At 33.6% G+C, this 71,718-nt stretch overlaps 6 protein-coding genes across 9 annotated transcripts; 2 read left to right on the top strand and 4 right to left on the bottom strand.

Annotated features, from left to right (window-relative positions):
• Positions 1–11,958: 11,958 nt before the first annotated feature.
• Positions 11,959–15,065, top strand: LOC104899942 (zinc finger CCCH domain-containing protein 66). Its single transcript, XM_010687234.4, has 2 exons — positions 11,959–12,113; positions 12,656–15,065. Exon 2 carries the CDS (start codon positions 12,672–12,674, stop codon positions 14,604–14,606), a length of 1,935 nt encoding a protein of 644 aa, XP_010685536.1. The 5' UTR covers positions 11,959–12,113; positions 12,656–12,671; the 3' UTR covers positions 14,607–15,065.
• Positions 15,066–20,190: 5,125 nt separating this feature from the next.
• On the bottom strand, positions 20,191–22,824 carry LOC104899941 (hypothetical protein). Its single transcript, XM_010687233.4, has 2 exons — positions 21,727–22,824; positions 20,191–20,942 (listed from the first exon to the last, which is right to left on the bottom strand). Exons 1-2 carry the CDS (start codon positions 22,625–22,627, stop codon positions 20,602–20,604), a joined length of 1,242 nt encoding a protein of 413 aa, XP_010685535.1. The 5' UTR covers positions 22,628–22,824; the 3' UTR covers positions 20,191–20,601.
• A 1,721-nt stretch (positions 22,825–24,545) lies between these two features.
• Positions 24,546–30,476, top strand: LOC104899940 (nucleolar complex-associated protein 2). The gene is made up of 12 exons (XM_010687232.4): positions 24,546–24,703; positions 25,226–25,283; positions 25,694–25,815; positions 26,149–26,220; positions 26,297–26,944; positions 27,201–27,503; positions 27,882–28,211; positions 28,295–28,501; positions 28,878–28,964; positions 29,156–29,250; positions 29,336–29,461; positions 29,780–30,476. Exons 2-12 carry the CDS (start codon positions 25,265–25,267, stop codon positions 30,060–30,062), a joined length of 2,292 nt encoding a protein of 763 aa, XP_010685534.3. The 5' UTR covers positions 24,546–24,703; positions 25,226–25,264; the 3' UTR covers positions 30,063–30,476.
• Positions 30,477–30,778: 302 nt separating this feature from the next.
• On the bottom strand, positions 30,779–37,251 carry LOC104899939 (U-box domain-containing protein 44). Its single transcript, XM_010687231.4, has 5 exons — positions 36,551–37,251; positions 34,709–35,497; positions 33,317–33,623; positions 32,608–33,072; positions 30,779–32,146 (listed from the first exon to the last, which is right to left on the bottom strand). Exons 1-5 carry the CDS (start codon positions 36,977–36,979, stop codon positions 31,032–31,034), a joined length of 3,105 nt encoding a protein of 1,034 aa, XP_010685533.3. The 5' UTR covers positions 36,980–37,251; the 3' UTR covers positions 30,779–31,031.
• Positions 37,252–38,410: 1,159 nt separating this feature from the next.
• Positions 38,411–42,015, bottom strand: LOC104899938 (putative 12-oxophytodienoate reductase 11). 2 transcript variants are annotated; one of them, XM_010687230.4, is made up of 5 exons: positions 41,493–42,015; positions 41,223–41,363; positions 40,211–40,341; positions 39,223–39,387; positions 38,411–39,139 (listed from the first exon to the last, which is right to left on the bottom strand). In XM_010687230.4, the coding sequence occupies exons 1-5, from the start codon at positions 41,576–41,578 to the stop codon at positions 38,535–38,537; spliced, it is 1,128 nt and encodes a 375-aa protein (XP_010685532.1). In that variant the 5' UTR covers positions 41,579–42,015; the 3' UTR covers positions 38,411–38,534. The 2 variants fall into 2 exon arrangements, with proteins under 2 accessions (XP_010685532.1, XP_057246672.1); XM_057390689.1 differs by having other exon boundaries at positions 39,223–39,330.
• A 138-nt stretch (positions 42,016–42,153) lies between these two features.
• On the bottom strand, positions 42,154–52,145 carry LOC104899937 (internal alternative NAD(P)H-ubiquinone oxidoreductase A2, mitochondrial). 3 transcript variants are annotated; one of them, XM_010687229.4, is made up of 9 exons: positions 51,401–52,145; positions 49,628–49,841; positions 49,374–49,534; positions 48,857–48,922; positions 47,454–47,617; positions 47,085–47,199; positions 45,466–45,645; positions 45,204–45,382; positions 42,154–42,638 (listed from the first exon to the last, which is right to left on the bottom strand). In XM_010687229.4, the coding sequence occupies exons 1-8, from the start codon at positions 51,821–51,823 to the stop codon at positions 45,230–45,232; spliced, it is 1,476 nt and encodes a 491-aa protein (XP_010685531.1). In that variant the 5' UTR covers positions 51,824–52,145; the 3' UTR covers positions 42,154–42,638; positions 45,204–45,229. The 3 variants fall into 3 exon arrangements, with proteins under 3 accessions (XP_010685531.1, XP_057246670.1, XP_057246671.1); XM_057390687.1 differs by lacking the exon at positions 51,401–52,145 and adding an exon at positions 51,183–51,387; XM_057390688.1 differs by lacking the exon at positions 51,401–52,145 and adding an exon at positions 50,975–51,021.
• Positions 52,146–71,718: the final 19,573 nt, after the last annotated feature.

The following is a 71,718-nucleotide window of genomic DNA, read 5'->3' as shown; positions in this document are numbered from 1 at the left end:
TGACATATTACATTTTATATTGTATTGATTAGCTTAGTATAATATTCAGCTAGGAAAGAACTAAGTATAATAATTAATTTTAATATTATATTATTGAGTCCTACTACATATACAAGAAGACATCAATTTACATCAACATATACTATTTTGTTCAAAGAATAGTCTTTAAATTAATTGTCTTACATTTCGTGATCCTAAAGATATAGAACGGCTGATTCATACTGTTAGTCAAATTAAACGGCCACTATTGTCTCAGATATAAAAAAATTGCATAATATAAGATTTGATCCCAAGACCTCAAGTACATATACTAAAATTTTAACCACTAGGCTAAGTTGTATTAGTGTTATTATCATAATAAAGTATTATATTAATAAATGAAAATTTTTCTTATCGGTTGTACAAGTGTGGAGAATAATTGTGTTAACCTGAGTAGGTTAACCTTGACATTCAATATATATATAAGGTTTACAATACAGACTTATAACTAGTAAACGACCATTCTATCCTTTGCATATATAATATTATCTCTTTACATATAATATTATCCAATACACCCCTCAATCTGTACGAGTGAGACAACGGATAGATTGGTACGATGTTTAGTAAACAAGTCAGTAGATAGACCCTTATTAGTAAAAATATCAGCAACCTGAGACTGAGTAGGAACATGTCGTACTATAAGACCTCCCTTGGCAACCATTCACGAACAAAATGGTAATCGACGTCAATATGCTTGCTACGATCATAATGGACTGGATTAGCAGTGATATAAGTAGCAGAGACATTGTCACAATAGACAATCACAGGACGGCGAAGAAAATGGCCAATGTCAGCAAGAAGTTGCTTGAGCCAAATAGTTTTTGCAGCTGTGTAGGCAACTGTCCGATATTCAGCTTCAGTGGAGGACTTAGAGATAGTAGGTTGCTTTTTCGAACGCCAATAAATAAGATTCTTCCCAAGAAAAACATCATAACCAGTAGTAGAACGTTGCGTGTCATGACATCATGCCCAATATGCATCAGAGTAGGCAATAACAACAGTAGGAGAGCTGCTGCTATATAAGTAGAGACCAAAATCCAGTGCCCTGCAGATATCTGAAAATTCTTTTCACATCATGAAGATGAGTAGTATGGTTGATACCATGTACAAGTATGGAGAATAATTGTGTTAACCTGAGTCCGTTAACCCTGACATTCAATATATATATAATGTTTACAATACAGACCTATGACTAGTAAACGACCATTCTACCCTTTACATATAATATTATCCAATACCCGGGACATAGCCCGGGCCTAATAACTAGTTATGTATAAATAAGCGTCACCTCTATCTTCTAATTAGTTGTTTGCCCAGGTGATGCCCAAAATCACTTTATTTACTACTTTGAGATTAAATTTTATATCATGAAACATCACATTTTATGATAGTTATTGCAGTATTGTAATAGATCATCTTGAACCAATTAACCACCTTCATTACTAAGTAAAATTGAATCCTAATTTTACGGGACAATCATTGAAGTAAAATCTCTATTTATTTATTTTGGATAAAGCCAAACAAAAGTCTTTCAACAACAAAGAAATGACGATAAGTTAATTTGACACACTTGTAGAATTGTAGTTAAAAAAACACATGTAGCTTTGACTTTATCCATCTTTTGTTACTGATCTAGCAAATACAATCAAAATTTTAATTAAACATGATGATAAAAGTTAAACATATGATTGACATTCATTTGGAAAGAACAATACTCATGCAAGATATTAAAGGAGTAATCATGCTTTGAAAGAAAAAAGATTGATCATATATACATTTATTCTATTCAAATCATTTGGTTTTGTGTTTTAAGATATGAAATAATTGTCATTTTGGAATAATGGAATGTAATTGTGAGTTTTCTATTTGTTTACCGTGTACTCAATTCAATAATTGTGGGGTGTAGGTTATATTGTCTTTAAATACTTTTTTTCCTACAAAGACCAATATAAGATCGTGGATTAGTTGGTTAGTGCATGTCTTTGTATTTCAAAGTTGAGTATTGAAATTATGAATTCAAGTTTTTCGACACATTTTTATTATTTATTTTATATTATTTATTTGGGAGGAGGTAGTACATGTGTCACAATGGCAGCAGGCAACATGACAATTCTTTGCATTGGGTTTTAGATATGTATATAGATTTCAACAAGAAAATAATTTATCGAGATACTTTATTTTGCAATATCTATTCTATTTTTCATAAGTTTCGTCACTACGTACTTTTCATATGTTGTTTAGAATCATACAATATGTTATCTTTTGTTAATAAGTACACAAATGTGGGTCTATGTATCCGCAGATCATATATAAGGGACGACTTATTGTATTCATTATACTCCAAATCCAATCTTCATATAGTACATAGTAGATTTTGAATCCCTTGCGATGCACTTTTTTTTTATGTGGTAGAATTATATTTGATCATGTCATAGTTGTGTGCGTGGTAGTAATAAATAAGCTAAATTATATATTTATTAAAATACATATTTTATAGTAATATAATTACATTCTTAATTAATAGTTATTATTTACAAGCAAATCTCAAACTCTATTCAATAATTATAATGAGATTGCGTATTTGTTTGTAGTATGCAGTTAAAGTTATAATACTCAATAATTATTAATTTTTAGATGATTTATTTAATATCAAACTCTAATTTCTCTTTATAGTTTAGTACTTCTATATTCTTAATTACCTTAATTCATGGAGTATTTTTTATTACATTAAATTCATAATCTTCTTATGACTTCTTATTATAATATGATCCAACACATATGTTAAAAATAAAGCATTCATCTATTTTCTTAATAGGTGTAAGCAAGTTCGAATGATGTAAAAGTTATAATTTTTTTCGAGCAATATAGTAAAAATTATACTTGATTTAAATTGTATAATCTTTTTAGATTGTCTAATCAAAATTAATTTTTATCTTTTTCATCATCCAAATTTATACTCCCTCTGGTTTTTTTAATTACTAATATTACATCTCTTTTATTTTTACTAACGTGAAAACACTTATCTACGTTGCAATTTATTGTGTGATATTGCGCATTTGCACTAACATATCTTCATGATTATCGACATCAATTTTTTGATGTAATATTAACATTTCAAATATATCGCTCCTTTTTTTTTTCTCGCAACACTTATTCAATCACATCATACTTGATTTTAACCATTATTGGTTACTTGAGAGAAAAAACCTAATTATATACCATTTTTATTAGATCTGTTAACATATGCTTAAAATATATTGTACTTTTGACTAGGCATATTGAAGATCCAAATTTTACTTTGACAACAATAAGAATTTTTGTATAGATTAATGGTCGTCATAGTAGTATGCCAATTGCCAACCTCACTTAAGAGCATTTTCTAAGCAGAGGCGGTGAGCATGCTTCAGACTATTTGGACTAGGGATAGTGCAAATTTTAAATCCAACAGCAAATGGACACCAACAAATAGGGATGTCATCTTTGCTTATCTTTGGTAGTTAATCACCATCCACTCTTTAATTTCTTTAATTTAATAGTGGAAAGAAAAACTTATCTTTTTTTTTGATCCATATGAGCCACGAAGGCGGTACAAAGTACAAAGAAGGGGAGGGGGGATTCGAACCTGTGACCTATCGCTCACAGCACCTCAATCTTAACCACTAGGCCAAGACATCCTTGGTTAAAGAAAAACTTATCTTTGATAGAGCAAGTGAGCAACTTACGAAGGATTTTGATACAGGTTAAGTAATAACAAAAATTATTAAAAGAGACGTTCTAATTTTAATATAAAAGTAGACCTAGTTATTAAATGGATTAAACTAGTCACCGAAAGAAATTAAACTAGTACTACTGGGCTAATTCTCTTTTTATTATTGGGCTTACCATTGCCTAATTTTAATTTAAAAATAGGCGGTCTCTTACAAGACAAACTCAATTAATAATTATCGCTTGAGATTGTGATTCTTATTAGATAAATTGGTTAATTTAACAATTCTAATAACAATTATATGCTTGTTTCTTTTTTACACGGTCTCGAATACGTAACTTTGACGTTTAATATTTTCAATTTGCTATTTATAAAAAATATATAAAAAAAATTGATATTATGAAACTACACATTGAGACGAATCTAACAAAATCTCACATGAATATGTTTTTTTATATATACAAATGAGAATATTCGGTCAAAGATTTTTAAGTTTGACCCACCAAAAATGAAGTTGGCACTATATTATGAGACGGAGAGAGTATATTTTTAAAAATTGAACAATAAGCATTAAATACATTTTTTAGAATGATAATACTTTACGAATTTATAACGAAATTAGGTGTTGATCAACGTTATTAATGCTTAGTTGTTGTTTAATCATTCTGCTTTTATTTTGTTAAGGATCTTATATATCATTTTCATATTATCAAAGATTATTAAAGACTTTAAATTAAAAGTATCAATAGTTATTTATCAAGTACGCAAAGATTATGCCCAATTAATCTATATCATAAACCTAATTGTTTTATTCTATGTCATCATTATGCACATTTAAAAAATTAAAGACATGCTTCATATATGATTCGACCACTTGACCTCAAGTTAATGTACTAAAGTTCTAACCTATAAGTTATGCAGTTTTATAGTGGTGGATCCATAACTGTTACATTGAATGAGCCAGAAATATATTCTTTCAATCTACCCATCTCCTTTATTATCATGGTGTTTAGCCATCCTCAATTTCCATATACTTCATTAGTTCATGTAAAAAAAACAACTTTGGCAATATCATTAAGAATTTAGGATAGTCGTATATAAAAGATACATTTTGATTTTATTGCACGACAAAGAAATTTGAACATATCATCATCTACACCTAAACACCCCATCCAAAAAAAAAAATACCATATACACATCGATTTCTACCTTAAATCAAGGTAAGGTCCAAATAATTTTGAGGTAATTTTGTGGCTAACATATCCCAACATTAAGGCTAATAAACTTCTATGATTACATTCTACTTTAACACTATTTACAAATAATAGTAAGTTATTTACTAATATACTTCCTCCGTTTAGATTTTGTCGCACCATTTGCATAGTGTTTACTATTTGCATCTTACACTTTGTTTATCTTTGGTGATTTATATTTTAGAAAAAATATAGTCATATGAGATCTTGTTAGATTCGTCTCAATATATATTTTCTTAATATTAACTTTTTACAATTTTTCCTTATTGATAATTGAAGATGTTAACGTTTGAAATCATGCATTTGGCAAACGTGAAAACATGAATAGTATAACTATTTCTAAACGGAGAAAGTACTCTATGTGATGAAATTTTATTGCTTTATTTATCTCAATATATAATTTCAAAATATTAATTTTCATTTATGGATAAATAAAACAAGCATAAAATATAATCGAAGTGACAAACATAAATGTTAAAATATTGGGAAAACAGGGAGTATTCCATATTCACCATCTTGCCAATGATCATATGAAATGTTTGTGGTTGTCAATTTTGACTACAAGTAAAATAATTATTCTTTTGGTGTCAACTCAACTTAGTGTTTTTTTTATTTTATTTTATACTCTTAGCTTTTTAAGAAAAAAATTCCTTTATTTCTCCCACGAGGGAGATTAGAGGAATAAAAGAGGTGTTTCTAGAAAATCCTTAGATGACATGATGACCCATCCCTTTATGCCTTTTAACGCTTCGTCCCTATCAATATCTATATTTAGTGGTTCCCTCCCAGTTCTCACCCTCCTTTTATTTTTAACACAAATCTTTAATTCATACTTTAGTTTGATGAGAATTTTGTGTTTTTATTACTCCCTCCGTTTATTTTAATTGTTACACTTTGACATTTTACACTATTTACAAATTGCATTTTGACTTCGTTTATGATTTATACATGAATAGAAACATAATCATACGAGGATCTTGTTAGATTCGTCTTAGCATGTAGTTTATTAATATGTACTTTTTATAATTTTTACAAATACAAAACTAGAGATATGAGAACGTATTGTGTCGGACTCGTCCGACCATAATATTTGGTCGGACGACTTTCAGGTGGTTCCAATTTTTTTTCAGTTAGTCTTAATTTTTTTCAGGTAGTCTTCATTTTTTTTCAGGTAGTCTTCATTTTGTTTTCAGGTAGTCTTCATTTTGTTTTCAGTTGGTTTTTGTACTTCAGTTAGACTTACTTTGGGTTTCAGTTGGTCTTTATTCTTTTTCAGGTAGTCTTCATTTTTTTTCAGGTATCTTCATTCTTTTTCAGGTAGTCCAACTGAAAAAAACAAAGTCCAACTGAAACAAAACAAAGTCCAACTGAAAGAAACCCAAAGTCCAACTGAAAGAAACAAAGTCACGAACAGAAACAAAAGTCCAACTGAAACAAAACAAAGTCCAACTGAAACAAAACAAAGTCCAACTGAAACACAATAAAGTCCAACTGAAACAAATCTAAGCTACGAAAGAAGGAGAGAGAAAATGAAATGATGAAGAAGATGAAGAAGAAGAGACAAACCTGTAGATTGTATATCTCATAATCATAGACTCGTGACCACCACAACCATTTTGTTTAATGAAGAAGATGAAGAAGAAGAGTCAGGTGTGAATGTGTGATCTCGCAACTGGCCATGTTGTCGAACTTCATGAAGAATTCTTTCCATCAAAATCTTTTGCCATTTATTGATGTAAAGGGAATAATACTTATATTATTAGGTATAGTCGAATAATTGCATCAACTTCTAGTCATATCATATACACTAATATAGGTCGTGCAACTCGAAAAGGCCATCAAAATCATTTAATCTAGACAAGAGGAGAGAGATTGATGAAAATTGAGGTGGGTAGTAAGAGATGGTAGAGTTGTTTTGTGAAAAAGGTGAGGAATTAGGCGTTGAGTCGCCATTTCTATGGAAACTGATTTTAGTTGCCTGATAAACGTTAAGGTTAGACAATACAATACGTCAACCTCTCTCATGGTTATTTTTATGGCGTTGAGATTGCATTTGCGGAGAAGATGTATTGGGCTCAGCCCGTCTGACAGTAAACAATACGTCAGACGGTCTGACCCAATACTTTCACTAGAGATATATATTGTCAAAGTTTTGCATTAACATACGTAAAAAGTATAAGTGTAACAATTAACATGAAATCGATAGAGTACATTTTTAGGCTTGCTCTTGTGAGAAATTAAAGGCTTTTTTTTGAGAGATAACTAGGGGATAGGAACAATGACCAAGTGTATATGGTAAGAACTATGATTATATAATTCATTAAGACAAGTTCGAGTTACAATTATAAATTTGTTCAAATTTGACTAGTTTAGAAATTATCAGCATGTTTCGGCACAGCTCGTGTTCGACTCGTTCATTAGTCGTGTCTAGTTCATAAACGATATTTTGTGTTTTTATACTTAGTACATATAAATTGATGACATAACTATCCATCATCTAAAAAATCCACAATATTAAGGATGGATAACTTTTTTGTATATATGGAGAAAAACAAGAGTTATTCATGGACATAAATAAACGAGTTGTTCAAGTAATACATTAATTAACATGTATTATTGTATTCATGTTCAAACTCCTAATAAAACCTAGCTACAACATTTGCTTAAACAAATGAACAAATTAAAAATGAGTGTTAATTTGATGGAGCTCATGCAAGTTGTTCATCACCAATTTCAACTTATTTATTTACTCCCTAATCCATAATAGCGCTTAATTATATTAATTTTACAATTTCATCATTTCTACTGCTTCCTATATACTCCCTCCGGTCTTTATTAGTTTACCCTTATTCTTTTTTAGGATGTCCCTTATTAGTTTACCCCTTTCTTTTGTTTCTATTTTTGGAATGGGACCACTAACTTTCCACAATATTATTTCTCCTTAAATTATGTGCAAAGAAAGGGGTAAATTAATAAGAGAAGGTATTGGGTCAGACGCGTCCGACCATGATATTTGGTCGGACGACTTTCAGTTGGTTTCAATTTTTTTCCAGTTGGTTTCACTTTTTGTTCAGTTGGTTCCAAATTTTTTTTTCAGTTGGCTTCAATTTTTGTTCAGTTGGTTTCAATTGAAAACATCAAAAAATCAAAGAAAAACAAAATTCAAAAATACCAAATGAAAGGTAGAAATGTCTAAATGAAAGAAAAACAACATCAAATGAAAGGATAAACCAACCAACTGAAAGAATAGGCCAATGAACTGAAATAATAAATCAATTAACTTAAAATGTAAAAAAACAAGTGAAAGACATCAACTGAAATAAAAAAAACATCAACTGAAACATTATAAGCATTAACTAAAAGAATAATTGGACTAACTGAAAAGAAAATTCGACTAAATGAAAGAAAAATAAAACCAACTGAAAACATTCAACTCAAACAATAAACAAAAGAAATGAAAGAAACAACACACCACCACAACCTATGTCGCCATCGTCCTCTATAGTAACTAATGAATTTTTGATAGTGTTGCCAAAACTTTTCTTTGACATTCATGACAAAACACAATATTCACAGATCCAACCACAACACTATCAAGTATGTAATTATGTATCCTAACCTTTGAATTTAATTTGTGTCATGGATAGTTGTAATTTAATACAACTAAACCTGGTTACATCTTACTTTCTCAGTTTCTACATGTTTGGATCTTGAGGGAGTATTTGGAGCTCGACATGCAGATAGTTGATCCACTGGAAAAATTTGAGTTTGATGTTTAGCGCATCATTAAGAGAGAGAAGTGGTCATCCGACCAAATGTATTGTGTCAGACGGTCTGACACAATACTTTCACAATTAATGAAAACCGGAGGAAGTATTTTGCTTAAACATCTTTTTTTTCAAAAGTATAAAGACAACCTCAAAATATGATGTACAAGGTAACTAAAGACTCTAATTCTAAAACTTGACTTTAGATACGGAAAACCTAGTTGTTATTCCCTCATCTCCTCTTTTCACATAAAATCCTCTAGAGGGGCTGCCATGGATGTTTTCATCCATGTGGACATGTGGTAAGTTCCTTTCTCTCTCATTTTTGCAGTTTCTAGTTTATTTTCTTACTTTTTTCGGTATATATGTTTTCAATAAGCCCACTATGTGTGCTGGCTCTTGTCCTTTTATGGGTTTTGTATAGTTACCCTCTTCACGGTGTGGGTATTAGTTTGGTTTCTTTATGTGTTAGTGAGGTTTAAATTCTAACTACAGTTAAAAATTTGTTGATAGGATTTTGTGCGGGATTGCAATGACGGTCAGTACTCCGTGTACTATCGGGTGAATTAACTCGTTTTACATCAAATTGTTAGACCCACTCGTAGAAGACTGCATAAAAATAATAATGTGAGAAGGAGTATTTAGAGGGGTTATTTCTAACTTTTATTGTAGATATTGTACGACTTCATGTTGATAAGTGAGTTTTCACTTTTAGAAAAAGACTCTCAATCCTGAAATGCTTCTACATTGAGAGTTTATGGGCCACTCTACGCATAACTCTTGAAAGTTTAACAACCACAGTAACCTTCATTTTACATGAGTAGTGATACGTCTATCAAAACATTCCTACGTTAATAGTATAGACAAGTTACGGTTAGTTTATATGTGGTATCACCTCCAAAGAAAAGACTTATATGCGAGATCGATTAGATAAATGAAGCCAACTATGTGACCTTCAATTTTGAAGATAGGCCAAAAGCATGAAGCAAATCGTTGGTTGGATCCTTGTCATATATATATATATGCTTGAAATTTTGGGTTTAAGGTTTTTTTAAAAAGCGAAAATTCATTCATTAATATGAAGTTATACGATATTTACAATAAAAGTAAGAAACTATCAAATTGAAAGAAATTTAATCTCGATTAGGCAAAATCATGACCTTTAAGCAGATTTAACTCGTCTAAATACCTTCTTCCACATTGTTACTTGTTTGACACAGTCTTCTATGAGGTGGTCTAACAAGGGATGTTGTTTTGATGTAGAACTATCGACTATAGTTAATTCAACCGATTGCAAGCGAAATACTGACCTTTGTCGTTGTAATAATCCCACACAAAATTCTATCAACAAATCAACATCCAACTAGATCGAGACAGGATCCAAATCCGCTAACACACAAAATAAACAAAATTAATAAACCCACAGTAAAAGGGGTGACTGCGAAACCCATAGGTGGGACTAAAGCTTTCACAAATATGGGACTTATTGAAAGCAACGAAAAAAACAAGAAAACAAACTAAAAGCTGCAAAAAAAAATTAGAAAGAGGGGCATATCCAATGGATAAAAAAATCCATAACAATCCCTTTAAAGAGTATTATTTGAAAAGAGGAGAGTGAGAGATAAAAAGAGAATGGCATACTGATTAGGTTTTTTCTATGGTTATCTATTTTGTGGGTTCAATACTTTGGATTGACCATATCTCTAACTTTTCCATTGCACGAGGGTCATTGCGAGAAATATCACTTCAACCATACTTCCTCCACTATACATTAATCGTAATGTATGAACTTTTATACTATTCACACACTTTTCTTGACCATATATTGTGATCTATACTTAATAATAAACATAGTCACACACGTGGAAATCTTATTAGATTTCTATCGATATATAATTTCATAATATCAACTTTTTATAATATTTACTGTATATAACTAAAGATGGCAATGGTCAATGACTTAAAGTTGTGCGTAGTAGACTTGAAACTTTACATATTACTATTAATATAAAACTAAGGAAGTGTATATAATTGACAAACATCACACTTTTAGCAATTTCAGTAATATCAAAACTAATTTTCCAAATATTTTATCAAAACTAGAGAAACTCGAGTAGAAATGAATCTAAGCTCGAAACTTATTATAATTTCATAATTACTATTTATCATTCGAATAAAGCTATTTGAGCTTGAATCAAGTTAGCAACTTAACCTAAAACGTTTGAGTTTAATAACTTCGAGACAAGTCAAGTCGAGCTACTCTAACTCTGAAAGCCAATTCTAATACGACTTCTTAGTCCTTACCACATATAAGTAATAATAATCAAGCCACGCTATATAACTTAAATCATGTTAGCAAACCACATCCGAGCTCAATTGTTTATGAACCGAACCGAACCTAGCCAAATCAAACCAAACTAAGCCGAATCGAGCCGAGCCGAGCTAGTTTTGGTGTGACTCACTCCTTAGTCCTTATCACCTAGAAGAAGGCTATTTAGCTAAGCCGTACTATCTCCCAATTCCAAAAAAAAGCAAACCTTGTTAAGTTTTGAAATATATAATGGGCTAGTACGAACCAAGGATATAAAACCACCGCCTGTTTACTTTAAATACATCACTGACCATTGGATTGAATGTACAGTTTGATCTGAACCGTTCGTTAAAAAAACACATACGATGAAATCAACTAAAACTAAAAGTGACGGTTCTCCTTCATCCACGTCATCAAGCAAATTCACGGAAATGCCAAAATACAAAAAGTATGATAGTGAGAGAATCCAAAAGCCGGTGACTTGCACATACAAGGTAACCTACACGTGTCAGTTTTACACTTATGGGCAGTTAAGATATTCAGTAACCATGTGGGTCCCATCTTGCGAATTTCTCTTTTTATTAAATTTCAATTTCAATTTCAATTTCATTTGCATCTGAATTCCAATTTCATCTTCATTTCACTAAAAGTTATCATTTTGTGTACTAAATTTAGGAAAAGATTTTTTAAAAAAAGATAAAACTTTTTTGACCAAAACAAAAGGAGGGAAATTTAGAAAACCCAAAAAAAAAAAAAAATTTAATGGAAGAAAAGTCTTCCTTTTCTTTTCTTTTTTTTCCTCTTTTTTTTTTTTTTTTGCAAAAAAATAAAATAAAAATCTTGGCATTTTTCTCTCTCCAACAGTCGCTTTCAATTGTGGGTTTGGTCTTCGTCGTTGGGCGGACATAAAAGGGAGAGAGGGTGCTAAGCTTTGAGTTGGTGAATTAGTTAAAAGGGATTTTTTTCTTCTTTACTATATTTTCATTGCTCAAACTCTCTCAACTAGTAAAAAAAACTTACAACAAATTCTTAAGGTACGTTTTTTTCTTGTAAAGTTTTGAACTTTTGGTTCATTTTTGAGTTTATAGTTGATGATTCTTTGATGGGTTGATGTGAGATTGAATAAAGTTTGAATCTGTATGCTTGTTTTGTGATAATTAGTTTGTGAATTTTTCTGGGTGTTGTTAATTTTTGATAATATATGAAGAATTAGAATATGGGTTTTGTTTAGTTTGAGTGTTTGTTGTGTGTTTTGGTTTTTTGAGTGATGAAAGTTGTTAATTTTTTGAACTGATTGCATAAACTTTGGTTAGTTGGTGTTGGTCATGTTGTTGTAACTTGGTTGTTGAGGATGTTGAACTTTTTATGTGAGAATGAATGATGATATGAGTCATATGACTATATGAGCAATTATTTAGTACCCTTTTTTGTTGGGGTTTTCAGTAAATGTTAACTTTGCTGACAAAATATTGTCTGAAATTCTCAAGATACCTTCTTATTCTCTTTATTTGATTGAGTGTTTATGATGTTGGAAGAGAATCTGAATAGGGTTTTGTTTTTGTCATTTTTTCTATAGGTAAGAGAGATTTTCCATGTGCAGTGGTTCAAAGAGGAAAGTTGTTCTTGCTGAAGAGGTTATGGAGGGTGAGGTTTTTAAGATTGATTCAGTTGAAGAACAACAAAACTCTTCAGTGTTGCTTGAATTATCAGCAACAAATGATTTAAGCAGTTTTAAGTTTGCAGTAGAGAAAGAGGGTTATGATGTTGATGAAGAAGGTCTTTGGTATGGGAGGAGAGTTGGGTCTAAGAAGATGGGTTTTGAAGAGAGAACACCTTTGATGGTTGCTGCCATGTTTGGTAGCAAGGATATATTGAACTATATCCTTCAAACTGGCCGTGTCGATGTCAATCGAGCTAGTGGGTCTGATGGTGCCACAGCCCTCCACTGTGCAGCGGCGGGAGGTTCGTTGTATTCACATGAGGTGATCAAGCTATTGGTTGAATCATCTGCTGATGTTAACCGAGTTGATGCAAATGGAAACCGGCCTTGTGATGTTGTTGCTCCTAGCTTCAGTTTTTCGTCGAAACTGAAGAGGAGGACGCTCGATGTTCTGTTGAATAAGGGTGATCAAGGTGAAGAAGGAGGTGATCAAATAGAAGAGGGGCAGCAGCAGCAACAGCATGAGGGTTTATCTCCTAAATCCTCAAGTGATGGGAGTGGATCGGAGAGGAAAGAATATCCTATTGATCCATCTCTCCCTGATATTAAGAATGGAATTTATGGGACTGATGAGTTTAGGATGTACACCTTTAAGGTGAAGCCTTGCTCTAGGGCTTACTCTCATGATTGGACCGAGTGCCCGTTTGTACATCCTGGGGAGAACGCAAGGAGGCGGGATCCACGGAAGTACCATTACAGCTGTGTCCCATGCCCGGAATTCCGAAAAGGCTCGTGTCCTAAGGGAGATGTGTGCGAGTACGCACATGGAATCTTCGAGTGCTGGCTGCATCCAGCCCAATACCGGACCCGTCTTTGCAAAGATGAAACCAGCTGTACGAGACGGGTGTGCTTCTTTGCACACAAGCAAGAGGAGCTTCGCCCGTTATATGCCTCTACTGGCTCAGCTGTTCCTTCTCCTAGGTCATATTCACAGAATGGCCCTTCATTTGATATGGGTTCACTGAGCCCCCTTGCTCTTGGTTCCCCCTCTATGTTGATGCCTTCAACTTCCACGCCACCAATGACTCCAACTGGTGCTTCTTCTCCCATTGGAGGAGCTTCTGCTTGGCAAAATCACCTTAATATCACACCTCCTCCTGCCCTGCAGCTCCCTGGTAGCAGGTTAAAGGCTGCACTAAGTGCAAGGGATATGGACTTTGAGGCTGGATTTCGCCGGCAGCAGTTATTGGACGAGCTTGCTGGCCTCTCTCTCTCCTCCCCATCAAGCTGGAACGGGGAGTTGGGAAGGCTTGGTGGTCTCTCCCTCTCTTCTCCCACTGGGGTCCAAATGCGCCAGAACATGAACCAGCAGCTCCTTTCGAGCTATTCTTCTGGCCTGCCTTCCTCCCCTGTGAGAGGTTCATCTTTTGGACTTGAACAAAGTGGTTCACCCGTTTCAAACCCAAGACTGGCTGCTTTTGCTAACAGGAGTCAGAGCTTCATCGACAGAAACACAGTCAACCGGCTTTCTAATGGTGGTGGGATGCCTTATCATTCTTCAGATTGGGGTTCACCAGATGGTAAAGTGGACTGGGGTGTTCAAGGAGACGAGCTCAATAAGCTGAGAAAATCCGCTTCATTTGCTTTTCGAAACAATGGTAGTAATTCCGGCCCAATGAGGAATGCTGTTAATGAGCCTGATGTTTCTTGGGTTCATTCTCTTGTAAAGGATGCTCCACCTGCAACTTCAGCTCAGCTTGGTTTTGAAGAGCAGCTGAAAGAACAGTATCATCTTAACAGTGGTATGGACAGGATCCCGCCGTGGGTTGAGCAATTGTACATGGATCAGGAACCAATGGTGGCTTAATCACCAATCTTAACATTCAATTTTAGTTTCTTAATTACTCAAGATTTTAGTGCTTATCTTACCAATTAGTAGGTTGAACAAAATCAATACAAAATTTCAAGATCGCGCGCACCCGAAGGGAAGTAAGCTGAAGATTGGGCAGAGAATAAGAAGAATTCTGCTAATACATTCAATAGGAATTCCAGGATATTATTACAAGTGAAAGTATTCTTTTTTCTAAATTAATTTTATTTATGTTATTTCATATTGTTTTCTTCTTTTGGTATTATTGGGAGTCTGGGAGATGAATTATTATCAGAAAAAAAAGGTTTTCTGCTTAAGGGTAGTTCCCAGTATCTGCATCCCTAGCTCCCTTATGAAGATGGATGGCAACAGAAGAAGGATCTACTGATCAATTTATTTATACATTTTTACTCTGTATTTTTTTTATATTATACACATGATATGTATTCCTTTGAAGTTGAATTGTCAATCCTTTTTTTTTTTTTCCTTCTAATAAATAAATTCAAGTTATTAATTGTATCTTTTATGTTGTACATGTTTCTTTTCTTAGCTAAATAGCTAACCTCCTCTATTAAATGTTGTATTTTCTTATGCATCAATATCTCATACAAAAATGGTAATCTTTTGGCTTGCCACATATGTTCTTGTGCTGAGAAGTGAGAACATACTTGATACTTCAGATGGTACAACCTGTTCTAGTTTTCTAGGAAGAAAAGACTAGATAATGAACAATTCTCCAACAAACAAGACAAAGAAAACTGGTGTAGATCTAACACCGGAGTAGATTTTTCAAAGTGTCTTCTTTTTGCCTCTTTTCGCCTCTTTTCACCAATCGCTATACTTCAAATGGTACAATCGGTTCTAGCCTTATGGGAAGAAAAGACTAGTGATGAACAATTCTCCAACAAACAAGACAAAGAAAATTGGTGTAGATTTAACATCGGAGTGGATTTTCCAAAATGTCTTCTTTTTGCCCTTTTTCACCAATTGCTATACTTCAAATTGTACAACAGGTTCTAGCCTTCCGGGAAGAAAAGACTAGTGATGAACAATTCTCCAACAAACAAGACAAAGAAAATTAGCGTAGATCTAACACCAGAGTGAATTTTTCAAAGTGCCTCCTTTTCTCCCTTTTTCACCTATTCGCTATACTTCAAATAGTACAACCGGTACTAGGGAAAAAAAGATCAAAAGACTAGTGATGAGCAATTCTCCAACAAATAAGACAAAGAAAATTGGTGTAGATCTAACACCGAGTGGATTTTCCAAAGTATCCCATTTTCACCTGTTCGCTAAAATAAGTGTTCTCCATTTAGCCAGAATCTTTCAAGAAGGTTGTTTAAGCCAGAATGCGCCATTATTGACAATCTAATTTCCATACTCGTATATTACTTGTTTCATTTGTCTTCCTTGAATAGTAGTTCTTGTTTGATCACTTTATCTATGCCATTGCCAATTTGCCATTAAACATTCCTTTTGACACACAAAAAGGTTTTAGCTTTCATTTGTTTCTTTGTTGTTAAAGGTAAATAAAGACCATTTAACACCTAAGATAAACTTATAGCCTTTAACTTTGCATGCCCAGTTTTTCTGATAGTGGGATGAGCACTAATTGCACAGTCTTTGGTTGAGAACAACCCCACATTTAGATCACTCAAAACCTTTTTTTTTTTTTTTTTTTTACTTTGATGATGTAAATATGTGGACCAGTATTTATGTGATTACTTTTTTCTCAAAATAAACTTGTTAGAGTAACTAAGTTAGAGAAAGTTGCTTAGCTAATAACATTGTTTTTGTGTTGCCTATGTTCTCGATGTACTTTAAGTTGTGAGTTGTGACCTAACTAAACATAAAGCAAGATTTATATACTTTTGGTTATTTTCCTTAACCTCTCTAAAGATTACAAAATCTTAGGGCCGTTTTTGATATCCTTGCCGCTTCAAGCCATCAAATGCCAAACAATATGGAAGGTGTTATAATATAAGGGTATTAACCAATGATGTCTTGGCCTAATGGTTAAAAATGAGGTGCTGTGAACAATAGGTCACAGGTTTGAATATCCCCTCCCTTTTTTTGTACTTTGTACCGCCTTAAATTATCTTGTACTGTTTGATAAATCACATTTTTCTGATTTCTAGATAAATTAAGAAATTTTTCAAGATCATCCGTAAAGATGCTTTAGGGTGGCCTGTTAATTGGGTTCCTCCTCAGTTTTTTTTCTTTCTGGGTAAAAAAATAAAAATAAAAATTAAGAAAACTTAACATAATTAGGTTAGTTTGAATTAACTAAGATAGTTATAAAGATAAGTTATAATAAGGTTTAATAAGTATCCGTAAACTAAGGTAAAGCAAAATCAGTTGTAAATAATATTGATTAACCCGAGTGTCTTTGTAGTTGTTAACTCATTAATGTTGTCAATCGTTCCTTTTAGCCTCCCTAACATATTGCAACTCTCATGGATGATAAATGGATATTCATGGATTAGTTCAATGAAGTTCTTTTAATTGTACTACAACCTATGTATGTGGCGAACTCGTTTAAAAATTGTGGTCGTCTCTTATTTTCTTATCTTAGATCATATATAGACTTAAGTACTCAACCGTATATGGAGTTCTAAATGTAGATATGTTAGTGTAACCTCGTGAAAGGGGATTCTAATCTATGTATTGAAAATAAAGAATCAATGTTTCGGATAGTTAAGAGTGTCATCGTACAACTAAAATATTGCGGTTCAACCTTCTCTTGACCCTTACACCTTCCTCCATACAAAACTAGAATTTTTTGCACGCGATGCGTGCTTGAATTTTTTTTCGAAACAGAAACTCGAATTTTTTCGGCATAAGAGTCAAAATTTGAACATTAGACATACAAATATAATTGTTTTTAGTTGCAAAATTTGATTGGTTTAGTTTCTGTCACTTAAGTCTCTCACCATTCTTTTTTTTTTTTTACTTTTCAAAGTTAAATTCTATGAACAAAATAGAAATTTTATTGAATTTATTTATGATTTCTAATATTATAATTTTTTAGTTGATTTTTGAATTAAGTACATACTTCATAAATATTTAAAGAAAGTAGACACTTTGATTTCAAGTCAATTTTTTCATAGGTTGTAGTTTGTAAGTGAATATTTTAATTTTTGTAAAGTTTCCTCATTTTAGTGATTTGCATAACGTAAATTATGCAATTTTATGATTTTAGTTGACTTGTGAGTGATTGTTATAATTATATTTTTGATATTTTTGTTTGAAGCCCTTTGATTTGTAAGTGAATTTGTAATTTAGAATGGGAAGGAGTAACATAGTCTCTTCATTCGGGGACACCATAGCTCCCCCTTCCCTTATATAATAGAGATATGTTGTACTTTAATTCTTGAATGATATTTTACATAAACCTTTTTACCTTGATAATTAATCGCTATTATATAATAGAAAAAATAGGTCCAAATATATGAAAAGTTTCATTATATATAGGAAACACTATAAAAAAGTAAATAATTTTTTTCCTTGTCTAACTTCTAAATTCTGATTTCACTAAAATACACCTCTATTTTTTATCATGACCCACCATTAATTGTGAATGGTTCTTGAGAATAGTGATTTGTAAATTTTTTGTAAATTTTTGTATGTATTGACGTTCTAGGTTATTAGCTATTTTAGTTTGTATGTTAATTTTAATTTTAATAAAGTTTCTGATTATTTGAGTGATTTGCGTGATTTTTATAACGTGATTTTCTCAATTGTATGGGTGATTTGTAAAGTTTCTTCTTTAAGTGATTTGTGAGTGAGTGTTGTAAATTTATTTTAGGTAGTTTTCTTTGAGTGCCGATTTTGATTTTGACATTCCTTTTGTAATTTAGAAAGGAAGGGGGGCAAAATAGGTTTCAAAAGAGGACACCATTACTCCCCCTTCCCTTATATAATAGAGATAAAATTAAGGTAATGAATATTAGATTGATCTTTTCTTTATTTTCTTCCTCCAAATATTGAAAGAGCTAGTTAATTCTACAAGAAAATATACATTCATCGCATATATCTCTTCCCCAAATTCCAACCTTTCAAAATGTATTTCTGAAACTTAATGATATGTGTATCAACTATCAACCCTACACTGTAAAGTGTAAACTATTGTCTACTATTTACCCCAATTCTTTTTATCATTTGTACAATTGTACTTGTGTAATTGTCTATGTAATCTGTGATCAGTTACTTAAAAAAAAAATTACTTTTACAATAAAAGATAGGAATTTTTATCAAGAATAATACAAAATTTTACCCTTCTCTCATAATAATACAATTTTTTATCAAAATTCCTCCAGTAGGGCAATACCGATTGTTAACTTGCTGTAGGAGGTAACAAGCTAAGGTGGTTAAGGTAGGTGGGGGGTTAGGGAGGAGGGAGAAAGAAGAAAGATCATTTTGTAATTTTTTTTGACATGTTTTATCGGTTACAAGTCAACTTGACCTACTGGAGGAATTTTGATGTAAAGTTTGTATTATTAAAAAAGAATCAAAACTTTGTGTTATTGTGAGAGACGGAAAAAAATTTGTATTATTATAGTTAAAAAATCCTAAAAGATATGTGAAATTAAGCATCATATTTTTACTTATAATTCCAATTTCAGTAATCCAATTAGAAGACCTAAATCATTTCAGAAAAAAGAGAGAATAAACATGTCTTTGAGTGTACCTACTATAGAAAAATAATTACGCATGTCAGTATGAGAATTAATCATCATCTATTGCTATAAGTTAGATAAAAGTGGCGTAACAATATTAGGACTTGGACATTGAATTAGGCTATGTTTAGTTGACCTGAATTTTTTTGATTTGAACTTATCTGATCTGATCTGAACTTACTTTTTTATGATCTGATCTGATTTGAACTGATCTGAACTGATCTGATCTGAACTGATCTGAAATGATTACAAGAACTTATCTTTTAGATTTTTCTCAATATATAAAAAAAAATATAGTCATGTGGAGTCTTGTTTGATTCGTCTCAATGAGTACTTTATTAATATTCAATTATTATAATTTTTACTAACATGTAATGAAAGATATTTAATAGTAATAATGATTTTTAAATATAAGCATGATCTGATCTGAACTTATTTTTTCTGATCTGATCTGATTAAATATGAAATAAGCAAAAATAAGGTGAACTGAACATAGCCTTAATAACATACACAATTTTCAGTGCTTGTAAATTGATGCATCACTATCATAACAAATACTTGTAATAAAAAAAATATATGGTAGTCATAAGCTGGATTTTCTACCATGATTTTGTCTGTTAATAGTTTTTTTTTCTACCTAGATACCTAATATTGAGGCATGATGTATTTCTACCTGATAACAACATAGCATAATGTTTGATAGCTATGTGGTTGCTGGATTTTCATTTGCTATGATTCTGTGAAAAGATTAAGAATTTCAAGTCACTTTCAATATTTCAACTCATCTAGTAGTTTTCTTGATTCCGACTTAAAGATTGAAAGATTCGTCTGTTGCAATTGTACTAACATCATAAACCATGAGGTTGGGAGGTGGAAGCTCCAATCATTAGACTCCCACATGATTCTCGAATTTAAAACCTTAATTAACTAATTGAATCATTAAAAAGTTGAAAAACACAAAAACAAAATTAGAATTTCGACATAAGAGTTTTTCTTTTCGATTCTAGTATAGCTAATTCTACAATACTTATAATTATGTACATGATAGTAATAAAGAAGCAAAGGGTGAGGGTACATTGGTGCTCTTCCACCCTCTAAACCCTAGTCTTACAACTAGTCGAATAGAGTTTTCTCTTGTTTCTACTCCATGCACCTTACATACTTCCTCCCTTTCATTTTAAATGTAACAATCGAATATTTTATGTTTCACAAAAATACCCTTTTGTTACAATTAAAACGAAACAGAGAAAATATATTTCATCCTATATAGAAAAGGTATACAATTACGAAATATTGCAAGGAAAAAAAAAGGGTCAAATTTCCTGACATTCAAATCCTACAAGTTGATCTATCAACTCACTAACCAACTGGTTAAAAATCCGTTGACCAAAATCTTTAGCAATATCTTGCAACTCATCATCCCTCAACATTCTCCTGTATTTCCAATTTGAATTTCTTACCTCTACCTCAGCCAATTTGCATACTCTCTTCAACATTTCTATGTTTTCATGTTTTTTGTATTCTTTTCTTTTTAACCCAACACTTATAGCTTCATTTCCACACGTTTCCCTTGCATGTTCTTTATCACTTTCATTACTTTGAGATGTATAACTTTTGCTAACAGATTCAGACCCTCCCAATCTTGCATCTTCTTCTACAAAAAGGAAAAAAAAGGTTTAGAAATATATTACATAAAAGAAAACAACCCATTCTCAATGCATCACACACTCAAATGATGATGCAGCATTATGACTAGCCCTGGAATGTATCAACAGTATTCCTATTCATCAACTAATGAAGTGGTGTATTTGCAATAAAATAAAGCTAAAGTATTGGAGCAAGCACTAGCTCAAACACGGATTGAGTGTCTATTCGGATATGGTGTCCAAATGTCGAACTCGGCTATGTTGTAGAAAAAATACAAGTTTTTAGTTTAAAATGAAGTATCCAAATGTAGTGTCGTGTCGGACACGACACCCGATTTTTGAGGTAAATGAAGGTATCGGAGTAACATAGGCTCATAGTGCAGCATGGGTACTTCTACTAAGTCAGTTTCCGTAATGTGTACTCATTCGTAAAATTTCGAAATCTTGCCGTTTTCCGCCCCTACCCGAATTTAAACCCTTGCCTGTACCCGTCTTTGTACAACTTAGCTAGCCCATCTCGAACATATGCAAACTTTGTATATCAAGTGACGTTTTCGTATATAATTGCTACTAATATTAATATTAAGTGGTAGGTTTAAATATTAAATCGTGATTTTCTTTTTAATTGTTGTTTAAAATTAGAAAAAATCACGACTTAATATTTGATCCCCCTCAGTAACATTTTATTTACGAAAATACCACTAAATATACATACTTATCTCGTACATGAATTGACATAATCTCAAAAAATAATTGTAATGCAAATGATAAAAAACCTTAAAAAACCAATACCTGATGTTGTTGTAACTTCAGGATCACTTATAAAATCAGTATTATGATCAAGAACAGAAACTGGGCTTGAATTGTCTGAATCACATTCTACTTCATCATCTTTACTTTCTCCAAAACAAATCTCTTTCCTTTTCTTTTTTCTTGCTTTAATTCCATCAAACTCCTCTTCTTTGCTACAAAACTTATCTTTCAAAGGAGAAAGATGATAACTTTGCTTTTGAACATCAAAAAAAGCATCAATTTTTGGAGAATTTTGAGGTGAAATTTTCAAAGTTAATCTTTCTTCATTTGAAAACACTCTTTCTTTACTCTGTTCATCTCTGTTTCTTCTCTGTTTTCTCCCACATTTTTCTTTTCTCCTTCTATGTTTTTTCCCTTTAATACCCACATCAAAATTACCTAAATTTGATCCATTCTTCTTCTTTTTACCTCCATTTTCAAAGCTTAAAACAAAGAAATCACCATCTTCAAGCTCAAAAAAATCTGGAGTTTCTCTAAATGAAACTGAAGTCTTTACTCTTCTGTGTTGCCCCTTAATCTCCTCTGTTTCTTCTCTGAAATCCTCTGAATCCATTGATTTACTTCTCGAAACCGAATTCGGCATCTTTTGAGAATATTTCATAGAAATTTCTGGCATTGAATCCAAACCCATTAACCTTGCTACTACATTAGGTGTGTTTGAACCATCTATTTCAATTTTTGATGACAATTTTTTTTGATTGAAATTCTCAATTGGATCAGAAGGATGAGTTGGGAGACTTTTAGAACATAAAATTCTGCTTAAAACACCTGAAAAACACCCAAATGTATTGCCTTTACTTTTGTAGAAATTTTCACTAAAAGAAGAATTTGTATTGGAAGAAACAGAGGATGAAGAAACAGAGGAAGGAGTGAACTTCATTTTCTAGAGAGAGAAAGTGGTAAGAGAGAGAAAATTGGTAAGAAAGAGAATGTGGGTGTTTTTTTAATTTTGTAAATTTTTTTGGGTGTTGAAATTCAAGTTCAAAGCAAAAGGAATGGGAACATGGAAGAAAAGAGAAGAAAAAGAGAGAAATTTGAATGAGATTTTCATCATTTTAAAGGAAGGTAAAGGGTGAAACAAAAGTAAAGATCATGTTGGATCAGTTAAAAGAAGTGATTTGATGAGAGAGAAAGAAAAAAAGAATGGTCAAAGATAGTTGGGATTGTTGTTTAATTCTTGTAAAGTTTTTACAAGGGTTGGTAAAAGAATAGTGTTATAAAGAATTATAGGCTAAAAAAGTAGATGTAATTCTCTATTAGTAGAGTATAATTAAGTTAAGAGTATAAATGTGAATATGAAAGTTGGGAAGAAAATTTGAATGTTGCAAACGAGAGATGGCGGGTTGAAGATTTGAATACTTTTTTACTTCTTCCTTTTCATAATACTCGAAAGTCGCAATATTTTTTATTTTGGGAAGTTTCACATTCTTTGTTACACTTCCTTTTTGGGAAATACACACTCTCTATCTCTCTTCTCACATGAGTCCCTTTTCTTTTTATTCTTTACCTCTCTTTTCTCCAAAAATTACCTAAAAGTCCGTGAATTGAGAAGTGTAACGAGTAATATGAAACGGAGGAGTATATAGTATGCATAGAAAGAAAAAGAAAGGTGAGGGAAAAAAAGAATTAAGGAAATACTTTTTGAAGTGTCAATTTATTTGTGGGGAATTTGTATTCACTGGTGAAATTGCAGGGTTTGTTGTGTAATATTCAACCTAAAATTGTACAGTGTACATTCAATTAGTGACTCATAGTGAGTATGTAACAGGAAGTTGTCCCCTTGCTTTTTGGTAGGACATGGACCAGTTTTGTTTTTGAGCATTTGAGCTTTTACTAATTAGTCCTAAATCCTATGAATCCTACTGGTTTTAGTTTATAGCCTCATGGGCAAGCCTTTGAATGGTTCAAGCCTTTAAGTCTAAGATGTGGGCAAAGCCTTTGAATGGTTTTAGCCTCCTAAGCTAAGATGAATGTATGATAGATTGATAGGTAGACTTGTCGGCTAGGCCGTTTAAAAGGATGTTTAAATTTTAAATTGTAAAGTAACATATATATATTGTCGTTTTTTTTTGTTGATTAGGTATGATAAGTGATTCAAGGACCGACCCCTATTAAGCGATTAGCCTGCAGATTACACCAGTTTAGTGGCTGGACATTAGACTTAACAACCTAAAAGACAATAACCCTAAACTGTAAAGATACCCTTATCACCATTTATCACAGGAAAAAATCTCCAACTTGTTGTTGGTATAAAGATTCAAATCTTGTATAAAGTCATAGAATTTGGTATGGTATTCCACTGATATATCACCTCTTCAACTCTTCTTCTACATTATATTTATCCCCACCTATACGCACATTAATTTTAGGGCCTGATTTTTGTAATGAGTAGGTGACTTTGAAAATGCTTAATTAAAAGAGTTAAAACGACCTTACTTATTAGGTTCGGGCTGTTAAATGTAATTTTTCGAGTTTATTGTATTTCCTTACCCTCTTATTCTATTTTTCAGTAATCCTTAAAACTGATCAACTCTAATCCGACCAAATGTCTTTTTCTTAAAAAGCCTTCCCCATCTCGAACCTTGGGCAAAATATCTAAACATAATTATTAGTCTCAATCCATTATATTCAGCCTAACTTAATTCTATTCCGAAAGTACCATCCCAATTTTCTCCGATTCTTGACACAAAAGTCCGACCTAAAAGTTTACCCCGACACGCCGACATAAGACGGGCCACTTTTTAGGGCATGGACCCGGCTAGGCCCGACCATGATGACCTCAGACTCAGTCACTAAACCCCAAAATCACTTCAAGAGTTCAAGGTTATGGTTCCCTTCACCCTCCTCTAAACCCTGCTCCTCCCTCTTGTATTGAAGAAAAATAAAAACCTACCACTTCTGAAAAAAAACATCCACCGCCGGCAAAAAGTAGCCGACTCTAACTCCGGCGAACACGGTAACCATCTTTTCCGGCGTTATTTTCTCTCTCTTCCTGCTTAAGATTGGTGTTTTTATCATGTTGCTATATCTAAGATTAAAACCAAGCTTTGTTTTTTTTTCTGGGATGGACTTAAAATGCAAGTAATAGTTTACTTGAAGTGGGATTATTGAGCCCATTTTTGTTACTCTTTTATTGTTGCGTATAACATTTTATAAATGGGGGAATGCATGAAAGCTCAAAATTTAGCAATATGGTCAAAAGTGGTTTTGAGCATTTGATTAATGGTGAAATACTAAAGAAAAAGTGTGCATATAGATGGAATTGGTTGCTGTATGAATTTAATTTATCAAGGATGAAACTGAAGAATGAGCAAATTTATGGGATTAGTTCTATTTATGTCTGAAAAACCCTAAATTAAGGTTAAAGCCTTCTATATGCATTATGAGCAGCTTTTAAAGTTTGAATCTTTTGTGCCCATTTCTTCCCAAATTCTATTTACATCAGCTCTTAAGTTTCAACATTTGTTATTTATATCAGGATTGAAGGTTTGTTTTTCACTTTATTGATTGGAGCATCATGGGTTCAAAGAAAAAAGGTATTTTCAAGTGCTTTGTCTTTGAGATATTTGTTTTCCAATTCCATATCTCCCCGAGCTTGTCTTGGCGTCCAACCGTTTGAGTCTCTTAGGGGACTCAAACGGGGGTAATTTGGTCATTTTATGCGTTGGAAGATTTCACGCGCGTGTGGCTGATATTTGCTTGGTACCCATGCTAGGTTATAATGGTACCATTCTCCGAAAATATTGATACCTTGGTACCAGTCCTGATAACAATTTGATACCAATGTCAGGTTATAATGGTACCAATGTGTTTTTTTTTTGGATGTTTGAGTCTTTTTTGGACTCAAACCGTTGGTTACCAAGCCTTTCTCATATCTCCCCCATGTGATAATTAGCTCATTATGAGGTTTTGTGAACTGGGTTTGTTGTTTGGATGTAAATTGCAGTAAAAAAATCACAAAATGCTATAACAGATGGAGTGGAAGATGGCATTTCAGGTGGAAAGGTTTCAGGGTCTAAGATGGAAGCCAAAGAACATAAGAAGCAGTTGGAAAGTCTTAAGGAATCGGTTAGAGCTTCTTATACTCTCTCTTTTCGTTTATCATTTTTTTGAGGGTGGGGGAGAGAGGGGGAATGCTATGTTATTCCGACTTGCAAATTTCTTAATTACCCATTTCTCACTCGTGCTATGTCTGACACAACACTTGAGTACTTCAATTTAAAGCGAAATCTTTGACATTTTTCTACGAAATGGCTAAGTCTGAGATCTAGACTTGTATCCGAGTGGACACTTGTAGCCAAGTCAACATAGAGGAATGTACTTTAATAATATCATTTTGCTTTTAGCTATACAGTATTTCTTTGGGGGTTATTGAGGTAATTGATCATTTGTTTTCCGCAGCAACCAGAATTTTATGAGTACCTGAAAGAGGTGGACAAGGAGCTCTTAGATTTTGATGATGAGGGCAATGATGTAAGTTTACTATCTGCTGGATACTTTAGCTTGTAATTTATGAATCGATGTGGTTTTAAGTGATTTTGTTGGGTAGGATGATGCTGAAACTGATATAGATGATGCTGAGACTGATCTTGGTGATGCTGAAACTGATCTTGATGACGCTGAAACTGATCTTGATGACGCTGAAGCTGATCTTGGTGACACTGGGACTGAAGATGAGGAGGATTTTGATGATAGCGACATTGAAAAGTCAGCTGTTGGGTTGGATAAGGAAGATAAATCGGCTAGAGTTGTTATCACTATGAATATGGTTGAATCCTGGTGTCAGGAGATCCAAGAAAGTGAGAAAATTGCTCCGGTACGCTCTTTACTGAGAGCCTTCAGGATAGCTTGTCATCTTGCTGAAGAGAGTGATGAAAAATCTTCCGAAAAGTTAACCTCGATGTCGAAGCCTGTTATGAACAAGGTTATGGTAGAAACTTTGAGTAAAATCGATGGTATTCTTCGCAACTTAATGAATCTTCCTTCTTATGGTGGAAAGAAAGAGACGATAATCGAGGTAAAGAGCACAAAACATTGGAAGAAGTACCAGCATTTAGTGAAGTCATATCTTGGAAATGCGCTGCATGCTTTGAACCAAATGACAGATTCAAAGGATATCTCATTCACTTTGAAGCACATGACGAAATCTTCCTTGTTCTTGGCTGCTTTTCCAACTTTTTTGAGGAAGTATATTAAGGTACACCTCTTCATCATTAACATCGTTGTTTTTGATATAAATTTTCCTTCACAGTAGAGACCCTCTTGCATTAGCTCACCTTTTGCTGGACAAGCATATGGATTATGGTCCAATTTAGACATTGTGTGCATATCATGAGGTGCCATTTTTTACTTCAGAATGGAATTTTACCTGTAATTGCTTTATTCAGAGTATATTAGCTTCTATTCAATCTAAATGCAGTTAAGTTTATCATGATGTTTGTGAATTTTGACAGGCTGCTCTGCACTTTTGGGGTACAGGAAGCCGAGAACTTTCATTTGCAGCATTTTGGTTCTTAAGAACTCTATGTGTCCAGGTTGGGTCCGACTGTTTAGATGAGTGCTTCAAAGGGTTTTACAAAGCTTATGTCATGAACTGCCAGTTTGTGAATGCAACGAAGTTGCAGCATATCCAATATCTTAGATACATGTTTGTTGAATTTATGTTGGTGGACCTTCCAACAGCATACCAACATGCCTTTGTTTTTATTCGGCAATTAGCGATGATTTTGCGGGAGGCATTGAACATGAAGACAAAGGTTAGTCTTTTTTGTGCAATTCATTCTGATTTTGAAGCATCTGCTTTTATGTTACATCGTATTTATGATATAAAAGATAAAAGATATCAATGCCCTCTCTCAGGGCCCTATAGGCTAATACAACCTAACCCCAATTCCTCAAATTGCATCCACCTCTCATAACAAGGTTTGATCCCATGACCTAAGCCACGAGAGATGAGGTAGCTTCCGAGTGAGCTACCCCTCAACCGTTATCTGCCTCTTGGTATATGCCTCATCATTTGCGAGTAGAGTTTATACTCCTACCATGGTTGTACTTGAACTTAGTAGGAAACATTGTCGTGGGATGGATATGGATCTTATGGTGTACTTATACTTCTCATGTCTTTTGTTTTATAGGAAGCTTTTAGGAAGGTTTATGAATGGAAGTATATCAATTGCCTTGAGCTTTGGACTGTAGCAATACGTAAATATGGGATGGAACCTGACTTCAGACCTCTTGCTTATCCGTTGACTCAAATAATTTCTGGAGTGGCCCGCTTAGTCCCAACTGCTCGGTATTTTCCTCTTCGAATGCGGTGTGTTAGAATGCTCAACGTTATTGCTGCTGCGACCGACACTTTCATACCAGTTTCCATGCTACTTTTGGATATGTTAGATATGAAAGAATTGCACTGTCCACCAACTGGAGGTGTTGGCAAGGCTGTTGACTTGCGAACAATACTCAAGGTACAATAATCTCTTCTTTGGTGCTCAAAGTAGTGTAATACCTTTATCTTGGTCTTCATAACTCCTGAAATTCGTTTTTGTAGGTCAGCAAACAAACACTTAAGACTCGGTTGTTCCAGGAGGCATGTGTGTCTTCTGTGATTGAAGAACTGGGTGAACATTTGGCTCAATGGAGCTATTCTGTTGCTTTCTTTGAGTTATCATTTATACCAGGTGTTAGATTGCGTAGTTTCTGCAAATGCACTAAAGTTGACAGGTTCCGCAAAGACATGAGGGAACTTATTCGACAGGTATGTAGTCTGTTGGCAAACATCAGCAGTTGTGCCTCCGCAAAATTTAATAAGAGCTTGTAGTACAGCATATGGCTCATGTAACAATTACTTCCGAAGTTTTCTTTTAGTTCTACCATATTTGTCACCAATGCAACACTTTGACCATTACCATCTTAGACTGTTATAACAAATAATAAGATACTTAATACTTTGAAAATTCACATTGAAAAATATCCAATAACATTTGCATGATAACATTAGTGAAAAGAATTAGGTGGTTGCAGAAGTCAATATGGTAGAACTAAAAGAAAATGAAGCATATGTTTCTTTAATTTCCTTTTTCTCCTGCTTAGACTGATGTGCTAACTGTAAATGGTCTCAATCTATGCTGCAGATTGAGGCCAATTCCGAATTTACAAACAAAAAGCGTGCAACAATCTCCTGCTTACCAAGTGATCCTGCTACATCGTCTTTCCTGGAGGTTTGATATTGATATGTATTCCTTATTTGTTACCTGCCAAATTCATGCATGCATTAACACAAATATGAATATGATTATAATATGTATGATGGAGGATAGACTTGGACTTTGACAGATATTTGTTCATCTTTTGTATTTCTTTGCCATTTCTCTATGTCATGTGAAAGATCTTAATTTATATTCTTTTTTAGGAGGAGAAGGAGTCTGGCGCCAGCCCTTTGTCGAAATATGTTGCTACATTACGACAAAGAGCACAAAAGAGGAATGACACTTTAACAGACTCCAGGTTTCAACTCTGCTTTTCCAATGCTCATATAGATATAAATTTTTTTTCTTTGTGAACAACACTGAGTTTTTGATTATATCATCAGTATCCTTTATGGTGCCGAGCCATTGGCATCTGATAAAGATCTAGAAGAAAGTGATGAAGAAAATGATGTAGGCGATGAAGGTGAAGCAGTCTTTAGTTCCTTCTATTCACAACAGAAAGAAACAGGGTATGGAATCTCAGATAATAAGAAAATTAAATCACTATCACTTCCTCCGTCCAAAATTTTTGCTCAAGTTTTATTTTTAGTCCTTACTAAAATCTTTTTTCTGTTCTATATTTGGTAGACTTTTATCCTTACTTTTGCTCTAAAGTTTGGGCCCAAACCCACTCACTTTTACTCTACTTTTATCTTTCCTTAATATGCATGTAAAAATGCATATGGAGCAAATATTATGGCACGGAGGGAGTTTTATGTGTCGCATTATTTCAGGTAGCATTAAGGTGTTCTATGTTTTTGACTACACGTGATTTGTTCACATTACAGGGTTAAGCTTCCCAAGGAGGAAAAAAAGAACAAAAATAAGAAGAAACTAAAGGGCAACCAACAGGAGGCAATGGAGGATGATATTGTGCAGGACTTCGTGCTAAGTTCTGATGAAGAAGATGAACCCATGGATGACGATAATGATGATTCACCTCCGCCTGAAGAAACGGTTAAACCAGAGAAGGGGACCCGGAAAAGGCGGAATAAGAAGAAACCTGCTAATGATGGTTCAATGAAGAATGCACGGATAAGCAAGGAGAAGAAGAGAAAACGAAGTCACTAGTAAATTGTGGAGGCCGAGCATATAACACCACAGGTTTTATATGTAGTGCTACAATAAGCAAGAAAACCAAACATATGGCAACGAGGCTATCATATGGTGACTGCGTAGAGTAAAATACCTAAGGATCTGGTCTGAGTTGATGCCATCATGTAATGCTTCTATGTACATGAATTTTGTACTAGTTAGAAAGGAAAATTTTAAATGCTCCTTTTTCTCTAAAAAAAAAAAGGAAATGTTTTGAGTCGATTTGATATTTTTCGGTTAATTTAACTTCAATTTGGAATGTCATGTCCCTGAACTTTGTAAAAATATTTGAAGTTGAGATTGCCTTAAGGCGCATAATGTTTGATTGTACTCATCTGTAGAGGGTCCTTGTTACACGAGGATATACAACAAAAGAACCATTTATATCTAGATTTGGCAATTTGGATATATGTCATATTTGTGTTCAATCTCATGTCAATTTTAGGCTCTTTCACAAATTATATCGAAAATTATATTAATTTAAGATCATATGGCGATTTAATCGACTCCGATTAGGTTGGGTTGATTCTGTGTTAGTAGTATTATGTCTGGCTTATGTTACCATCTGTTCAGTTGTGCTCATATCGTGTCAATTTCAGTTATGTGAAACTGTAAACTATCCATATGTGATATGTAATTAGAACAAGCAAGTGACTAAAGGAGCTGATACAATAGTGAGGAAAGCATTCTGATGCAGTAAAAATTACTACAGTAAATCAGCTGATTCTGGTAGAATAAAATAGTGAAGAAACCACTTTGTTGCAGTAAACATTACTACATTAAATTAGCAGATTGTAGTATAAATTTACAATGTTTATAGACAAAAATTTTACAAAAAAAGCTGTGGATTTCACTAAATACACCCACTAACTTGATGTGAAGAATACAACATAATATTTTATCTAAAAAAAAGAATACAACATAATACAACCGATGAAAAATAAACTACCTCCAAGTACGCATCGGACCAGAAATCTTCCCACTAGCACCAGATAACTGCTTTAAGTTGGTAAGAGCGTCTTGAGCAAGTTTTCTTGTGTTAGCATTTCCAAGCTTCAAGGCTTCCCCTAATGCCCTAACTAACGTATCGTTAAGGGCAAATCTTTGGCTTGTGCTTTCGCCTCTTAACACTTTCTCGATCATCCATATAGTCTTTTCTTGAAGCTCTCCAGGCCGAACTTCGATAAATAGGTTGACTACAGCATCTACCACGCCAAGGCGATCAAGCTCATCAGCAGCCCGCCTGAAATTATGGAAAGTATCTGGGATCAGAGTGGAAAGTGCTTCGACAGCAGCGATTTGAACCTCTGTCTGCTCATCGAGGAGGAGATCAACCAAGGGTTTAACGCAGTCGTTCTTGAGCAAGCACAGCTCATTGTCTTCTTCACAAGGTGCATTGTGTATTGGACATGTTGAGAACTCGGGAGATGCTCTTCCGCACATGAACACCATAGACGAACAGAATCCATTTGGAGGTAATGGCTCGGATTCTCCATCACCAATAAGTAAGCTACCAGATTCTGACAAGTGTTTTAATCCAAGGACTGCAAGCTGTTTACATCTTGGTTGTGAAAGGAATCTGAGCTGCTCACGGAAGATTACAATGAGGTGATGCTCCTTAACCCAAGCAAGTGTCTGTGAGTCTGTGCTCCGAGCAAAGTGGAGTAGAAGACCAAGAAGCCCTTCTAACATACTTGATGATGACCTCGAAGTTCTTGCATTGGGGATGCGCTGATGTTCTTTGAGGGTCATAACCGTCCATTTCAGGAAATCAGCTCCTAGAACTGTCCTCACTCCATCTTCTGACAGGGGAAGGTTCGAAAGTATGCAAGCAGCATCAGATCGTTCACTATTTGTTGACTCGGTGTCTAATAATTTCTCTTTCAAAAGAGCGAGTTTGTTTCCACGGCTGAGCTCATCAAAAAAATCACCACCAGAACTTCCAGATAGTATCCTTATAAGCCTAAGGGCATGGATTCTATGTTCAGTCTGGGGGTGCTCAAGATATTGCATTATGCTTTTAAAGCCATCCCCGGATATTATGTCGGTTGCTACCTGCTCTGATAAAAGAACAAAATTTGTTAGTATTTCTGTGTGTATCAATGTACAGGCATGATAACATACAACCTTTATCTAGGGAATGGCTATATATAATTATATAACCAAACATCCATTTCCTTCCCACTTTTCACCAACTCTAAACTAAGCTCATATTACTTGATTACTAACCATCTTCAATCTTAACATCTAGCATTTTAGTTTGTAAAGATGACTCATCATGAATTGCAGACATAGCATTGGCCATGTAAGTTCAAGAAGACTGCAAGATGACAATCTGAAAGTTAATTTAGAATATGATCTGAAAATTAATTCAGAAAGCCGCTAGAATGTTAAAATATAGGGACGCATTTCTGCAGTACATAGATACAATTTGAATTTCAAACAGAAGACATTATGCTAAATTAGCAGTAGCACGTGAAAAATGTATTACTTTGTGCATGAGAAGTCACGAAGAACTTACCACATGCCTTGGGGGAAGAAGCAATTCCACAGAGGATGCAAAGAACAGACACTTGGCACTGAGGGGTTACTTGAGATAATAGCCGCATCAGTTGAGAGACAATGAAAGATGAAAGCATAGAATGTCCTTCCTTGTCAACCTCTGCCAATTCCCAGTGCCCTGGATTTGACACAATGTTGGCAAGTATAGCAGCAGCCAGCTCCTTATGATGTGGAAGGGCATTCTCAGATGCAAGGAGAATGTCTAGGATGGCTGGAAGTACAGAGGCTTCAACAAGAATAGTTGCATTGTCATCCAAAGAGGAAAGATTGCACAATGCATGTAGACTTGCTGTCCTAGTTTCTGGCTCACACAGCATTTGAACTAGAACTTTTGCACTTCGATTTGCAATTTGTTCCTTATTGCTAGTTGTCAAAGGCATCTTCCCCAACAATGATGCCATCTCTATTTGGATGCTACGAGATCCTGCTTGCCACGGAAACATAAAATAATAGAACCGTGAACAAGCAAACATTGATATAAACAGGCAATAGATTTAAGGCAAATTCAAATGTTGGACAAACATGTCCAATATTATGAGGGTGGCCTGAAGGGAATATAAATTAGAACTTAGGAAATGGACTAAATGAATTGACTTAATACCAGTAGACGAGGAGAACACAATTCCCAATAGCATGTAATGAGGAATGAGTTCTACAATCATACCCACCTTCACAAAGTCGACTAAGTAAAGGTTCAAGTCGTCCTGCTGCTACCAGCTGTTCAACATTTTCATCAATCACCTCTAGACGTTTTAGCACCTCCTCTGCTAAGTTGGACAAACCAGGATGCTCCAAATTCTCTGCCAAGCTTGAAAGAAGAAGAAATGCACCTTTCTCCGATGCAATTTTAGCACAATAAGCTTCATTGTCTGTAAATTCAACCAATAACCTCAGAGCAAATTCTTTCTCTTTCTCTATACTTCCGCCAAGACTATTAATAGCCAATTTTGTAATGCCTTCCCCAATCATAATAGTCTAGAACAATAAACACATTAGTCAGAACTCAGAAGACAATATATCATAAACAGATGGCTCTGAGCTTCAACTAATTTAAACGAAGCGATTACAGAGTTAGACTGAAATTAAGTGAAGAGCATTGCAGAATTTAAGTTAAAACACAAAAGGTATTATCTCACATCCACTAGTATAAAACTATTTACTCGATCACAAACATTTGTGGAGCACCTCTATTAGAGGGAAAAATAGTCCATTACACAAGCACATCAAACAACAGGAACAAAGGTAAATAAACAATATTCAAGAATGAAGACTCCATTCATTAATCTATAACTAACAAAATACAACTTAGATATTTCTACAAGATTTTCTTTGTCTTCAGGGTTCTAATTCTATTTCCTAAGAATGAATTATGTATAGTACATCATAAATATTCATCCACTGGGCAGTTTTGCCCTGTTTCTACTTTCTACCCTTTGGATTGAGCATTATAAGCTGGGTTGAGCATGTACACCAACTGGCAATTTAAAGAGTTGGAACATTTGGAAACTGATGCGTCATGGTTCCTCTAAATTACTTGTTATATTTGAGGATATACACCCAAGCATCAAAACTTTTAAGTGCTAAATAACTCCTCACACGGGCATGGAGAACCTAATTGATGACAACGATGAAGACCAGGTAACAAGCATTTTCAAAAGATACATCCACTATTCACCAAACCATTCCTCAATCAATATGGATTTTTAACTTCTCAAATGTATCCCTTACATATTCTTTCTTAATTAGACTAATGTCACTGTAATCCTTGTCAATCACGGGATTATATGGAACAAAGTCCTTTTAAACTGGATTCAAAGAGTATAATTACGAAGTTACGCAACAACCGCAATGCTGCTCCATGAGTATGCAAGGATTGATAACAGTTCAAGAAAAAAAAATATAGGATTCACTATTGTTAGAGTTCTCGTCAACCCAGCCAGCTGAATTCCTCCAAAAAATATCTTAGTCCTCTTTATAATAGAACAGTATGATCCAACAATGGAAAGAAAAAGGTTTAGCAACATGCAGAACTTTGCAAAAATAAAGTAACATGAACTCACCTTGCTATCTTCGTCCTTTGACATAGTAAGCAAAGCCATGAGAGCTTTGGTTTTCAAAAGGGAGCCAATGCTCTTGGAGTAATTCTTGAGCAGATTAATGATTAGAACAGCAACGCCAGAATTTCTAATTTTATACCGGCTTGATGGATGCTCTTCTGATATCTTATAAATGGTATCCAATACACGTTCAACACAATCTAAAGAAGGTGGATCCTTGCTAAGATGGCTCACAGCTGACTTGATTTGAATATCAATATTTCTGTTAACCCACTCTTCAATTGCCCCAGCTAATCCAATGTTTGGCTTCTGCTCTAACGAGTTCAGCACCTGACCTGTGACAGGGCAAGTGGGATCTCGACCATCTTTCAAGCAATGCTCAAACCAATATTCAATTGCAGTCCTCTCATAAGTTTGCGCCGACTCCAACACCACAGGGTCTTTCATAACTTCCTTGGTTAACGGACATAAAAAATTCTTGAAAGGCAAAATCTGGGACTCGTCATCTAGGTCAAAATCTAGGCTCAAAGCTGATATGTTTGGCTCTGCTGACCAGCTGTCTATGATTCTCTGCAAAGACATGAGAATCCGTCTCTCAGACACTGAATTCGAACGTGCAAGGTCATTCTTCAATAGCTCAACATGTTGCAATAACTCGGCATGGTTAGTAGGTTCAATCCCTAGAGCTCGAGCTAAATCTAATATAATGGCACTCTGCACTGGTTTGGTTATTGGCCTTCCTTCCCCTTCTTTCTGTAGCGTGCAGTATACACTCTCTTCATTCTCTGTTACCTACCAAATATTCATATCTCAAAGTTAAGCTTCAAAACCCTCACATGCAAATAATAGCTAGTAGAGCACAATATCCCAACTGTAAAAAAAGATGATAGCTTCTTAACCCCCCCAGTTCAGAACAGTTATAAACAATATGTCTTCATAACATTTTTTGCATAGGATATCTATAAAAATATATTAGAAGGCTTTTCCTAAACAAGGAAAAGCGCCACATGGCGCTCTCTCTAAGGGAGTTTTAGTTAATGTAATCCATGTACAATAAAAAAATTAGAAATTGCATACCGAAGGTTTCGATCTCATGACCTCATGGTTCATATACAAAATTTAGTGTTATCAATTTAAAGTACAATATTGATAAATGAAAATTTTCCTTACCAGGAACATAGCTTGGGCCTAAAAAGTAAAAACTAGTTTCATTTAAATGTTGTACTATATTAAATCACAAATGTCGCGCATTAAATAAAATTTTCACCTTAAATAAGCTAAAACCTTCATTTTCAGAAACAACATTTGTGTTCCATACGCAACATTTATGACTCAACATACAACTTTTATTACCGAATATACAATCACAAAATATTATAATTATATAAAAAAGTTCAAAATCATTGTAAATTAGGTACCCCCAACACACACACCAACCAACAAAATGTGCCACAAATGGTCAAACCAAATATCTCCTCAAGAATTAAAGCAGAAAAATCATGCAAAGTCGTGAATTACTAAAGAAAACATTCTGCAAGAAACTCGGACTGTCAACAGACTAAATCTGGAAACCTAGTTTCATAATTTTAACTTATAATATGATATCCAAATAATATCTCCAAAAACAGTAAACAAACTCTCATCAAATACTTAAAAAAATAAAAAATAAAAAATAACGAACAAGTACAAATCAAAAAAACACATTCCGAAATCCAGTAGAGTGCAAAACCTAATTAAGATCATCTAATGAAGAAATTCCAGCATAATCAACATGAAAATCAAATTCAATTATACGTCAACCACTAAAAAATTGGTCAAAAGAGAGAGAAAGAGAAAAATCAATACAGTGAACTGAGCTTGCTTCATGTCTCTAGAAAGATCGGAAACTTTCTTCCTCACATCCGGAAAACCAGAAAGACCAGTTTCAAGCAACGCAAGCCATCCACCAATTCCAACAGTTCGATCTTGAAGAGAACAACACAAAGAACGACAATTCATGAGCACATAAATCTTACTTCTCCCTCTATAAACCGACACCGTTTCAGCAGCTTTAACAATGTCGCCGGAGATTCCTTTAAGCGCAGTATGAACCGTCGGAGAATATAGAATCTCCGGCGGAAGACGAGAGAGGTTGACAATAATACGGTGAAGACGACCGGCGTAGACGGTGAACCGACGAGGTGTTTCCCAAGGGATGACGTCATCGGAAGTACAGAGTTGTTCAAGTATCCGGTTGATTGTTTCCGCCGGAGACGGCGTTGGCTTTGTGGCCATTTTACATTGACGGAAGTTTTCCGGCGACTGTGTGAATGTGTGTGTGAATGTGTTGGATTTTCTCTCTCCTAGGGTTTTAAATTTAGGAATTTGACATGATTTGATTGAATTTGACGACTTAGTTTACACGTTCTATCTGTTGTTGGTGTGTGAGTGTGAAAATGCCGCGTTTTTTTGTGTTCGACTGGGAAAAATGGAGGAGAGAGGAACGACGGGTGTTTGGATGAGTGATGAGAAGAGTGAGTCAAATGTTGACTGAGCAAGTCATTAATTGTAATTTGGGTGCAGTTGGTGATTTTTTTTAAGGGGGAATAGCTAACATAGTCACATCCATTAAACAAAATCTAAGTTACGTCAAAGTTATTACTTATTACTCTCTCCGTCTCATCATAATATTGTGTTTGTTTCTTTTTTTTATACGGTCTTCAAGACATATATTCGACCTCCAATATTTTCAATATCTTATTAATAGAAAATATAAAAATATATAATGAAACTATACATTGAGACAAATCTAACAGTATCCCACTTGAATATGTTTATTTATATATACAAAGAGTTCACTCATGGTACACCCGAGTGTATCATGAGCATGGTACACTCAGGGGTATTTTAGTAAATAATTAGAGTTTCATGTGCTCATTTGACACCAAATTTGCTCATATGAGCATTTGCTCATTTTGTAGTAAAAGTATTTGCTCATTTTCTTAAATGAGTAAAAATGTTTGCTCATTCGTTCATTTTGCTCATTCGCTCATTTTGCTTATTTGGAGAAAATAATCTTGGGTGTACCATGAGCACGGTGCACCCAAGTGTACTATAAATATTCTCATATACAAATGTAAATATTTGGTCAAAAATTTAAAGTTTGACCTTAAAAGAGAAACAAGCACTATATTATGATATGAAGGGAGTAGTTATTACTTATTACACTTTGGTAATAACTGAAAAGGGTCGATTCTTTTTGAAGTAGAAAACTTAGTTCGTTTTATAATAGTTGCAACTCGAATGTGGAGATAATATGTCGTAATTCTTATATTTGTAAGATTTTTTTGTTTTATAAAATAAAATCAAAATAAATATTAAATAATGATTTTGGCTTGTTGTTATTATACCTGATCAAAGCATGCACGGCTTAGAAAATGCTCGAGCTTAGGCAGATTCTTTTGGGCCTGAATTTTGTTTTCGTTTGGGATGGGTTTTGGGCTTAAATGGTTGTTTGGTTGATATGAGAAAATACGATAAATACAAATTTCGAATTGAAGATTTGGTGAGTGGTTTGGTTGACAATGAAGTAGCAAAATGAAAGAATTAGAAATTATTCCTAGGAATTTTGAGTTCCCACAAAATGGTGGTTTTGGTATATTTAGGGGCTAATAAGTATATTGAAGATAGGATTACATTTAGCAACCATGTTGTGCGAGGAGCATATGCATGAAAAGATACACAAAGTTGTATTTTCTAAACAATGTTTTTACCATAGATACACTCATACAAGCTAAGTACAAGAGCAAAAAACATATACTAGTACAAATAACTGATGCTATAATCTATATCATATCTTCATTTGGTGGCTTTCTTCAAGGAATGGATAATCAGTGTAACCAAGAATAGGATCAGAAATGTAACATGTATCTCTGTTAAATTTATTAAGAGCAGCCTTAAGTTGAAATCTTTTGGGTAAATCTGGATTAGCTAAAAACAAACGACCATATGCTACAAGATCAGTATCATCCTTCATTACAACCTTATTTCCATCTTCTCTATCATAACCTCCTGCAACAATGAAAGTACCATTAAAAGCCTTCCTCATAGGTAGTAGACTATGAGGAGACTCGAATTTCTCTGTCGCGGTTATCATCCTTGGTTCGATTGCGTGACAATAGAGAATTCCATGCTTGCTGAGGGATTCAGCCATATAGAGACTTAGAGCTTCTGGATTTGAGTCTGCTGATTCCATGTAATTGGCGAAAGGAGATATTCGAAACCCAACTCGCCCTGCACCAATCTCCTTTGCAACTGCTTCAACTACTTCTAGAGCGAATCTACAACGATTCTCTAGAGATCCACCATATTCGTCTGTTCGATCATTAACTTGGTCTTTCATAAACTGATCAATGATGTAGCCATGAGCCCCATGGATTTCAACACCATCAAAGCCTAATATTGCATTCAAAGAGTCACATTTCAAAATGAAAAGGTTTTTTGATATAATCACTTGGCAATATTCGACATTTACTTACCAGCTTCGATTGCATTCCTAGCAGCAAGTCTGAATTCATTCACAACAAAAGGTATTTCATCCGTTCTTAACGGCCTTGGGATCGAATATGATTCTCCACTGCTCCAAACTTCAGGTACAGGTTTATCAGTGCAAGAAATTGGAGCTTGCCCATTTGGCTGGAATGCTAACAAAAATACCTTGGCTTAGCAAAATGCAGGGGAGAAAAGCACTTTAGAAGGCACCTAGCTAGCTAAGTGACTTACATTAAGGATCATTTGCCAATCACTAACTTTTCAAAAGATCCCAGTAACTCACAAACTTTCAAGACAACTTACATTTGACATTGCTACCTCTTGCTAGATTTTCGTTTGATATTTGAGCGATTTCTCTAATTATTTACGACTGAATTATCGAATATAATCTGATATATGGGGAACCAGAGTATCGATTGATTGGCATCGCCTTTCTCGTCTCATTATGACACGTTATTTCTTATTATGTAGGCTCAATTGATCCCGATGTATAGGTCTTAGTAGCTTGTAGTATTCAAGATCTCATATCATAGAACCACCCCCTCGAATTCCAAGCTACTAGAAAGGGAGAGGGGATTCAAACATGTGACATATCGTTCACAGTATCTCAATCTTAACCACTAGGCCAAAACATCCTTGATATACATATTGCTTTTGTGAAGTAATCGTAAGTGATTTTAGCCTAGATTGTTGTTATGGCCCCAAAAGCTGATCTATTGAATATTGATAATAAGTAAAAATAATTAATTTTTGTCTAAAAGGTACAATTTTCAACTTTCTTAACTAAGTTTTTAATTAACACTTTTCAGTAAAAAGGAAATACGACATCATCAGTTGATATATCCGTCAGACTGTGTTATCATCCCTCGTCCTATGTTAATGCCTGGTTTTGATTTTCTTTCCTTGTAAAAAAAAAAAAGTTGATATGTCGATTTGGAGATAATAAAAAGCATTTTAGGATAAAAGTTAGTTTACCGTTGTTTGAAACACGTCCAACATGCCATAACTGACAGAAAAATATACCCCCTTTTGCATGCACAGCATCAACAATAGGTTTCCATGCTTCAACTTGTTGTTTTGTCCATATACCAGGTGTGTCTTTGTACCTGCACAATTCAATTGAAAAATGCTATTTGGAGAAGAATAGAAGATGTTGCAAGTGATTTAGTAAATTATCCTACTCACATGTTCTATTTGGCACTAGCGTTTGAGGTAGTGCTTAGCTGTTGGACATATTGAAATGCTATTTAAGAAAATTATTAGTGTTTGGTAAGGTAGTGGTTATAATAGCGGGTAGCAGTTTGAAATAGATTATGAGTAGCAGCTGTGGATATACATTTCTTTGAGCAGCTAAAAAGTCGTATGCTATTTTTTGTGTAACTTCTTTGAAAAAATAAATACTTCTTCCGTTCCATAATAAGTGAAAAATTTCTCTCTATATGTGAGAGTTTTTTTTTAGAGAAGTGTTTCACTTGTTATGGAACGGAGGAAATATTGAATTTAACTATTGAACGAACATATGAAATTGTTTTACTTCATTTCATATTAGAATAAATGTCATTTATAGTCTTTTACAATTCCAACCGTTAAACTTTTAATTAAACAACTAATTTAATCGCTGACTGCTAACAACTACTAGTAGACAGGCAAGACAGCTAGCAGCTACCCTCAACAGTTACAGCTACTACAAGTTTACAACCACTATTAGAACTGCTATGCCCTTAGCGTCACTCAATTTATTAAAGTGTTTTTCTTTTTTCGACAATCATGAAATCCATGGTATCAATACGAATATACAAAAGTGATTTTATTGTCACCAAAAAAGGTTCATCTTAAACTTATAAGAGACTCTACGCAAATTATATGTGAAGTTTTTTTATAGTCAATTTTTTTTGCGATGAACAACCTTAGTTTCTAAAATATCTTTTTGCGAAATAGAACACATAAAGTATATGGGAGCCTGTTATAGATCAGGCGTGAAACGTACCCTCGACCAGTTTCAGAAACTACAGCTGCCTCAGATATGAGAAAACCACCATTTGAAGCTCTCTGAGAGTAATACAGAATTGCGTGTGGTTGAGGAATATATCCATAAGACCTGAATCTTGTTAGTGGTGCTAAAACAACCCTAATCATATAAGAAAATATTATTATATTAATTACGGTTTACTGAATTATTATGACATTTAGTTAAACATATAAGGGTAATCAAATAAATAAATAAAAATGAAGAAATAAGGTTTTAATAAATGATTACCTATGAGAAAGATGGAAATTACCCATTTGGTATGGGGTTAACAGTGGGGTGATCTCTGAATCATTTGAAGACAATTTCTCACCCATTTTTCTTGATTTGATGTTTCCTGTTCTTTGCTCTTTGAATGAAGGAATTTACCCACCACTACGTATGTACTCAGAAAACAGCAATGTTTTTATAAGGATCATGGTGATTGGTGCCAAACTGTATACCACACGTAGGCATATTCTCTTTGACATAAAATAACTGAACTAAACGGACTGCAACTGAACTGAAATGAATTAAATTATAACTAACAGAAATGATAATTGAAACTGAAATGACTGAATTGAACTGATTTGATTACAACTGAACTGAATTGAACGAAAGTGAACTGAAAATAAATTGGGGAGAACAAATCCTTATAGAGTTTGATTTGCTCTTCTTTTTCCTTTTCGCTTTTGTAATACTAAGAGGGCTTGTCTTCTAGATTCCATGAAGAATGAGTGGCTATAAGTTTTGGGTTAGGTACAAGTTTGGTGAGCTAGTCTATTGTCACACTGTCACTATAATTATCTACTGGAGTTTTTATAGATGTGCATTTTGTTTTATTCCTCCTCATCATGGGATAGTTTTGTTGAGTTGTAACTTTCTTCAAAACTATTAATAAGAAATTCAATCATTAAGAAGAAGAAACACAAGACGAGAATGTTGCAATCATAATGGAACGAAGGAAGAATATTGTAACATACACGTTCAGAGCGAACTTCATAACTCTCGAAAACATTATCCTAAAAACTAAAACAAAGGTAATCAGCTCCTTTCAGCCATTAAATTTTCCAATATTTAGATTTGAGGTCATACTCTTGCTACATTGAAAAAAAGCAAGCTGCTAGCTTCAAGCTTCAAACTCAGCAGCGACAAAGTTTCGTGTTCCTCTCTAGTTTTCGACAGCAGTTTCCACAGATCAAAAATGGGAAAATAAATTGACATTACACTAGAAATCACTTAATTACTACATCAGCAATCGATCTTTCGTTATTGTTATTCGAATAGTGGGATGATGAACATTACTATACTTTACAAAAAAAAAAAAGAACAAAATATTGGAGGTATCTTCAGTATTCCTTGATTTGCATTTCTTCAATGGCTGCTCGCTGCTGAAACCTGTAATAACAGGAGAAAGACATTAGAACCATGCATTACAAGAGTTATGTAGCGTCAGTTTTCCGAGCTCCTGCAGTGATGGAGTTTCGGTCGCGGTCGAGCTGGGTGATGCCTGAAGCGGGATGTTTTCGGCTCAATACTGATGCAGCCATGTTGGAGGAAGGTATGGTGGGGGTGGGGGTGCGGGACTCGGTAGGGACGGTCCTGCTGGTGGTTGTTCGAAGGTATAGGGCGAGATGGTCTGTTAATCTTGCTGAAGCTATGGGGGCACGCTTTGGATTGGAAGTGGCGAAAAGATTTGGCTACAACTGCATTGAGCTGGAATGTGATGCAAGCAATATTTCAAAAGCAATTACTAGGAAGAAGTTTGGGCGATCTCCTACTGATCTTGTGCTGGAAGACATTAATTTGATTGGGGATAGTTTATCTAGTTTTTCTATTTCTCATGTTAAGAGGGGAGGGAATACAGTAGCTCATTTCATTGCGAGAATCCACCCTTCTAATGGGGTGCAACATGTTTTTGTAAACAATTTCCCGCAAGGTGTCTTAGCCTTGGCGGAGTTGGATATTGGTTAATAACATTGGTTACTGTTTTCCCCTCAAAAAAAAATAATGGAAGCTGGTATATCCGAGGATAGGTCTTCCCTTCCTTCTTTGGTCTAGAATTAGTTGTCACATTGTCTCAACCTCTCATAATTGAGGAGAGAGCGTGATTTTAAGTTTTTAACAGAAAAGAAAGCACATTTTAAAAATCGAATTATTTCTATTCTCTCCCTTTAATTAATTTAAGTCAGAGTAGATCAGAAAATCTAGATAAACAATTACAATTATATATAGTCATGCTAAAACAGTATATTTGAGTATTTGACTATTAGTTTCGGTGTTTCGGACAGAGGAAATATCTGATGTACATGACATGTAAATTATGCAGGCCAAGTTTTATGAGAAGAAAACATTCAGGCATCTGTCGCAAAGCTGTTGGCGTTCCGTATGCAGTGAAAACATGCCCTTGGTATATAATGTGTACTGTAGTTTGTTTATGGATATGAGTGGAAAAAGAATCAGGGAAAACGCTAAAATCTTAGACTATGCTGTGGGGCTAAGGTGGTGTTTGGAAAGGCATGAGGGATTGAGGGTAGCAGAGCCATAGAGGTGATAGAGGTTTTTTTGGAACTTAGGTACAAGCCAAAGGCGAATGTATTCTAGTTGGGTTGTCTAACCAGCCAACGAAAGGGGTTGCTTAATCCCAAATTTCCACACCACGCCCATAGGAGATAAAACTACAGCAAAATGACTGATTATCATGGATAGTGAAGATTCAAAGAAAATTTCCAAAGAACTTAAGGGCCAGTAGGGCCTTCAAGGCACAAGCACCAGAAATATGCCGTCCTCGTACAAAATGATGACTCCTTCAAACCAAAACTAAGTGCTTGTTCGGATCACATGAATAAAAAGAAGGGCAGTGTAAGTTCATACAAGTGCAAAATTGTACTAGTATTCTTTGGTTGATATAGATATAGGAAGTGACACTTTTATGTGAAGTTCCACTTCCCACAAAATGGAGGAATTAACTTGCCTAGCCTCCAACCAGGTAAGTAGAACTTCCCATAAAGATTTATTTACTTCCCATGCAACCAAACAACTTTATATACTTCCCACAAATAGAACTTCCTTGCCTCAAAACTTACTAGAAAGGTACAGTTCCTACATTCAACGAAACAACCACTATATTATCCAAGTTCTTTCTCCACTTTCAAGAATCAAGGCTCACCAAGAATAGAGTAATTTTGGATATTAAATGAAAGAATAAGCTATAAGTATCATCACAATTTTTTATAGAGAAGCATCATATTAGCATATCCTATCAAACACAGAATTGGGTCCTCCTTTCTTTAGCTCCTATTTGTGTAGAGATAATTGTACACTGTCTCGGCGTCTCAAAATCAAGGATATAATATGGCTTTTAAGGAACATTATAGTTCTGAATATCGCAAAATCATTGGATCAGGCATCACTCTCTTTAACTGGAGATATTTTAGAATATACAATTACACTGTACAATGAAACAATACTTTCTCAAATGACAATTTGTTGACAATTGACATTGTGTACTACGCGACTTTTTTTTGCAGATGGAGTATAGAATATAGAATGAGTCTAACTAGAGGGACCCTTTTATGCTGAAGTGCCTCAAGAAGACTAAGAGGTGATTGTTCTGACTCGCTGAGCTTTGCACCTCAGCACCTTGAGGCATGTTCTATTACATTCCAGCCTAATTATTAAACCCTTGCAACCATATAATTAAGTCTTATGGAACTGCTAAAGTCCATCAGGATAATCACCTAAACCAAAAGTGATGTTTGAAAAGAGTTAAGGGCAGCAGTACGATAAATGTATGAGGATGGCGCTCCCCATGAACTAGAAAGGTATGGCAGTGCCAATCTTTGTCATAACCTTTTCTTTAGGTTAATATTAACATCCCTAAAAAAGTATCTGGTGCCAATATAATAAAGGGTCAAAATGCAACGAAATTTTTGATACAAATAAAAGAAGATAGGGTCTTACAGTGGTAGGTTCTGCTTTGATAGTGTCTATATTCGGCTTATATCACGACCAAAAAGAAAAGTAGTCAGCCAGTTAATGGCCACATAGAGTCGATTTCTCCAACTTAGAACTCGAGTAAGATATGCAGACCTCCAGATAAACCAGCTAGGGAAACCTTTCAGTGACAAGCCCTTAGCCTCCTGTAAAAAATCAGCTATTGTGTGAATTATGTATTAGAAGTTCATAAAAGGATGCTTAGTTTTTTATATTAATAGCATACTACCTTGCTCTGCCTAAGGTCCACAAGTGCCTTATAGCTACCTATAGTTGCCATTGATCCTAGATGTTTGTACACAAAAGGTTCCCCCATATCAACATCTTCTGCGCTGTTTGCACGGCCTCCACCAGCTTTACCAATTTTGTTCAAAAAGTTGGCTAAGTATTTTCCTTGCCGTTCTGCTACCTGTTGCAACAGCATACCATCATGAATTTCATTAGGTGCTAGAACCTTATTGGAGCAGTCCAATGTGATGCTAGACGAAGGAAAAGGCTAGGAAATTATCCAAAACTATTTGAGCTACTGAAGAAAATCAAGAAGATGATACTTTTATGTTTCATACAGAAAAATTATCTCAGTTATATGGACTGTTTTATCTTCCAATTGTGAGGTTTTTAACTCTATTCTAAACAAAAGAATCAGGATTGTATTTTTCGAATGGACTTTATTAAATATGGTCTTATATGTCACATGATCAATTTCTATGACAAGAAAGCTATATGAGATGAATGGTTATCTACCAAAAAAGAAATATGCAAGATTTATGAATCTACTTCGTGAAAGCTGCACCAAGAAACAACAAACTAGCAGGAGCTAAGTGTTAGATAAGTAAGCAGTTGAGTTTTCAAAGCAAAGATTCCATATGATATAGGATTAAATTTTAGATAGTATGAACTTGATGAAATTGGATATCAATATACTTATAGATGACACATGGCATCCCAGATAAAATTATATCCATCTCAAAAATTTATTCTTGGTCCTAATATACAAGTTTCAAGCTCGAATGAAGTTTAACTTGGATTTGAAGTTTTAAACTTGTGCTCTAATATACATCAAACACCAAGATTCATGAGATAAAACAATCTTCAATTGGAATCAAGCTTATAATGGAAGTCACTCATATTTCTAGATCACCTATGGTTGCTACTTGAGGGGTTCTGGTGGCTCACAGAGTAAAGTGATATGTAAACTTCGCTTCACATTGCATACCCACGTTATATGAGACACTGAAGACCTTAAGATTCAGGGCATGCTCGGAATGGGGGTAATATATTAGGGTGGTAATGGGAGATAAATTGAAAAAAATGAAAGGTACATGTAAGTGGTGGTAGAAGAGATGCTGTAGATAAAGGAGAGAGATGGGAATACATTACCCTCATTTATAGGGGAATACATTACCCTAGGAAGGGTGGTGGCTAACTATCAACCCCAAACGAGGGTAATATTTCTCATCTCCATACACAATGAACACCTATTCTCATCTACCACAACTTTCATTCACCTGCATTCTCTTTATTTTTCTTCTATTACCCCCTTAATACATTACCCCCAATCTAAAATGCCCTAAGGCTAATAAAGCTTAAAAGATTCCCAAGTTTGACACCTTGACACACACCCCTTTTGGAAACTTGTAACTTGTATGTTAGAGCTAAAGCTAAGTCCATGTAATAAGAATCTTGATGCAGCTAAGATATGACCTACATATTTAGCCTTTTGTCATCTTGCAGTTATACAATGCATACTGCTCTAAAATCTTGAGGTTCTCGAATCTTCGATATTCCCAAAAGGATAAGATATATTTGCTTTTCTTAGCAAACGAATTCAACTTTGTGTATTTTTACCTGTGCCAAAGCAGGGAGAACTGGTTTGCCTGTACTTTCAAGAAACCCTGCACAATCACCAATTGCATACATATCTTGAACAGAAGGAATACGTAGCCAATCATCAATGCCTATCCTGAAAAAACAGGCAGATATTATTATGTAAAAGCATTTAGTTAAATTGTAATTTAAGCACCAAGCAGAAACTTCGAACATCATTTAACATCAGAGATGAATTAGAGTAAAATGAGCAATAGACCGTTGCATCTTTGGGGATCTAATGATGATACCTTAATGTTTCTAATTCAACATACATTCAGCTAAAACTCTGAAATACAAAAAGCCTTGAAACAGTTTATGTCGGTTAAAACATGGGAAAATATAGCTCACCTTCCACCAGGTGACGTTGGGAGTCCAAGATTCTTTACAAAGGTCGAGGGACCAACACCTGTAGACCATACTAAAAGCCCATAGGGAACTTCCGAACCGTCGCTAAGAACTATCTTATCAGGTTGTACATCTTTGACAATTCCACGGACAAGACGAACTCCTGACTGAGAGAAACTATGTAATTAAAATAAGAGAGTGATGATCGCGTCAGTAACATCTATACCCTAGCAGTTATGCATAACATTTACCCTTTTCCAAAACAAATATTCCACTAAATGTACCACTGTCATACAATCTCAATGCACCGTTTAAAGAGATTGGACAATAGAAACAATAAAGCTTCAGTTTGCATAAATTCATTACACCTTGTTGCTGCCGATTCTAGCATTTATAGGCTTGACAACTAACAATCACTTGATAATCATATTTATGAGCCAGCCAAGAAAAGGCAAGCTGCAAGAACAATCAGACTGAAGCCCAAATTTTAGAATTTTCTAATTGCAGAAAAAAAAAAAAAAAACTTCATATGAAGTGAACAATAGTAAGTATTAAGCAGTGCTTCTCAATAGCTTTCTTCATTTAGCTGGAGTTCTTTTTTTTTTTTTTTGACGAGCATTTAGCTGGAGTTCAGAAATATAATAGGTGCATAAAAAGAAATGGTAACTTTATATAAAGGATAATCTTACATGTGGTTAGTCTTCGAGTGAAGCCTAAGAGTCAAGAGAAAAAACTTCTTGTAAAGTCATAAAGGAATGACGATTAGAGGGACTCATTATTGGGAACTTAATTTGTAAGGAACTCAAGAATTGGCCCGAGCCATAGGTCGTAACAGTGTTGTTGGCCTATTATAGTCAAGGGTTTGACTCAAAATCCCTTATGGTTTAGGTTTGTACTTCCTATTGGGCCTATGAAGGTTTTCTTTGTATAATCCTCGCTTACATTAATTGTCATCATTGTAAATATTTTCGTTTCCATGCACTAGTAGTCACTGAGATCTATTTACAATTCAACCTCCTCTTGTAGTCTTTCATCCAAACAACAAAAGACCTCTACCCAAATCCACCATTAAATGCTTAGAGGTCTTACCAAAAACATATTTGCTCAAGGAAAAAAACCAGTAAACATAAAAACTCTAAAACACCATAAAAAGCTCCAATTTCCAGTGTCCCCTTCATTACTTGGAAGTAATCATCAGCTAAAGAAGCCAAAATATATGTAAAACAAAACAAGTGGACATGCCTTATAAGGATTGCAACATATTTGAGACATAAAAAATCTCATCACAGGTACTCTGGACATGATTAACACCTTCCCGAGACATATTTATGCAATGAAGCATGCATTTGCACAGATTTTAGCATTGGAGCAAAAAGGAAACATAGTTACAGCAAATGAAATCTCACCTTAGTCAGCTGTTTCACAGCATAGTGCCTGAGGCGATCATCGAAGGAAGATAGGATTTCATTTGCCTGCAATTAGGGTGATGTCACTACTCGATATGTCATCATATGTGGAATAAAATCTATTCACACTGAGAGAATCCTGAAGGAAAATACTAATAGACAACATAACTAGCAGCCGAGACATGAACAACGTAAATAAAACAGTCAACAAATAATAACATAAACAACAATTGTTAAACTATCTGAAAAACTCAGTGCTCAATTAAATTGGAACTGCACCACCACCAAAGTTTGGTTTCATTTTTCCCACATCAGAGAAATAAGGGGTGGGAGTTGGACACTGATTGGGCATCCAAGTTGAAATATATTGGAGGACCCTTTGAAGTTAGGGACATACTACAGATATAGATCCCTGACCTTACACCATATCTTTTTGTCCAACACAAAAAAAAAACCAAGGACCCGCTTCTTAGCAACCTAGAAAAATAATTGAGAACAATATAACTAGAAGTCATACCTCAATCAAGGTAACATGGATGTAATCTTTGACATGTGCATATCTTTGACTAACATCCTTCATAATGAAATCACTAAGCTCGCCACTAAACTCAACACCAGTTGGACCACCTCCCACAACAACACAATGCAGGAGTCGTTTCTTCTCCTCTTCAGAGATACCTAGATACAAGAGAAAAGGCAGACTGATGCAGTGAACTCCAGATCAACTTACTTAAGTCTATAACAAATGAAACATGTAGTATTGTTCCATACCAGGTATATCAGACAACATCAAATTCAAGAGAAGTTTTCTACGAATCTCCTGAGCATGATGAACTTCACGAAGAAAAATTGCATGTTTATGCACCCCTTGAATTCCAAAAGTAGAGGCTTCTGCACCTGATGCAACAACTAATTTGTCATACGATATTTTGAACTTCCATGGATCCAATGACTGAGCTCCTTCTGTGACAGTCTCACAATGTACCTAACATGCATAGAAGCAATCCTGATTAACCAATTGCAAGCTCCTCTGATCAAATGAAATAACAAGAAAAAGAAAGGCCTAGACTGAGCTCATAACCCAAATATGCAATTCACTATATGACTTGTACTCATAACATGTCCATTTCATAAATTCATATGCATGTAATTAACAATCTAACATTATATCGCCACCGAACTAGCAATTTCACACGGTTATAAATACTTAGAATAAAATCTAGGTTTCCATTCGCCAATGATCAATATAAGGTTGCAGTACCGATACTATTGTACACTAACCCATAAAACTTTACAACGTTTAACACTTACGAGCATGTCTCTTACAACGCTTTAGGCTCCAATAAACAGTATCAATTAGCTACTTCCTTTTTTCATGTTTGGTTCAACCCCTCCTCAATCCATTACCATTACTTGGTGGCAATGAATTCCCCTAGTCTATTACCTTCCCTTCCCCCTCAAGTAAAAAAAGTTTAAAAAACATTTCTTGGTGGTAATGATTGGCATTCCTTTTACATTACACGGCTTGAACCACACAACCAATAAAGGTAACAATTATTGTTACCATTCCTCTCCTCTATTTAGCTCCACTCTCTTTCTATTCCATGGCTTGAACCAAACAAGCACTTAGCCATGATATTACAGTTCAACAAACAAACAAACATTGAAGAACCCCCCCCCCCCCCCCACCACACACACACACACTCCTCTATGATTAGGCTTCATACTTCCTCCGCCCTGCCTTAATTTATCACTATAATTCCTTCTCATGGAAGTTCACTATTAATCACCACATACTCATTTTTGTAACTTTTCCCTCTCGCACACATTTGCCTTTTCACTAGAATAAACAGCTATACTCCTGATCTAAAATCAACAAATTCCAAAATAACACATGCTCTGAAAATCAAAACATTGAAATGTAATTGGATATTTATCCTAAGTAGTACATTCTAATTCCTGCATATTACTAATACTTTCATAATCTCATAATAAACACACATACCCATGATCTAAAAATCACAAAAGTTCCAAACTTTATGAACTAAAAAATCAAAAACCTAACAAAAATGCAAAAAAAAAAAAAAAAAAAAAAAAAAAAAAAAAAAACACACATACCACATGATCTTCAGTATCAACAGAAGTACAATTAGCAAGAAAACAATGTGAAGCCAGTTCATAATCCTAAGCACTACATTCTAATTCCTGCATATTACTAATTCTTTCATAATCCCATAATAAACACACATACACATGATCTAAAAATCAAAAAAGGTCCCAAACTTCAAAATAAAAAATTAAACAAAAATGCAGAAAAATCACATACCACATGATCTTTGGTATCAACAAAAATACAATTTAGCAAGAAAACAATAAGAACCTGGTTCCTGCACATAATCCTAAGTACTACATTCTGCATATTACTAATACTTTCATAATTTCATAATAAATACACATACCCATAATCTAAAAATAAAAAAAGTTCCAAACTTTATAAACTTCAAAATCAAAAATTAAACAAAAATGCCAAAAAAAAACACATACCACATGATCTTTAGTATCAACAGAAGTACAATTAGCAAGAAAATAATAAGAACCCGGTTCCCTAGAAATTGCAGGTTGAATCCTCCCAATAGGCTCAGCAACAGACCTAAACTCAAGAGTTCCAACACAAGTTGATGCTAACAATGGAGTAAAAACCATGTGATTTCTAGGTGACACACAAACGATGTCGTATAACTTTGTATCAATCTCCTTGATTAGCCTACACCCGGCCCATCCAGAGCCCAACACCACCAATCTGGGCTTTTCATTGGGCTTTGTGGGCTCAAGCCCAGCATGCCTTGTTACAGCAGCAGAGGTGGAATAAGTAGGAGAGAGAGAAGTGTAAAGGGTTGAAGATGAAAATTGAAACTGGGTTTTAGATTTCAGGATTGAGGGTTTTAGGAGATTTCTAAAAAATGACATTTTTTTCTTCTTTTTTTAGAAAATTACTGTATTTTGTTGTTGATGATAACATGCAAAAGATTCAATCTTTATACAATGAACATTTGAAGGGCTCTTTTTTTATTTTTTTATTTTTTTATATTTTTTTTACAGTTTTTTTTAATATTTTTGTTCTAGAATTTGGAGCTTGTAGCGAAAGAAATGGAGGAAAGGTGTCTTCCCTTGAATGTAGGAAGATACATGGTGGAATTATTTTGAATATTCAGAGAGCTGGTAGAAATTATATTGTTATAAAAATTAAAATAATGGAATTTTTCTTTGGGCTTTTTCTCATTTATTTCCTTTTTCTTTTGTAAGAATAATATAATTTTGGATGAATCATCTTGTTCGTGTAACAGATGGCGGCTATCTAGATATTTTAGCTGGCTTCAGCCATTCATTCTTATTACTACCTCGTTTTTTTTATTTGTTACATTATCGTGCATAATTTTTAAAAGTTACGACAATAATATTTCTTATTTCACTTAAGTAAAAATTATAAAAATTTGATATTATAAATTAAGTTGAGACTAATTTAACAAGACCACAAACAATTATATTTATATTTATAAAATAATTGAATAAAATTAGTGACTTCATTCCTAAAATAATAATGTAGTAAATAAAAAAAATAAGACCAATTTTTTTTTTTTTTGTATTCTTAGGTTTATACATTATTTCTTCTTCAATTTTGGGTTTATTGGGTCTGTCCAAAGCTCCAAGTTACATGGATTCTATTGGTTCATTCATATATTATCCTTCATTTGTTTTCTTTCCGATAATTAAATAAACCAATTATCAAATTCGTGTAATGTACAAGTTAAAAACTTAAAACTTTCTTTTGGTTGGTAATTAAGGAAAGTCTAATGATGCGGTATTATCATCTTTTGAGATCTTTATTCATCCATAAATTATATTTTAGAGGTTGCATTATTTAATATATGAAGTTAGAATTCTTAGAAATTGATATCTTTTTTGTGTTGTTTGGTTGATAAATTCATGAGAAGTAGAAATTCCTAGCAAGTTTAACTTCCCATAAAATGGAGGAAGTCACTTACCTAGGAGGACCTAGTTAAGTGGAAATTTTCATTTTCTTTGAATCACCAAATAACATCTAGCAATTCCTAAAAAATATAATTACATGGAAAGATAATATTCCAAGAAATTTACACTCTTTACATTTAACCAAACAAGCACTTAAAAATAGTAATATATATATGATGAACTAATAAGAAAGAAGATGGTCAAATGTGACATATGTAAAAGAAAAAAAGTTTAAGAAAGAAATAACTAATTATATCAACAATATGGAATTGCCAATAATCATTATCCTTATTTTTCTATTTTTCTCCATAGATCCCCTAGCGAAAAAAGAAGAGGGTATAGAATGGGGAAGAGATGAGAACCCCTTGATTTTGTCGCGCATACATAACACAATATGACATAGAACGTCTATTCGGCAAAAATTGATAGGAACAGTTTCAATTATATATGCGTGTTTCGCCATTTTGGGTCCCAACTAAAGATTATTTTTGAGCGGTCCCAACTATGCATCATTTTTTGCGAAATTGATCCCACCAAGTCAATGACTTGCTACAACAGGTAAAATGTTTTTTTTCTTTTTTTTTCTTTTTTTTTTTCACCACCACCTATTCAACATCACTCCACCACCCAACACCACCAACACTCTCTCTCTCCACTGCTAAAACCACCACTCCTCCCCCTCTCCCCTCCACTCCACCATCGCAGCCCTCACCCTCCCCCAGCCAGCCCATCCCACCCTGTCCCCTTCGATGTCCCCAACCTTTCCCCAGCCCCTCTCCCAGCCCCCAACCCTCCCCTTCGAATTTGCCTACCCCCACCCCTCTCCCTCTCCCCCTCCCCCGCAGCCCCCACAACCGGCATCCTGCAGTCCCCTTCCACGAATTTGCACAGCCCCCCTTCCTATTGCCCCCTCCTCGAATTTTCGCAGCTCATGCAAGAGATCATAAACCATGGTTTTCGAAATTCTGCATGTGTGTAGAGAAGAAGATAGAGAGGCGTATAGGACGAGAAAAAGAGAGACCCGGAGCATGGGAGGGGGTAATTTGAAGGGGGATGGGTGAGGGTTACTTCAGCTTGTCGGAGCTCCTCTTTTCCATACGTGATATTGGTAGGGGGATGCGGCGGAGGGGAGGGGCATGGGCTGGCAGGGGGAGGGCGTTGGGAGCTACAACGGGGGAGTGGAGAGAGAAGGGGTTGGGGTGGAGGGCATGGGGTGGGGTGGGGGCTAGGGTGGGGTGGGGTGGAAGTAGATAGGAGAGAGAAAAAAGAAAAAGGAAACCGAGTTAAGAAATTCAAAAGAAATAATTTTAACCTGTTTAAAAGGTAATCAGTCACCTGGGACCAATTTCGGCAAAAATGATGCATAGTTGGGACCGCTAAAAGATAATCTTTAGTGGGGACCGAAAATGGTGGAATGCCCATAGTTGAGACTCTTCTTATCAATTTTTCCATACGATTATTAATTGTAATAATTGTTAAATCTTCTCCATAGATAAGTTTGGGTGTACGCTTAGTGACAAGTCTATTAAACCCAACAACACAATGATATTTAAACAACATCCTCAACACTACTTGCATTAAAAAAAATTAGGTTGAAAGAGAGGCAATCCCCAAAACGAAACTAAAGAAATTAAAATGCAACTATATGTAGCATCGCCATTTCCCTAAAATCCTCATCAAAGATATGACCTAAAGCTATGGGAGTATCAAGATGAATGATACCAGACACTACTTGCATAAATGTTTATGCTTTTTTCGGTAATAATAAATCTTGACAAGTTGGTGGAAGTAAAAGGGGATATATCTCAATTTGCCAAACGTGATAATCAATTCCTGAGATCTCTTAGAATTGGAAGAGATGCTCTAACTACTGAGTTATTCCTTACTCTCACATAAATGCTTATAGTTGACCACGTTTTCCCACTATTATACATGGTCCCGTTTGGTAGAGAGAGATTTTGGGGAAAATTAGAGGTTCAAACTTATATAAAAAGATTTGGCTAGTCAATTCTCTAATTTGGTATTTGATAAACAGAGAATTGAAATAGTCGATTGGGCTCAAAAAGCTCTTTTTGAAATAGTTACGGGAGCAACTTTTGACATTAGAGGTATTATAATGAATGGTATAAACTAAATTAATGCCTGAAGTTTTTGAAAATTATATTTATGTCTTATGAACAATATTAGGACAATAATTGATTACGCATTTATGCCCATCTTATTATTAGTCATTTTATATGAGTTGGTAGCAAATTAGCTAATATAATCAGCTAACAACTATCAATTATTCATTAATTATCAAATAAGACCCACAAATAAAGCTACAAAATGCTAATGATTACATAATGTGCTATTTTGTTACGAGTAAATTTAGGTGATTCGGCCTTGAGCAGCTTTATGTACTATAACTCCTAAAAAAAAAACTTATGTACTATTAATGGGCTAGCTATTTTAATCAACGAAATAAGAAGAGGAACTTTTTCAGCCCCAAAAAATTAGGAAAAATAAAAATAAGACCTCCATTATTTGTTTCACATTGAATATATATATAGAGAGGTGATCATTTTGGCCTGGCCCGTTTTTGGGCAGATTTTTTCGGCTCGCGGCCGGGCCTAATTTTTTTTGGCTTTGGGCAAGTCAAAAACGACTTTTTAGTCTATTTTTTGGCCTAACCCGTTTTTGGGCCGAAAAGCCCGCTAATTTTGGCTCGAAATAGCGGGCTTTGGGCACAAAAATTCTGCCTGAATTTAGGTCCGACCCGTTTAATGGGCAAATTTTTTGACCGCGACCGGGCCCGATCGATTATCACCTCTATACGTATATAACACTTCATCGCTTTAGTGTAGTCAACTAGTCAAGTCTAAACCCCTCCCCTTTTTTTGCATCGCATGCACCCCCCTCTTATGCGTTATCGCTTTGTTTGGAAGAGGATGATTGTGTTGTGTGAGGTCCAATTTTTTCGTTTTATTGATTTGTTGAATAAGCTAGTATTTTGTTATGATAGTTTTCTAGGAGTTCTAATCCCCTCTCTTAAGGGTTGTAAGTTTAGTTTGTTGTGGTTTATTACCTTTAGTCCACGAAGCTCGTAGGTTTGAAGTTCTGGGAAAAGGTACAACTAGACTTGGCAAAGTAGGTCCTCATCCAAAAATTCCGATCCTCAGTTAGAACCTTGATCCGATTCTGACCCGAAATAATCTTGATACGAGACTCATCCGAAATCTGAACGATCTTGTCCGATCTGAAATCAATCCGACCAAAAGGTAACCCGATCTGAAAGCAATCCGATATTATTGGCTTTCAATTAGGATTTGATCCGAAGTACCCGAAATTGCCCTTATTTTTTTTTAAAAAAATAAAGATTATCAATTCGAAATTTTATTTTTCCTTCATATTTTCTAAATCTTATAATTTACTTACAATGTTTCTAAGAATAAATAAACAGAACTATGGAAGAATTTCATGTAAGTATATGTAACTAATACTCAAATAGTTAGACGGAATATTTTAAAAAAAATGTAGGGAGTACTAACTATTAAAACATTAATATTCAATAAAAAGGCTAATAATAGAATAATTAATAACTAAAAAGATTAGTATACTAATTGCAAATAGAAAAACACACTAAAAAAGCTCAAAAATATTTCAAATCCAATATGAATTCCGATCCGATGATGGCCCGGAATCATAATCCAAAACCGACCCAATCCGGTCCGAAATACAATAGTCCGAACAATGACTAAATTTGAAACGTTTTGTGCTGGTTCGAATTTAACTTGATCCGAAATCGTCTGATCAGAATTGGTTCGGTCTGAATCCGATCTGTTTGTCTGATTGCCAAGTCTAGTTCTTACGAGTTGGAGATCAAGAATATTAGGATGAAGATTCAAGTTCAATTTACTATAGCTCGAATTTTAACTCATCGAATTTCCAGTATGGTTGGAAAAGTACCATATCACATAAGCGGTTACGAAGCGTTTATATTAGTGAAATGGATGAAGATCTTCATATTGATTTTTAGATTATCTCTTGTGTAAGGATTATGTTGTAAATGTCGTATGACGTTTTATTAATAATAATTCTCCTATTTCCAATATAAAAAAAACGCTTCATAATACTTCAAAAATGAAGGTTTGATTAGTATATTCAAATTGTGATAGTTCTCTACAGCATAAATTGGACAATTTGTCCCGTCAAAAATAAAATAAAATTGAACAATTGGTACACCACGTAATGAATGATGCGAGATTATAACTCCATCTTTACAATGGGTTAGTCAACGAGGCACATACAGTACATATACTGTATTACATAGTTGATATAACAAAACAAATATTAAATTAATACAAATTCTTAGGTATAACTTTTATAATTTATTGTGTAATAACAACCCACAATTCACTTCTTCTTTTGTAAAAAAGAAATCAAATGACACGAGATAAAAAAAAACATATGACATAAGATTCATGTCAGTCACTTTTGTTGGAGTCTATATTATCATACATGTTACATAACAAGTTAAACAACTTTTCTTTTTAAAACATCAAAGGAAATCTGATTATTGATAAGAACACTAATGACGATTTTTTCGTTTCCCACGACGACTACGGCCTAGATGATTGCCTGGATCATGCCCACGATTAGCTGATGGCTTATCATAATCATCAAAGGAAAACCCCCTTAACATCCTTTGCTTTCCGACCATTTCTTCTTCTGTACATTACACAAAAACATAAAACTAAATTATATAAATGATAAACATAATCATAATGTAACATAATGAAACATTATATAGTTATAAACATGGAATTTAAACTAATATTATTCTTTCTACTATTGCATTATCTTTTTAAATTGTTTTTTTGTATATTAAGAAAATTGTGTTATTGATCACATATATTCTCTTATATTAACACATCCTAGTCTCTTAATTTTTTGAAATTTTCGTGCAAGTAACTAGAAATCTATACTAATGTATATATTAAAAGACGTTCCTAGATAAGGAACGATACTATATGACGCTCTCTCTGGGGACGTTTTACTTCATGTAATCCACATATAATGAACTAAAAATAGAAATTGCATAGTATAGGGTTCGATTCCGTGACTTCAATACTTCATCCATTCTGTTTCAAATGAAACGTATGACCTCGACATGGGGATTTATGAGAGGAGAGAGAGAGAAAGAAACAGAGGGACTCATTTAATGAGGATAGAGATGTATAGAGAGAAGTGAATACCAAATAAAAGTAATGTTTTATTTTTTTTGAAACGGTCGAAATTTTTTTACTTGTACGCAATTTCAATATTGACGTTCAAAGAAACGTATCTGTATACGTAAAAAATAAACGGTACAATTTTAAATTAAATAACACAGAGAAAATATAATATGAGTTTTTTAAATTAACTATACTACAAGACATAGTTTAAATGCACAAAATTCCTATATACAATATCACTATACAAAAATATTCCATTTAGAAATCTTATTTAATTCTCTCTATTTTCAATATCTATCCTAATTTATTATTATTTAACCTATATACTCCATATAGATCTTAACCTAACATGTCGGATTATTATTATTATTATTATTATTATTATTATTATTATTATTATTATTATTATTATTATTATTATTATTATTATTATTATTATTATTATTATTATTATTATTATTATTATTATTATTATTATTATTATTATTATTATTATTATTATTATTATTATTATTATTATTATTTGCTCCCTACTCATATAGTGAGGACCCAAGATTTAAATCCAAGGTAACAATATCATGTAATTTCAATACAATGATATATTTAGGTTGCAATTATTATATATTTTTCGGTTATTTCACCAAATTAAATACATACCCCTAACAAATCGACAAATTCACAATATACCCTCAATGTTTCAACAATTCACCATATACCCCTGACTTTTCATTTTTGTGCACCATACGTTAGGTTGCCGTTAAATATATTTACCATTTTGCCACAATTAACTCCTAATCCTAAAATCTAAACCCTAATCCCTAACCCTAATCTAAATACTAACCCTAAAATCTAGACCCTAAGCCCAGCCCAACCCCCTCCCCTTCCCCTTCCCCTCCCCCTCCACCCCCCACCCCCCACCCCCCCTCCCTTCGCCGCAGCCCTCAACCCATCCCCTCCCTCTGCCGCAACCCCCCCTCGTAGCCCAGAAATTCGAGTAAACCCCCCCTTGAATTCAACACAACAGCAACACTGACGCAGCAGCGGAGCGAGCCGAGGAGAGAAGTTCCGACAAAGCCAGCGTGGTGCGACACGACGCACGAAGAGCAGCAACGCAGGGCGACACCCACGAACAACATTAGCGTCGATGAAACAAATGAAGAGAGAGTGGTGCAGTATCTCCGGCAAGCTCGACAAATCGCCGACGAATTGAAGGGGAGGGTGCAGCGAGGTCGCAGCGAAGAGAGATGAACAGGGGATGGTTCAGTTTTGGCAGACAAAAACAAAGGAGGGGATGGGTTGGCAGAGGAGGGGGGCTGCGGCGGAGGGGGTGGGGGAGGGGAGGTGGATGGGTAGGGGGTGTTGCACCGGTGAACGAAGAGAGGGATGGGGAGCGGTGCTGCGGCGGTGGGGGAAGGGGAGCGGTGTTGGCAGTGGGGGAAGGGTGGGGGCTGGGGTGAGGTGGGGGCTGGTGTAGGGGAGGGGGTGGATGTAGGGGAGGGGGAGGGGTGGAGGCTGGGGTGAGGTGGGGGTTGGTGTAGGGGAGGGGGTGGGTGTAGGGGAGGTGGTGGGTTAGGGTTTAGATTTTAGGGGTAGGTTTAGATTTTAGGGATTAGGGTTTAAATTAAGGTTAGTGAATAATGATGTGGCAAAATCGTAAATAAAGCAAATGGCAACCTAACGTCCGTTAGAAAAAGGGTATATGGTGCACAAAAATGAAAAGTCAGGGATATATGATGAATTGTTGAAACATTGAGGGTATATTGTGAATTTGTTGATTTGTCGGAGGTATTTGGTGAAAAAACGTATATTTTTTACCGGTAATGTGAAATCTCTTACACAAGTAGGGGAGAATTTAGGGATTCCACTTTATAAGAAGCAAAAATCAAACCCTTGTGAACATCCAACCAACTAGGTCGACCTTAATAATTCTTAATTTGCAATTAATACATGTATGCTAATACATTGTTCGATCACTATTCATATAATATACTTCTTCCATTTTCTTCTATTTCATTGCAACAAAGACGTCTCATTTGTGAGACATAAAACGGATGAAGTAATCCTTAACACCTTATTATCCTTAGCTTATACGACTCCCTCCGTCCCATAATATAAGTCCTGATTCTGTTTTTACACAGGAATTAAGGTAAACTAGAATCTTATTTTATTTAAATAAAAAAGATTCATTTTTATTGGGAAACACTTACATTGTTTTTTTTCTTTTTAACAAAAAATAAAAACTTAACATTAATATTGCATAGTTTAATGTGTAGAGGAGTTTAATGGGTTATGAGATTCTATTTTATCATAAATAATGGTGCATTGGAAGCTGAAATTATGAGGACTTTTTGGGAGTTAAATTATTTTCATGAGGGTATTTTGGGTATAATTATTGATTGAAAATGGAAAAAAGACTTATATTTTGGAACACTTTAAGAAGAAAGGGGACTTATATTATGAGACGGAAGGAGTATGTCTTAAACATCAAATATTATTTTTTACAATCATGCGGATAAATTAAGAAATTGCGAGTTGAGAGGACTGGAAAGCAACTGCTCTGGCCTAGTTTACATGATAAGCTAGCTAAAATGTTTACTAAGCTTTTCTAAGATAATGTGTTTAACAAAAAACAGCAACAAACATTTTAACCTTAATTATATCGTTTTCATACATCTTAACTTTTCCTTGCATAAAGTCATAAACCTAGTATATCAAATAAAATTATTATTATTATACACTAATATAAATATACAACTATTCCCGTTAAAAAAGAATAACTACAACTATTATATTTTTAATTCTAAACTACTTTCAACAACTAGTTTTAGTAAATATTTCTAATAGAATAAACTAGTTTATCATCATCATTTTGCTAGCATCCTTTCACCTTCTCTCAAATTTCAGAAAGCTTATAAACTTTAAGCTAGCCAAATTACATCTTATAAAGTAAATACTTTTATCCTTTAGGTTATTCATATGAGCCATGAATGCAGTACAAAGAAGAGGAGGGGGATTCGAACATGTAATCTATTGTCCACAATACCTCAATTTTAACGACTAAGTCAAGACATTCTTATTTGTAAATCCTACTACATGTCTACATGATCAAACAACCAAATCCTTCCCAACCAATCTAAAACATCTTAAAATTTTATTTTTCATCATATTCCAAACACTCTTTATTTTTCCGGATTATAAGAAGGTTGTATATCCACGTGACACAAAGATTATACCGGAAAATACCCTTCCAATAATAATGGCGGCTTCATTTAGATTCTACAACTCATAAAAAAAGAAACGACATTATAAATTTACTACATTAAGGTAGTACGTAAAAGAGTTAAAAATGCAAATACCTGAGACAAAGAAGGTGGTACGAGCAGAAGCACAAACAACAGTTGACAACAATAACAACAACATAAACAACCACTTTCTTTCAACTTCAAACCTCATTTTTTTTTCTCTCACAAACAACTGAACAAGTAGTAGTAGTAGAGTACAGAGTTTTTATGTGAGAAGATGGAAATTTATACAAGTAATAGGAGAGAGAAAGAAGTAAGTGTGTGAAGGTGTACGTTGACCTTTATCACACAAGTGGGTGACACGTTTGAGATCTGAGCCACACGTGTGAGATATCTCAGCCGTTTGATCTATTCTGTTTTTTACATCTCTCTTATTAGTCAACGGTTTCTTTTGCTGTTTTTGTGTTCTCCATCAAATTTTGTTATCTATGTTCTTTTATATAGTACTTTTTTATTTTAACTTTTTTTCTAGCTAGTTTGAAGCTTTTAGTGGTTGATACTTCTGTTGAAGCTTCAATGTCAACGCCCTATAAGTAAAAAGCCAAAAAGGGTTGCTCCCACTTCCTTTTCCTTGATTTTTTTTTTGTATACGTTATCATTAATAGTAACTATACTCTTAAGTCTTAAACGAAATAGAGAAAGTAATGCAATATAATACATACATACCATACATACATACTTAATCATGGTGGAGACTCGAGATGATGTGCGACCTAGTAATATTGACATTATCTTCGATCCTATATGTCCTAAGATCGAGTTTTACCTCTTAAAGACGGATCCTTACAAAATATTTCAAATTATTACATACCTAGCTAATTAAAGAATTTTAAAAAATATGATTAATAATCTCGAACTTTTTTATGTTTTAGAAAATAAGATATGATATATATGGTCCGTAATTCTTTTTGCTACTTTCAAGTTTTAACGTTGCGATTAATAATAAGACTTAGTTTGATATTTTGAATTATTCATTAGAATTTTTATGAGCATAAAGTATAAAAAAAACTCAATTATGATTGATCGTATGAAATTATACCACGGCGTGCACATATGTTTGTTTGATCGTATAAAATACATGTACGACCACTTGATGTATATAATTCTCATTTTTCTATATACCATGTTTAATGGTCAATGACCTAACCTAGAGAATTATATAAAAATTATAACATATAAAGATTAATCTCAAGTATGCTTGGTTTTTTTATGAAAATAGATAGAGCTAATAAAATATATATTATATACTTATATAAAATCGTATTTATATATATATATTTTTAAATATATTTATAAGAAGTAAGGACAACTTCTCTCGCGAGAGTTATCATATTTATTAAAAGTTATACTTAGTTATACATAAAGGCAAAACATTGCAACCCATCGAAAGCAATAGAAAGTATTAAAGAGAATTAATAATTCTTACCACGCACCAACAAAAATTCAAGAGCAAGTAATTTTAGTTAAAGAATTTGCGGATTGAAGAAGCCTAATGATTTATCATTCTTTTTTTGTATGCATTTAATTGCACTATATATTCAACCTAACTCAATTTATCAATGGATTTGACCATTTTTAATGTGGACTCGAATTCACTCTATCTCCTCTGAAATATTATTACTTAGTTAGCTTGTTCTTTTATTCTTGCTAGTGTTGTGAAACAGAAGTTTCTAACTCTTATCTTTTTATTTTGAGTATAATATCCAATTTGCATGACTCATAATTCACTCCATATTAATTTATTGGATCAATACATGTAAATAATTTGTCTATTTTTCTTTGAAATTAATATCACACTGGTTATAGTAGTTCAAGTCCACTTTTTATGGAGCACTTTAAAAGTTGGTTTATCTATATTGTTTTTCTAATTATTAATCCTTATTATTGTAGTTTACTCGAATCTCATAAGATAATCCTATAAAAAATTTAACCTTATGGCCTTTTTTTATCAGCATTTGATGTATAATTCCTTCGGATTTTTTCTAAAATTTTAATCTATATTATTTTCGTTTTCTTATTTTTTGCATTATTCATATACCCCTTTCGGCTAATATTGGTGATTTATAAGTTACATCTAACTTTGCTAGATTTATTTCAAATAACAATTTCAAGTTAGATATCAACTTTTTTATAAGTATTAGTACTTGATGATTAAAAGATATCTACTGTCACATCATTGCATATTGAAGTATGAAAATCAAACTTTATTTTGCAACATAAAGAAAATAGATATATAGTACTCCCTCTGTTTTTTTTATCTTTCTCACTTGGAATCTTGACACTATTTATGCATAGAGAGAATCTTCTCAAATGTTCTCAATTTATAAGAAAAAACATAGTCATGTGGGGTCTTGTTTGATTCGTCTCAATTAGTACTTTATTAATATTCAATCGTTATAATTTTTACTAATATATAATGAAAGATATTTAAGTTTTAAAACATGCATTGGAAGACGCGCACAGAAAAGTATGAATGATAAAAAAACGGAGGGAGTATGTCTTTTGTAGGATAAATTGAATTTTTTCCTTAAATAATGCAAAAGTGGGTTTTTAATTCCCAAAATATGCCCAAAAAAATTTAAATTCCCTGCGTACCGTCCACGTAGGATGGCACGCGAGAATTTTTTTTTTTTTTTTTTTTTAACCCACGGAAACCGCTACTCAAAGTAGCGGTTTAATTTTAAATAAACCGCTACTCTGAGTAGCGGTTTATAAATATAAACCGCTATATAAACCGCTACTCTGAGTAGCGGTTTATAAATATAAACCGCTACTCTGAGTAGCGGTTTACCTGCGCAATATATGGTAAGCAGATATCAGTTTTCATAATAACCGACAATAGGAGTAGCGGTTTACAAAAAAAAAAAAAAAAAATTCGACACTTGTAAACCGCTACTACAAGTAGCGGTTTTACTAAAAAAAAAAAATTCTCGCGTGCCGTCTTACGTGGACGGTACGCTGGGAATTTTAGTTTTTTTGGGCATATTTTGGGAATTAAAACCCAATTTTACATTATCCAAGGAAAAAAATTCAGGATAAATTAGTACAAAAAGGTTAGACCACCTTATTATTTGAGGCACCAGTTTAATTATATATTTCACCTAAGCTTATGATGTTCTTAGTGCTTCTCATCAACCCAACATAAAAGCTTTCCAAACATTTAACTTATCTACGTTCTATATCATATATAGAAAAAGATCATGTTTCCATGTTAATGGGACTGCCAAATATGAAAGCAAGAATAATGCTAATACTATTATTGGGATGGAATTATGAAAAGGTTGCAACTTGCAAGTACATGCATATATATTATGCACAATAACAGTAAACACAAATTGTTTAGTGTATAAATGACAATTAAAAAAAAATAAAATCACCATGCTTCTGAATTTAGGCTCTTAATTAATTATTACACAATACATTATTTATGATGCTAAAAGTAATATCATATATATATATATATATATATATATAATCCAAGACAAACAAATGACATCTATACAAATATATTAAAAGACGTGCGCGACAATGTATATACACCACGTGGCATCTCAGTTACTCCACTAGAATTCTCCAATGTGTACATAAGTCATATCAGTTAACAAAAGTAAAATTAACTTGCAACAAGTAAGATTAGAATTTAGAACCCATGCATGACCTCTTGCTATTATATGAAGTATGATACAATTAGTACCATCTCAGCCAACTTTTAATCATGTTTTAAGTGTCCACATTATTATATTTATACTCCCTCTGTTTTTTTTATCTTTCTCACTTTCCATTTACACATCTTCCAATGCACATTTTTGAACTTAAATATCTTTCATCATATATTAGTAAAAATTATAACGATTGAATATTAATAATGTACTAATTGAGACGAATCAAACAAGATCCCACATGACTATATTTTTTCTTATAAATTGAAAAAAACTGAGAAGATTCTCTCTAAGTATGAATAATGTCAAGATTCTAAGTGAGAACAATAAAAAAAAAAACAGAGGGAGTACCTTTTAAATGTTGAGTTTTTCTATATATATATATATATATATATATATATAGAAGTGAGTTCATATGAGAATGCATACTTATATGAGAAATGAGAATGAATTTTACACGCTATAACTCTTATGAATAAGTGATGTTACTCTAATGAAAAAGTTATGTAACTCCAACAACAAAATATTTGAAAAAAAAATTCAATTTTTTTTTTTTTTTTTTGAATTTAAAATTTTTTAGAGGGATATAACTCTAATGAATAAGTGTTGTAACTCTAAACCAATCGTGTGGTTGAAATTCATTCACATTTCTCATGTAAGGAGCATTAAATTCCCATGTGATCCTGCCCATATATATATATTATAATATATATATATATATATTATATTATATATATATATATATATATATAATATATATATATATATATATATATATATATATATATATATATATATATATATATGGGAATGGAAAAAATGCATATTAAGTTCGAAAAACTAAACTAACTCGGGGCAACGTCTGGACCCAAATATTAGTTAAGTAATAAAATGTGTGTTTTAAGACTCAAACCCATAAACTCTGATTTGATATGTTAATGCACTAACCAACTACGCTACAATATTCATGTTGGTCTTTATGAAAAATAATATACTATTTCTATTTTTGAGAACTTCAAATACACGTTGGTAAATAATATGAGGCGTATCGCCCAAAACAAAAACTAATTAGAATCTAAAACCATAGAGACAGATGGAGTAGGTTTTTTCATGTTCATCATATGATCATAAAGAATAAGTGGTTGACTTTACAATATATAAATCAAATTAGAGTCGGTTTATTGTTAAGTGAACCTTTTGACGCACATCGTATAGATTATTGTATTGCATGTCAGTTACTCAGTTATAGAGGCTGAGGATTTCATTCTGAAAGTATCTTTTGCTATAGTTGTTAGAATCTTTTTGTCCCCTTTCCAAATTTTGCTTCTTCAATGCACATTGAACAATTTTTGATCTGGGTGTACGTGAACTTAGAGGCTTATGCTAAGAAGAGTATGAAACATACCAGTAGGCAGTAAGTAGGGTTTATAAAATAGCGTGTTAAATTTATCTCATATACTTTTTTTTTTATTATCAAAGCATCATCATAAATTAAAATAGTTAGTTAGCATCCTCAATATATTAAGAGTTACAATAAATAGTGGTAAATCTTGTAATGATAAATATATTTTAATGTAAAAGAAGTTCTCATGTCAATCATTATGAGAATAAAACTTCATCATAAAATATATGGAGTTTCCTCTATAATTTCCATTACCATCCACTACCACCTTTTAAGTGGTAATGCATAGTAATGAATTTTTAGGAAGAAAAATGGATATTTTGGGATGAAATAGCATCATATGGGTAATAACATGTGATGTCTTCACAAATTTACACTAAAAAGTAAAAACCATTACCATTAGGAAAAATTGATTCTAATAATTCAAATTCTGACTAGTTCGCTGAAATTTATATATCCTATATTTTGATAATTTTTTGTAATCCTAACTTGTAGTGGTAGCTTTTCAAAATAATCTGAATTTTTATTTTTTTCATACAATAGACCAAAACGGATTGGTTATGAGTATGACAACAAAATTAAGAGTTTGGATTTTTCAAAAGCTACCCCAAAAAGTTGAGATTATTAAAACGTAATCAAAAAGTGGGATTAATATAAGTTCATGAATCTGGTCAAATTGAAATGGCTCGCTCTGAGGTTGATATGGATTATTGAAACTATCTAGTTTCTCTTTTCTTTCTCTGTTGATTCAAATATTAAATTATTAGAATCAAGTTCTCCTTACTATTACCACTAGTAATACTAATATATTAACCAAACGGTTCGTAAAAATTATCTATCATTCTTGATGTTCGAAAGATAATGGTCACTTAATTAAGAGAAAAAAATGAGAAGCTTATAACTCAGATTTTATGATGAAAGAGATGGCACATGATGTATTACTTCATTATTCAAAACAAGTTGACTTGGTTTAATTTGTGACAATATTCAATGAATATTATCTGATTTTAAGCAGGGCTGTTCGCATAATGTGAACGTTTATGTGGTATGGACATGGTGACGTCCAAGTAAAATTTATATCTTTCTTTAGTTTTTGCGTGCAACACTATTATCAATTTTAAAGTCCCACTTGCCTCAGGTTTCTTCCGGGGGTACAACAAAAACATCGTACTGCCTCCATTTTAATGTATAAGATGTGTAAACCACTTTTACGCATATTAAGAATTTAGTTAATTTTAATTAAATTTACATAAATAATAAGAATTTATTAATATTGAATATTATATTGATAATTGAAAGTAACTTAGAATATAATCTTATTTTGATAGTATAATATTGCTTTTAATTTTACATTGGTAACGTAAAATTTCTTATATGTTGAAACAAACACTTTTAGCTAAAATGTCTTATAATTTGAAACAGAAAGAATATTCTTTAGTGTAATACGAGTATAACATTAGTCACAATTACAATACAATTAAAATCACAATCACAATGTGAATCAATATTTGCTTGATTATTAAAAGAATTATTTAGTTGATTTTTAATAATAAGGTAAGTTAAACTCAGGAAATTGTTTGATGTTATCATACATTTAAATTTTAATTGGTTAGATGATAAAGAAAGAGGTCAATGATAAGTACATTTCCTTGTTAACTCAAAGTAGGATACATAATAGGAGTAGTAACTTTACCATTGTAATTGTAATTGTTTATTTCAAATTGATATACAAAGGAAAATACTTGTAGTATTTAATTTATTTTTGCTATTAGTCTATTTTCACCAATGAAATACTCACTTTTCTATTGCAAAGACCAACTTCATCCAAATTATTATTGTCAACCTTATATAGCACAAATATCGGACACTATTTAGGTGATCATATATTCATATGTAATACTATGATCATTAAAATCCAATGATTATAATTTATTGTGCATGCAGATACTAAGGTAAGTTGAAGTGCACTGTAAGATACTAAGGGAGTAAGGGTAGGCTTGATCCGAAAACTTCTTGGATCGGAGGTGATCTCAACACCACTAAATAATCACCTATTGTTCTATAATTAAATTAAAATGGAATACCTAAAAATGTAGAAACTTAGGGTCTATTCTCCCCAACTTATTTTCAGTCCAGTTCCGTTCAATTCAGTTCAGCTAAGCTCTAGACAATACTTTTACTCTTACATATCACTATTCACTTCAGTTCAATTCAGCTATTTTATGCCGAATAGAACAGAACCTTAATTATATAATTGTACGGATAGTTTATAACTTTTTATATAGTACAAGTAGTATATCTATGTTTAAATTTTGATGTTGACATGTTAATAGTGGGAATCACCGTGCTACTATATGAGGTCAATGCTTTTAGATTTTGGAGATTTCGGGTCATCTGATCTGCTGGATACCAATTAGTACTATATGTGTATGGTGTAATCCTTGGAACTTTCGTTTAGGGTGATTTGACTAATCAATTAGGTCGTGATTATCTTGAATAATAAGATGGCCAACAAGATCATGCATGCAAGCGACTAAGAAGCCACAAAGGATTAAAAAAAATCATAACACAATTAGATTTATGGTTTTAGCTATCGATCACTCAAATCAATCATTATCATCTCGAGTAGATTAGAATTGACAAAATACTTTTTAAAAGAAGGGAAAAGCTATATGCAGCTCTAAGGGCTATATATAAAAAGTTAAAAATAAAAATAAGTTGCATTAATTGATCATATATTACATCGGTTGATGCAAAATTTTTCCATAAATTCACAACTTATTTCCATTTTAAATAGTGTATTTATGTCTTATATGCAACCTTAAAGACTGCATATAACATTACCCTTAAAAAAATGTTCATAGTAATTTCAGTACACTCAAAACTTTATATGAAATTCAAGTATTAGCGTTATAAAGAGGAAGATATCATATGAAGTGCGGTCCTATTTTGGTATTCCCTTCATTTGAACACACTTCCTCCATCTCATGAATATTACAATATGATATGAGTCACTATTTTTTAAGAAAGATGGGAAAAATAAAGATATATATATATAGATTAAGAAAATGTTGTAATTAATATGAAAATACAAATGAGAATAATGTTGTGATATTCGTGGAGAGGATGAAGTATTTAACTCCAAAACATGAATCCAGCAATTGTTAATAATCTTAAATTTGCAACTTATTGTCAATGTTGTACTTCCTCCGTTTCATTTAAAATGCAACAATAGAATATCTTATATCTCGCAAAAAATACCTCTTTGTTGCATTTAAAACGAGACGAAGGAAGTACTAGTTTTAACGAAAATAAGTTGCAAAATCTAGTAGGTGAGTTTAATATTTTACATTTGAAAGTGTCAAATGATTAACCTTTTGTATGAGAAACATATGTAAAAGGAAACTGAGTAAGTTTTTGTGGAAAGAAGAAGATATTTCAAGAGGCCCATTTCCTAAAGCCTAGAGGCAGGACCAGTATTTGCATCAACAAGCACAATACTAGATTATCTATCAAATTACTTTGAACGATTAATTTGTTGTTGTTAAACACCACCCAAGGGCCAAGATCAAAAGAGTCACAATACAAATACAATATAGGAATTCGCGAAATAACAATAAATAAGAGACAAGTGTTATTACTTATTAAATTCCTTCTTTTAAAAGAAATTATATTACTAAGTTCCTCCAAAATAATACAACGCTATTTATTTTCTAGTTAAGCCTCAATCCCCTTTTATAGGCTAAACAAACAAAACACTATTCTACTAGAATTGTAATATTTGTCTCCCAAGATAATAATTCTAGAAGATTTCACGTACCAAAAAATTATCGAGTTACCTAATTACAAACCTCATCAAATTAGGAAACTAACTAAAGTAAATCAAACAAACAAAAGAATTTGTCAAGCAGTAATTTTGTGGATGCTGACATATAACAAGGTTTTATATGCTATGCAAACCACCTACTTCCTACCTTGGTTCCTCTACTCAATGTCTCAATACATGTCAAAACAACATTGCAATCCTACCATAATTAATTAATTTATCATAGTTGTGCACTCTTTAATTTGCATGAAATTTGTTTGTGTATTAAATAATAGGAAAATGATATACTAAATAATAATATAATTTAAGTTTATGATCGACCTGTTTAAAACTCTTTTTATATAATCTTCTTATCCCATGTTACATTCGAAATCTCAAACACCATAACTTTCAGTGTAACAAGAAAAATCATCTTCCTTAGAAGTTAGAAAGCTAAGAAAAGGAGTTAAGAGAAAGAAGCTCGATAGAGAAGCACATCAATAATTTAAAAAATAAAAAACTTTATTGATCTTCAGTCGTAAATCTGTATCTTCATTAAGGCTCCGTTTGGTAGGGCGTAAAATATTTTCAGTGTAAAATGATTTTCATGGAAAACAATTTACAACGGAAAACACAATTCCAAGATTAGTTTTCCGTTGTTTGGTTCGATGTAAGAAAAATGATGAAATGAAAGAAAAATGAAGGGGAAAGTAAGGAGGTAGTGAGAGGAGTGTACAAGAGAGATAAGGAAAATAGTTTTCCCTTCATTTTGAAAGGAAAATGGTTTTCCATCATTGGAAGAGTAATTTTACCCCAAGGGAAAATGGTTTTACACTCTTTTGCCAACCAAACAATGTAAAACTGAAAATAGAGGAAAACAGTTTTCCGGAAAAACGTTTTACACCCTACCAAACGGAGCCTAAGTTGAAAATGTGCAAAATCAATAAAATTGCAAGTGCATGTAGTTGAATCCCACAATTTAGCAAAGTTTGCGGCTTCACCAACTCAGATTAGCTTCCCTGCAACTTTAAATCATAAAAACAACAAATCTATAATCTTAGTACGTATACATAAGTTTGATCAGCTGATTTCATGCGTAAGCCAAAGTTAGAGACCATGGAGTAATTAATCTTCTCAAACTAGACGTATGAAGTGAAGTAACTAATACGACAAAAGGCATTGATAATAGACTTTAAGGATTTGACTTTTAAGAAGTGTTCCCGGCCATTCAAGTATATATTTCAAGATCGTTCCATCTAACTATAATGACCAAACTAAATCATGTCTGATCAATATCAATCAAATTTAATAAATTAAGTCCCCATCTCTAAAGTTATACAAATATATTAAAAGGCGTGCATAAACAAGAAAATGTGCCACGTGACGCTCTTCCTAGAAAGTTTTAGTTCATATAATCAATGTACAATAAAAAATTTAGAAATTGCATGG

The sequence above is a fragment of the Beta vulgaris genome, chromosome 7 (assembly GCF_026745355.1).
Source record: "Beta vulgaris subsp. vulgaris cultivar EL10 chromosome 7, EL10.2, whole genome shotgun sequence".
In the NCBI taxonomy this organism is placed as follows: Eukaryota; Viridiplantae; Streptophyta; class Magnoliopsida; order Caryophyllales; family Amaranthaceae; genus Beta; species Beta vulgaris.
Note: the sequence above shows the minus strand (reverse complement) of the source record. Positions and strands in the feature narration are given on the sequence as shown.

What these genes read in the sequence shown, in the direction of transcription:
- LOC104899941 (XM_010687233.4), bottom strand. Translation starts at nt 22,627, where the DNA reads ATGAAGTTCACTCCTTCCTCTGTTTCTTCATCCTCTGTTTCTTCCAAT. An exon ending in TGAAGTTACAACAACATCAG is followed by an intron (nt 20,943 to 21,726) that starts GTATTGGTTTTT and finishes TCCTTTTTGTAG; the next exon opens with AAGAAGATGCAAGATTGGGA.
- LOC104899937 (XM_010687229.4), bottom strand. Translation starts at nt 51,823, where the DNA reads ATGTCATTTTTTAGAAATCTCCTAAAACCCTCAATCCTGAAATCTAAA. An exon ending in CCAACGTCACCTGGTGGAAG is followed by an intron (nt 47,200 to 47,453) that starts GTGAGCTATATT and finishes CTGTTTTTTCAG; the next exon opens with GATAGGCATTGATGATTGGC. An exon ending in TTCTCCCTGCTTTGGCACAG is followed by an intron (nt 45,646 to 47,084) that starts GTAAAAATACAC and finishes CTGTTGCAACAG; the next exon opens with GTAGCAGAACGGCAAGGAAA.
- LOC104899942 (XM_010687234.4), top strand. Translation starts at nt 12,672, where the DNA reads ATGTGCAGTGGTTCAAAGAGGAAAGTTGTTCTTGCTGAAGAGGTTATG.
- LOC104899939 (XM_010687231.4), bottom strand. Translation starts at nt 36,979, where the DNA reads ATGGCCACAAAGCCAACGCCGTCTCCGGCGGAAACAATCAACCGGATA. An exon ending in TGAAGCAAGCTCAGTTCACT is followed by an intron (nt 35,498 to 36,550) that starts GTATTGATTTTT and finishes AATATTTGGTAG; the next exon opens with GTAACAGAGAATGAAGAGAG. An exon ending in CAAAGGACGAAGATAGCAAG is followed by an intron (nt 33,624 to 34,708) that starts GTGAGTTCATGT and finishes TTATTGTTCTAG; the next exon opens with ACTATTATGATTGGGGAAGG.
- LOC104899940 (XM_010687232.4), top strand. An exon ending in CTACATCGTCTTTCCTGGAG is followed by an intron (nt 28,965 to 29,155) that starts GTTTGATATTGA and finishes ATTCTTTTTTAG; the next exon opens with GAGGAGAAGGAGTCTGGCGC. An exon ending in TCACAACAGAAAGAAACAGG is followed by an intron (nt 29,462 to 29,779) that starts GTATGGAATCTC and finishes TTCACATTACAG; the next exon opens with GGTTAAGCTTCCCAAGGAGG.
- LOC104899938 (XM_010687230.4), bottom strand. Translation starts at nt 41,578, where the DNA reads ATGGGTGAGAAATTGTCTTCAAATGATTCAGAGATCACCCCACTGTTA. An exon ending in TGGACGTGTTTCAAACAACG is followed by an intron (nt 39,388 to 40,210) that starts GTAAACTAACTT and finishes TATTTTTGTTAG; the next exon opens with CATTCCAGCCAAATGGGCAA. An exon ending in TAGGAATGCAATCGAAGCTG is followed by an intron (nt 39,140 to 39,222) that starts GTAAGTAAATGT and finishes ATGCAATATTAG; the next exon opens with GCTTTGATGGTGTTGAAATC.